The following is a 64,982-nucleotide window of genomic DNA, read 5'->3' on the forward strand; positions in this document are numbered from 1 at the left end:
CCCCTGCAAGTGACTTGGGAGGCTGAGGCAGGAGGATCACAAGTTCAAGGCCAGCCTTGGCAACTTAACAGGATCCTCAGCAACTTAGTGAGATCCTGTCTCAAAACAAAAAATTGAAAAGAACTGGGATATAGCTCAGCAGTAGAGTGTCCTCAGGTCCAAGTTCCATTACCAAAGAAATCAAAGGATAAATTTTTAAAAAATCTAGAATCAAATAAAAATGGAAACGCAATTTGCTAGAACCTGTGGGATACAATGAAAGTCATCCTAAAAAGGGAACTTACAGATTTGAGTGCCAATATTTAAAAAAAACAGTGATTGATCAATTTATGTGCACATAAGAATATGGCATAATGAATCCCACTACTACGTATAATTATAATGCACCAATAAAGGAAAACTAAGAAAACAAAAACAAGATAGAGAGATCTAAAATAAATAACCTAATGATACATCTCAAGGTCTTATAAAAACAAGAACAAACAAAACCCCAAATCAATAGAAGGAAATTAATAACAAAGACTTGGGCAGAAGTAACTAAAACAGAGACTAAAAGCACAATACAACGGGTCAATGAAACAGAATTGGTTCTTTGAAAAGATAAACAAAATTAACAAACTCTCAGTCAAACTAATCAAGAGAGAGAAAAGAACCAAATTAATACAATTAGACATACAAAGGGGATAATGCAATAGATATCACTGAAATACTTAGGATTATTGGGAAATATTTTGAAAAGCTTTATGCTGATATGTTGGAAAATACAGAAGAAATGGACAAATATGTGGATCTATCATATGATCTACTAAAATTGAACCAAGAGGATATAAAATATTCAAATAGGCCAATAACACACAATGGGATTGAAGAAGTAATAAAAAGTCTGGCAATAAAGCAAAGTCCAGGACTAGACAGAGTTGGTGCTGAATTTTACCAGGACTTTTAAAGAAAAAAAAAATGCCAATGAACCTTAAGCTAATCCATAAAACCGAAAGGAAAGAATGTCTTTCAGACTCATTCTATGATGCTGGTATTACTCTGCTACCAAAATTCAATAAGTACAACAAAAAAGAAAACAAATATAGATCAATATCCTTGATGAACATAGATGCAAAAATACTCAATAAAATACTTGCAAACCAAACTCAACAGCACATTAAAAAGATTATTCACTGTGGCCAAGCTGGCTACCTTCCAGGGATGGAAGGGTGGATTGACATATTCAAATCAAGAAATGTAATATAGTATATTCATAGACTCAAATATAAAACAGTCACTGATCATCCAATAGATGAGAAAACACTTTTTATAAAATTTAACATCCCTTCATAATTTAAACCATGGTAGAGGGACTAGGGTAGGGGCTAGGGGTCTGGGGTGGGGAGAGGAAGTGGTAAAAGAGAGGGTGGACATGATTGAATCATAATGTATTCACTTGTGGAAATGTCACAGTGAACCCATTAAGTTGTATAATTAATATATGTTAATAATCTTATAAAAGTATTCTAGGTTAACAGCTGTTTTCCTTCAGCATTGTGAAGACACTGTACTATTATCTTTTGGATTTTGTTGTTCATATTGAAAGCCGGTCGTCAACCTAACTGTGTTTCCTTTGGTGGTAATATTTTTTATTTTTTCCCCCTCTTTGCTTCTAAGATTATCTTGTTCTATTTAACATCGTGTTTTTCCCTACATAATGTCAAGAGCAGGTTTAATTTTGTTTTTTTTATTTAGGACTTGCATGCTTCTTGAAATGATTCATGCATTTCAATAGTGTAGGAAATTCTCAGTCATTGTGTTTTGTGAATAACTTCAGTCTTATTGTCTCCATTTTCTCCCTCTGAATTCCTTTTAAAAATATACATTGGCTTCACTGATATATAATTAATACGCCATATATGATTCATATACTATAAAATCTATCCATATAAAAGACAAAATTAAATGGTTTAAAATATGTTTGTAGTTATCAGCATAACTACAAGTTTAGAGCAATTTGTCATTCCAAAATGAAACTTTGTACCTGTTAATAGTCACTTCCCTTTCATCCGTCAATTCTGAGGCCTGGGAAACCCGTATCTCCATAGATTTACTTATTATGGATATCTCATATGAATAGAATCATGATATGTGGGATTCTTTGACTCGCTTTTTTTTTTCAGTGGTGTGAATTGAAAATAGGGTCTCACCACATACTAGGCAACTTCTCTTAACACTGAGTTAAATCTCCAGCCCTGATTTGCTTCTTTTACATAGCTTAATGTTTCCAGGTTTACAACCTGAAACCTGTATATGGCCACTGGATTATGTGGGTTGGTTCACTGGTTATTAGAATAATGCTGCTATAAACATTTGTGTTCAATTTCTAGAATTGATATATATTTGCAGTTATTTTGGGTACATACCTAGGAGTGAAGTTGCTAGGATATATTACAACTTCATGGTTAAAATTTTGAGTAACAATCATCTTGTTGTTGCACCATTTGGACATTGTTACTGATTATATATGAGGGTTCCAATTTCTGCACATCCTCACAAACACTTGTGTTTTTTCATTCTTTATAAAAAAAATATGGTTATCCTAGTGCATGTGAAGTAGTGTCTTATTGTGGGTTTGGCTTGTAATTCCTTCATGATTACTCATGTTGAGCTTCTCTTCATGAGTTTATTGGTCATTGCATATATCTTCTTTGGAGAAATGTCCGCTCAGATTCTTTGCCCATTTTAAAAAACTTGGCTTATTATCTCTTACTGTTGAGCTGTAGGAGTTCTTTATATATTCTGTTGCTTAAAAGATTTACAAATATTTTCTCTCATAGGTTAATTTTTCACTTTCTTGATGAAAAGAAAGTTCTGTAGTGTAAAAGTTTTTAATTTTGAAGTTTAATCTTTGTTTTTTAAATTTATTTTTTAAATAAAATTTATTTTTTATTTTATTTTTATGTGGTGCTGAGGATCGAGCCCAGTGCTCCATGCATGCTAGGTGAGCACTCTACTACTGAGCCATAACCCCAGCCCCTAAGTTCAATCTTTTTTTTAACCTTTAACACTTGTGCTTTTGGTGTCATATCTAGGAAACCATGGCCTAACCCAAGATCATGAGGATTTACACCCATGTTTCCCCATAGTTTTATAGTTTCATCTCGTAATTTAGGTTTTGTATCATTTTGAAATATTTTTTTGTCTCTGGTGTAAGGAGAGAGCAAAGACTTATTCTTTTGCATGTGGAAGTCCAGTTATTCAAACATCATTTATTGAAAAAATATTTTCCTCCATTAATTTTATTGGTACTTGTGTTGAATGTACTTTTTAGTAAGTATTAAAATCAGGAAATAAGAATCTTCCTACTTTGTTGTTCTTTTCCAAGATTATTGAGGTTATTGTGGGTCTCTTGCATTTCCAGCTGAATTTTAGGATCAACTTGTCAACTTCTTTAAATAAGCTTCCTGGGATGTTGGTAGACGTTGCATTCAAACTGTAGATCAGTCTGGGGAGTATCGCCATCTTTTTTTTTTTTTTAACCCACTAACTGTTGCATCCCACACATCATCTCTTCTCCCAGAGGTATGACTGAAAGAGGGAGGGTGCTATTCACCAGCTGCCCTGTCTGTATCCTCCCTATAAAAGTTTAGAAAATGGGTAAGCTGTGGAAAATGAGATCTGCTGATGTGTTCTGATTGTTGGGGAGGATGGTGACTCTTGCTTGGCTGCCAAGACTATGTTGCTTCTGGAAGACAGAGCTGGGAGGGATAAGTGCAGCCCCTTGCTCAAACACCACAGCCTCCCAATGTCCTTACCATATTTTTTGTTGAATTAATTCTTCTCAATTTGTTGTTAGTCATTTAATCAATCTTTGATTGATTGTCTTTGCTAATTCTGGGGAAGAGATTTCCTGGAGCTATTTTTTTAAGAGAGAGAGAATTTTAATATTTATTTTTTAGTTTTTGGCAGACACAACATCTTTGTTTGTATGTGGTGCTGAGGATCGAACCCGGGCCGCACGCATGCCAGGCGAGCGCTCTACCACTTGAGCCACATCCCCAGCCCTCCTGGAGCTATTAACACCACTATTTCTTGGATCCCTTTAAACAGGCTTGGGTTCATCACATCTTGTCTCTTATTTTCTCTTCCCTGTTTTCTATCTTTAAATATCTCTGTGCTATATTCTTGTGAACTTTCCTTACCTATCAATTCCACTTCACTTATTCTCTTTTCATCTTTCTCTAATTTGATTTTTAAATTTTTAGAAAATAAAAAATTTTTTATTATTAAGATCCTTAAGATCCTTACCAGAGTTGGCTTTAATAAATACAATTCTAACAGAGATAGCAGTACTTAATAAGAAATATATCAATTATTAAAGTTAACAATAATTTGATACATAAAAAGTGATTAAAGATATAAAAGTAATGGGAATGATGAGACATGAAGCAGAAATGTATATTCTACATATTCTTTTAGAAAACTGACAGAATGAACATCAGTCCTCAAGAGTCTATTCTATTTTATAGAAGTGAATTTTTCACTTGAGGAAAAAAGAAAAAACAAAAAACAAAAAACAACTCCTAGATCTGTATCAAAGGTTGTTGTAAAGCTCTATTGAACAAATACTAACAAAATTAAGTTGATAAAACACATATGATAATTGCTGTGACTTAATCAGTGGGAAAGTTATTGATTTTTATAAAAATATCCAATAGGATTATAGAGGCTAGTACTTCGGTCTAATTACAACTCTGTTAATTCAGTAGAAGCCAAGAGAAAATTCAGCAGGTGAAGAATATCATTGATGTCAAACAAAACTGGATTTTTTTGAAGCTGCAGGAGACCTACTTTTAAAATTTATACTTTAAGTCTTATTTTTCATTTCTATAAATTGTTTGATTTTTTTAAAATCATGACTTCTTTTGGAAGAGTGGAAACTTTTTTGTGGTTTTGATTTCTTATTTTGTCTTTAAACATAGTTATTTAATATTATTGGCTTCAATCTCCTGCTTCATTTGTCTTCTTTTCCTTGCTCATTGTGAATTATTTCCTTGGGTGTTTGGTTAATTTATCGTTATGGAGATTCTTCATGTGTGTGCTATAAATTCCATTCCAAACATTGGTGATACGCAGGTTACTGCTTAGTTTAACAACCTCTAAAGGAGACTTACTATTTTAAACTTAGAATCCAGTCGAGATAGTTCAGCTTTTTAAAAACAATCTTCTTTATACCATTGGACATACTTAATTTCTCTAGTCCACCTTTTAAGGGTGCTGTCTTTTGAGAGAATTGGATTTCTTATTTGTCTCAGTTCTAACTCTCTCATAAGGACTAAAAGCTTTGTTTCCTGACCCTTATTTCTTTGATTTATTACTTTCCAATTTGGGCTCCTCCACAAACTCTCTGTGAGCTTGGATAAGTCATTTTCCCATTTGGGTCACAGTCACCCTATTTGTAAAATGAGAGCTGGGTAAAAATGATGAAATGACCCATCAGGCCTTTGGCAGTGCTAACGTGCTCACTTGGAAACTGTTTCCAGAAAAGAAAGTTCAATGTCCTTTACGAAATGTTCCATGGCAAGGATGTAGCTCAGTGTGAGGTGAACTCAATACTCATCTGCTTGGACTGGGAACTGATAGGCACCCGGCAGAGGATTTATCTCAGGATTTTTCCTCTTTGGTCTTCCTGACCCCACATCAGTCCATTCAGGAGCTATAGGCAGTTTGGTTTCTTTTTATTACTTCCTCACAGTTCACCTTTGGACCTGGCAAAGTCAGCAGTTACGACAAGGGTGTGAATGCCAATCACACAGCTTCATTTCCAGAATAACCAGCTTAAGTGCTGTTCAGTGCTTATACTGGAATAGAAACCCGACTTGGCTAATTTTTACAACTCATTTTAAAAGAACTATAAGAATGTCCTTCTGGAATTTTAATGCACATTTTATTTTGTTTTCTTGTGAAGAAGGAACACATTTTTAAAAAAATTGTTGGTAAATGGATGGAGTTGGAGAATATAACGCTAAGTGAAGTTAACCAATTCCAAAAAACCAAATGCTGAATGTTTTATATCTCTGATATAAGGAGGCTGATTCATAGTGGGGTTGGGAGGGGAAGCATGGGAGGAATAGATGAACTCTAGATAGAGCAAAGAGGAGGGAGAGTAAAGGAGCGGGCGAGGGGTGTAAAGGATGGGGAATGAGATGGACATCATTACCCTAAGTACATGTATGAAGATACAAATGGAGTGAATGAATATACTTTGTATACAACCAGAGATATGAAAAATTGTGCTCTATATGTGTAATATGAATTGTAATGCATTTTGCTGTCCTATATAACAAGTTAGAATTAAAAATAAAATTAAGATAAAAGTTTTTTTTTTAAATTGAAAGGAATAAAAGAATATAAAGAAAGGGAAAAAAGAGAAAACACATTCTTATTCCTAACATTTCAAACCAGCCAGTATCATCTTTATAGTGTGTTTTTTTTTCTTTCTTTTTTTAGAACTTTATTTTTATTTATTTATATGCAGTGCTGAGAATTGAACCCAGAGCCTCACACATGCTAGGCAAGCACTCTACCACTGAGCCACCACCCCAGCCCCCTAGTGTGGTTCTTTTTAATCTCTCAATTGTCCTCATTTTTTAAAAAGTGTTATGACTATACTTGCGTATCCTTTTTGGAGTAAATGTATTGCTATTGAGTGGGGTCACTATTGTTTGACTCACTATTGTTCTAAGTTTCTCCAAACTGACAGCATATAGTTCTATATCTGATAGAATATAATTGTACCTAAATTACTACAAAAATTTTGGGGGTATAATCATAACATCAACTTAGAGATGACAATTGAAATGAGGGAGAAAAGAAGGATCTTCAGTATTGCTGAATTCTATTGTTATTCCCATGCATCTTTAATTCTTCTTCAACAGCACTGACCAATGGCTAACAAGGCTTCATTTTCCTGCTTTACTTATTCTTTATCATCTTCAATTTCTTCTCCTAGATAATGATAGGTCAGATTGGTTTTGAAAATAATATCTCCATGGAGGAGATGGGATAGGGAATCCAGTGATGATCAGCAGATTTGGGTTCTAATGATATGATCCTAAGTAAGTAGTTTCTTCATTCTGAGACTCAGCTTCCCCATTTGTAAAATTCCCCATGAATGAGAGCTCATTAAGATCTCTATGTGCTCCTTGTTCCGAGGCTTTCCTTCTCTCTTTTGGCATTTTTGGCATTTGGGATTTACATTAGGAAGTGGAAGGGAAGGAGAGAGGTCAATGCAAAATGCAAAGGATAAAAATAAAACAAAATAAAAAAATGCAAAACATTTTTAAGTTTTAGCTGTAGCTGAGTGCCTTGGGTCTGTTGGGGAGTGTCCATTGCTCAGCTCTGTGTTGTCCTCCACTTTGAAGACAGTGAGTAGCCCCTCCCCTTCCTGGGCAATGAATGCTTCCCCAGGTTAGATTTTTTTTCTTCATTGTCTTTCTTTAAGATATCAAAGAAGGCTCATCTTATGTCCTACAACAAAACAGAAGTGGTCATATGCATGGCCAGTTCAGATTGCTTATGCTTCTTGGATGATTGTTCCTAAATTCCAAACTATTATGAATCATCAAGTTCAAACAAGCTCAGCATCTCTAAACTGTTTCAAGCACACTCCAATTATTGCATGAAAGTCTGATTGCTGAGACCAAAGCTCACAAGCTTTATGATCAGCTGTACTAATGGATGATGGAAGAACTTCTCCAAGTGGTGATGAACTTCTCTAAGGGATGAACGCCTCAACACTACATGGTTCAAATCTCAGTTTACCAGGGTTCAGTGTGGGCATTACTTGAAGAACACAGGTGCTGTACACAGCAGGCAAACCCCTGTGACTCTGGGAGGGTCTTGACAACTTGCTGGCCCATGCAGCCTAGACCCTCTCCATGGTCCTGATCTCGTGTGGCCCCTGAGCTGCATGTGGCAGCTCTGACATCACCTGCTCTGGGGAGCTCTCCTCCCTGGCCCTCTGTGATGCCGGCGCTCATTCTCCTCACTGGCTCTCGTTCTTTCTCCATTTCTTTGGAATTCCCCAAAGTTGGGCTCTCAGCTCCTCGCCACGCTTCTCGTTGTACTGTCCCCTCTGGCTCATTTCTCCAACTCTCCCACCTGCACTAAAGTCTTATCTGTCATTGTTCCCCCATCATGAACTCTAGCACTCTGACTCCCTCTGGCCCCTATTGCTTCTTGCCGGGCCTATTGTAATAGCCTCCTTGCTGGCCTCTGTGCCCCCAGCCTTTCCTTCATGTTTCTGAAACTGATAAATGTCTGCAGAAACAGTTCCTCAAACGGCTTCTGTCACATCACACTTGGGCTCAAAAACTTACATCAGCTGTTCTGCTACCACGGAGGTCTGAGCCTCTTAGTTTTGCCCCTGAGGTCCTCTACCTATGGCCATGACCTCCCTAGTTATTTCCCACCACTTCCCTTCCCAGTTCTTCCCTCCCAGCCACCTGGACTCACTGGAGTCCCTCAACCAGGCCTTGGGCTTTCCTGCCCCATCACTGTGGACAACACCATCCTCCTCACCCCACCTGGCTCCTACTTTTCTCCTCTCTGCTTCTTAGTAGCTTCCCGGTCCCAGCACAAATCCAGCCCTTGAACCTCCAATCCTGGTGGTGCTTGCTCTCCGCAGTATGAAAACCACTCTCTTCACTTGTCACCTCCTTCCGCTCAACAATGTCCACAGTGTGGCCGGGACTCAAAGATGTTTAGACCCCACCCTTGCCTTCAGGGGGCTCCAACAGGGAGAGATCAGCACACAGATCAGGACAATGTTATGTTCAGGGTAATATCCTGGAGTTCAGAGAGGAGGGAAGGATGACTTGCCTGATGGAGGTAGGAAAGGAGGTAGGCCATGGGGTTCTCAGCAGCGTGACGCAATGGAACGAGCAGAGAGCCATGCTGGAATTCCTGCTTCACAACTTACCATCCCCTACCCTCTGTGCCTTGGTTTGCCATCTGTAAAATGGGAATTATATCATTTGCCTTGAAGGATTGGGGTGAGGAGTGATAAGATAGTGTTTGTGAAAAGTGTCCAGTAGCAGCCTGTGCAGGTTCTTGGGAAGTGCAAGCCCCTTATGACCACACTGGGCACGGTGTCCAGTACACTGCCTGGGATAAAGTCCGATCCTGGTAGATGCCTGTGATTTGGTTGCTAGACATTATCACGGATATATCAGGAAGCAGGACTGTGAGGACCTCGGCTGTTTTAACTGTTCTATAAAAGATCGACTCCTTTTTTTTCAGAACCATGAATTTGGCACTTGGAAATTTGAACTAGCAAAAGATACACAGGTAGCACCTATGCTTTTCCATTTCTTCAAGGAGAGCCAGAATCTTGCCCAGGAGTCAGGGCCCTCACGCCAGGTGATAGAGCAGCAATCCTGTCCCTGGACCTACCACACCCAACTAATGAAGGCCAGGGCTTTCATGAGTCCAGTTCTTTGAAGCCACACCACGAAGCTCTTACTTCATGACGCACGGCATGGTGGAGAGTCCTGACTTAGGGAGAAGCCCAAGTAAAGTCTTTTATGAGGTGAGGGACTCTTCTGAGGAAACACATAACAAGCAGAAGGGAACGGCTTTGACGATCACCAAATGAGCACAAAGAAAAAAGGGCTGCCTTACAGTCCACACCCTCCACAGTGAGGGTATAAAGGCCCATCCAGGGAAGGAGACCCACAGCACTGTGGCTTGCCTTGCATTCTGTCTTCAGCCGGACACCTCGCTCCCTCCCAGCACCATGCCGTACAACTGCTGCCTGTCCAACGTGAGCTGCCGCAGCAGCTGCTCCTCCCGGCCCTGCGTGCCCCCCAGCTGCCATGGCTGCACCCTGCCCGGGGCCTGCAACATCCCCGCCAACGTGGGCAACTGCAACTGGTTCTGTGAGGGCTCCTTCAACGGCAGCGAGAAGGAGACCATGCAGTTCCTGAACGACCGGCTGGCCAGCTACCTGGAGAAGGTGCGCCAGCTGGAGAGGGAGAACGCGGAGCTGGAGGCCCGCATCCAGGAACGGAACCAGCAGCAGGACCCCTTGGTGTGCCCCAGCTACCAGTCCTACTTCCGGACCATCGAGGAGCTCCAGCAGAAGGTGAGGGGCGGGCACCATCATGTTCTTAGCAGGAGGCTGTTGGAAGAAGAACATCCTAGCTGTAATTCAGAAACCATATGAATTCCTGGGTGGATGGGAAGGTTGACGACTGGCCTTTATTTTGTGTCTTGGGGACTCATGTACTTTTAGGCTCGGGCCTATTAGGTCTGAATATTGTTGTAGAGTTAGTTTAGGTGAAAATAGTAGCACTTCAGATAAAGAAGCTGTTATTGAAAGCTGTCTCTGAATGCTTCCATGTATTTCCAAGCTCCAGAATTATTACCCTGAGGTGAAAGAAAAGAACTGAGCTTGAGAAGAAAATGAAGCAAATGGATTAGGTCATTTTTCTCTCTCCCTCAAGTGGGCATTGGGCTGCTCTGAGCTCTGGTTATCTCCCTCTTCTGGACACTGAATTATCCCGACTCCATTGTCCTGACCTGGATGTCTCTGGGATCCTACTGGTGTCCAGTGTTCAGTGAAGGGGTAAAAAATGGTTGGTTAAACCCAGAAAGATTGGAAATGATGTAGGAGGGAATGGTACCAAGTCATCTTGATGGCCAGGAGAGCATGGCAGACTCCCTGGTGCAGCCCCTTGCAGCTCCTAATTTATATATTTATCTTCCCTTCTCAGTTGAAAGTATCTTGAGGGCAGGATTCACATTTTAATAAATATGAATTGTTATCAGCTTTTCAGTATTGCTTATCAGGAAAGGAAAAAAGGAAGATAACTTGCTGATATTTTCTTTGTGGTATTTTGATTTTTTTTTTCAAATATAGTTTCTAAAATATTTATTGAGCACCTATTGTACACCAATAGCACTCTATAGTGTTATATAAGATACATTATGACTTCTCATTTTGATCCTCCCATGGAGTGAATTAGTCGAGATTGCCATTGGCAAAAATAACCAAACCCTTGCTAATTTGAGAATGTTCTGGTGCTTCCAGATCCTGTGCAGCAAGTCTGAGAATGCCAGGATGGTGGTGGAGATTGATAATGCCAAGCTGGCCTCCGATGACTTCCGAACCAAGTGAGTGGGCAAGTTGGGTGTTGCTTATTTTTCTGCTCTTTCCCCTCTCTGTTCCCTTAGCCCATTGACAACACTGACACACATCGACCAAGCTGTTCTCCAGATGTTTCCCCACCATCCACAGAGCTCTTTCTCACTAGACCTTGGAGATCCCTCTTCCTGGCCTCCAACCCCTTCCTCTTCCTCTTTCTCCTCTCTAGAGAGTAATCCCCAATCGCAGGGTTCACCAGTGTAGATAGCATGGTCCTTCAACATCCTGCAGAGCGCAGGATGTATCTCCCTTGGAAACCTCACAGTTCATGGGATTTTGGCCTCCTAAGTACCCCCGTTCTTTAACAAAATAATTGCCGGTGAGTTTTTCTCCAGGACCTACTGCTAGGTACTGAAAACCTAAATGAACAGGATGGTTTTAAGAACCACTAAACCTAATTTCTAGTTTTCTGACCAACCAAAATCAAAGCAAAGTCAAGGCCAGGTGTATTCCTGCCCAGCCTGTCCCTGATCCTCCTCTGGTCACAGGTACGAGACGGAGCTGTCCCTGCGGCAGCTGGTGGAGTCCGACATCAACGGCCTGCGCAGGATCCTGGACGAGCTGACCCTGTGCAAGTCTGACCTGGAGGCCCAGGTGGAGTCCCTGAAGGAGGAGCTGCTGTCCCTCAAGCAGAACCACGAGCAGGTGACGTTCCCTAAAGCACTGTCAGGATCCGGCTCGCCAGGGCTTGTGTCCAACTGCCACGGGCTGTGGGAGGAGCTGTGGGTTGAGGTTCCATTAGCTCAGGAAACTATTCTCCCGACAAAAAGGGATTTCTTTGTAGAGAATGAATAATGTAAAAATCTGTGATAGGAGATTAGGATTTCTCTGCCAGGGGCGGAAATGAGGATGAAGGAAGTTGGCCAGCTCCACCATGAGGACAGGTCAGCGGTATGCAGCCACAGGACCTCTTCTGTGCCCAAGTCAGGCCACATGCTGCAGTCATTTTGTAACTGGAGAGGGCAGGATGGCCTAGGGCCACCAAGCTGAGAGAGCTGAGCCGGAAACCAAATGCAACTGTCCTCATTCCTATCCAGAGCCCTTTTTGCTATTCAGCGTTCCTTGGAAGAAACATGGGGTAAAATGTTCCCCATCACTGGCCAGTCACTTGCACACCCGAACAGACATTTGCCAACCTTAAATCCCAGAACAATGTTCATGGGACTGTTAATATTAGTTGAGAGCTTATTTTCTACCAGACATTATGCTAAGCCAGTTAGAGTTCCAGAGGTAGTTCTTGAAGATGAAGAAATGGAAGATTCCAGAAGCTTCTAGAGTTGTATTGTGAGTGCTAGAGATGACACACAATTCAAATCTACCTGATATCCATCTAAACCCGAGTACCAACCTCTGTGAAGAGATTAGCAGTGAACAGACATTGATTTTCTTCAGCATATTCTAACACTGGTAGAAATCAGCAGATCACCAAGTCCGTTCTATTCTAAGATGGCAGATTTTGAAGTAAGCATTCTTTATTTTATCTTTAACTAGTCTTTCTCTTTTTATTGCCCATGCTTAAGAATCAGACTTAAGATACTCTGAGATATTATAGCAATGTGGGCTTCCAGGGATCAGAATTGAAATCATGGTCAACCATGTCTCAGCTCTGAGACCAAATGACCACACTTCTCTAAAAAAGAGGTGGTACAATAAATCTAAAGGGCAGGAGGTCCTGGGCCTGAAGGCCCTTTGTGAAGTGGAATACACACAGATCAGTCACTGAATATAGGAGCTGATCAGCGAGCTCAGAGGGAGCAGAACTGGTTGTAAACTTAAGAATGATTAGAAGTTAAATTGCATTTATCCAAGGACAGACCAAGATCCTTCGTGATATTTAAAATTATCCCCTCCCTCCATCAGGAGGTCAACACCCTGCGCTGCCAGCTTGGAGACCGCCTCAACGTGGAGGTGGATGCTGCCCCCACCGTGGACCTGAACCAAGTGCTCAATGAGACCAGGTGTCAGTACGAGGCCCTGGTGGAGACCAACCGCAGGGAAGTGGAGGAGTGGTTCACCACCCAGGTGGGCATCCGAGCACCTGACCACTCGGGACCCAGGGCCCCAGGGCCCTTAGGGCAGGGCCTGATCCTGTCTCCTCCCCTTGGGTGTTTCAGACTGAGGAGCTGAACAAGCAGGTGGTGTCCAGCTCAGAGCAGCTTCAGTCCTACCAGGCGGAGATCATCGAGCTGAGGCGCACGGTCAACGCCCTGGAGATCGAGCTGCAGGCCCAGCACAACCTGGTGTGTATTGTTCAGACCTGCTGGTGAGCAGCGTGAAGTCGGGCAGGCAGACTCACCTGTGGGCCTCAGCCCTGGAGGCTGGTGACTTCTTTGGAAGCAGTTTTGAAGGAGCAGCTCCTGACACTCCCTTTATTCTCTCCCCTACCACAGAGGAACTCTCTGGAAAACACGCTGACAGAGAGCGAGGCCCGCTACAGCTCCCAGCTGTCCCAGGTGCAGGGCTTGATCACCAACGTGGAGTCCCAGCTGGCCGAGATCCGGGCTGACCTGGAGCGTCAGAACCAAGAGTACCAGGTGCTGCTGGACATCCGGGCCCGGCTGGAGTGCGAGATCAACACGTACCGGGGCCTGCTGGACAGCGAGGACTGCAAGTGAGTGCAGGGCTACTGATCCTTTCTTTGGGACACGTGAGGTTGCGGTGGATGTAAAGAGTCTTCCTGATGGAAATGGCTTATCATTTCATGCTGTAGGGTGACATTCTGACTCAAAATGCTTTTAGTGTCTTATTTCTTTAGCCTATTTTATTCTAACTTGTTCCAATGATTTTATGTCACCAGACTTCCCTGTAATCCCTGTGCCACAACCAACGCGTGTGACAAGCCCATTGGGCCCTGCGTCTCCAATCCCTGTGTCACACGATCTCGGTGTGGGCCTTGCAGCAATTTTGGGCGCTAGAGGCCCCACTGCCAGGAGGAGGACAAGGACTTGTCACATCTCAACTCCAACAATGACCACACCAGACAAAGGAGAAACCCTTTATCACAGCAGCTCTGACTTTCCACTGCGTCTCCTGGTCTGATTCTCCAGCACAGGAGAGTGCAGAGCCTGTCTTTTGAGTCACACACAGAGATCTACAACAGGATCAAGTAATAACTACTGTCACAAAATCATACATTTGCATGATATGTTATGTGTTGGTAAAACTTATCTAAATGCAATTTGAAAATAATGATATTCAACATGGTACAGCTGCTGGGCTGCTTGTGCAACAGAACATAATTGGACTTAATTTTCTTTGTCACACTTTTGGACTTTGGCGATGTAATAAACATCCTTTGTTAATCCTCCTAATAAACTTATTCTGGCACGAAAATTATAGTTCTGTGTTTCATTCATAAATTCCAAAATTGGCTTCCTTTTATCTATAAAAAATACTCATTGTTTTGCCATCAGCTGAAAGTATTCAACTTGATCTATGGTCTGTGATTTCCTTCAAAGGAAAAGTCCCCACTGGACATCACCTGTCAATCCCCCCTGGGATTGAACCCAGTGGCACTTAACCACTGAGCAACATGCCCAGTCCTCTGTCTTCCTTCCTTCCTTCCTTCCTTCCTTCCTTCCTTCCTTCCTTCCTCCCTCCCTCCCTCCCTCCCTCCCTCCCTCCCTCCTTCCTTCCTTCCTTTCTTTCTTTCTTATTAAACTAAGGGGCACTCAACCACTGAGCCACACACCCCAGCCCTATTTTGTATTTTATTTAGAGACAGGGTTTCACTGAGTTGCTTAGCCCCTCGATTTTGCTGAGGCTGAACTCACGATCCTCCTGCCTCAGCCTCCTGAGCTGCTGGGATTACAGATGTGCATCATCGTGCCTAGCTCACCTGCCAATCTTGATAAGTACTAGAATAAGCAGAGCAGAGTGATCCATGCAGGTTGAGGTGACGGTGGTGACCATGGTCAGCACTGGTTTGTACAGGAGATGACATCTGAGTTGAGACCTGCAACCTGAGAAGAAACAGATCAGAGGGAAAGAGCCTTCCTTCCAGACAGAGGAACCAGAAAGTCAAGAATGGAAACGAAGCTGATGCCTTTGAAGGAGGGGAGAGGGCCAGGGTGTCTGCGTGATGAGCAGGGCAGTGCCTGGGGATCTGGGGAGGACCTGGCTTTATTTGAAGCGAAGCCTTGGCAGAGTTAAAAGGATGGGCTGATTGACAGCTTTATTAAAGGGAGTGCTTGGGTGGCTGAGTGGGTGTAGGTGTTCTGAACACCCCTGTTGGAAGCGTTGGGGTCGTAGATGACGATGACAAGTCAACTGTGTTGTTTTGTTTTGTTTCATAGAGTCACTGACATCTCACCGCTGCTCACATTCCTCATCAGAAACAGGGAAGTCAGTAAAGTGCCAAAAACTACAAGGATTGCTCAAACTTGAAGAAGATACGATCGTGATGTGGCCTGCCCGGGTCATTGCGAAACTCCTGCCTGGCCTTGCCTGGCCTCTGAGCCCGCTGCAGGTGTGCGGAGGCAGCCTGCTCTCACTCTCGCTTTTACTGCATGCAGGGACAAGCACCCGTCTTAAGTGTAAAGACTAGGGAAGATTTACAGCTTCCTCAATGACATATTTATAAGAAGCTCAAAGCACTCGGCAGTGGCCGGGACATGTTGGCATGTACCCGAGATGACTTTATGTGGCAGTACCAGTGAGGTGAGTGGCCACCCTGGTGAACTAAAAGCTGGGGTGTGACACGTTGGAATGTGTGTGTTTAAGGTTTTAAAGATGGTCAAAAGGTGAAAAGGGCCCTGTGTCTCCAATCCCTGTGTCACACAATCTCGGTGGGGGCCACAGGCTTGAAAGGACTCCTTTCAGTTTTGATCAAAGCTGTAACCTGTCTCTGGAGTTCAGCCCTCAGTGTGGTGTGTGGCCTTTCTGAGCCTCAATTTCTTAAGCTATAAAATGGGGGAATAATGATCACCTCATTGCTTTAATCTTCCAAAAATAAAAGATGGAAGGAGAGTATGCTGTTCAAAGCTAACCCAACACTTGATGCAAAGGACGTGCTCAGAAAATACAGTTTCTATATGCTTATGTAGGGACCCTGAGGAAATTGTGTTTTTATGTCCTCATCCCTTTTCCTATTACTCATGACAGAGAATCCACATCCTTAAGATTTAAAATTTTGCTGACCCAACCCATTTGGACCCAAGTGGAAACCTGGTCTTAAGTTCTCTTGAGTTGAGGGCCACCAAGGGGATGGATAGGACAAGAAAACGAGAGATCTGACCTCCGGGGCTGAGAACTGGAGAGAAATGAATTCAGATGTGTGTGTGCACGCTGGCCCACGCATGGATGTACAACAGCGTATGTGGGTGAACTCGTGTGTCCACATGTATGTGTTGTGTTAGGAGGAAGATCCCGTTCCCTTCCTCCTAGTATGATCATGATAATTATTCTCAAAATAACTTCATATCTGCTCTTGCTGACTCCATTGCTGGTTGGTTGTGGAATCTGGCTGGCTGGTAACTGCAGAGAAAAATTTGAGAGAAGGCTGCTTATCAGTATCTTGGATGCTGGAAGCAGAGCTGTGGGTGGTCCACGGGTCAAAGAGCCAGGCAGGGTGGACAGACAGAGGTCACCTCGACAGGCGCTGCTGCAGGCTGCGGGGTAAACACAATTTCATACCAACCCAGAGTGAAGTCCCTCTGGGAAGGGCAGACTCTGGGGGTGGAGGAGAGGACAAAGATGAAAGAGTTTCAAGTCTGTTCTTGATAAATGCTCAGTTAGGTTCCTTGCCCGAGGCAGCATATCTTGAACAGAAATGCAGGGATACACACAGGTGGGCTGGTGGAAGGGAGCTATTCCCCGGTTGAGAGATAGATGGGCTGGGGAAGCATCCAGAGTCTTTCAGGCAAGATACGGTAAGTTCTCTTTGGCTTTGGATGCCAACGATTTTAGAAAATCCCATGTCTGCCTTACTGCTATGCACTGACTGAGGGTTTGTGTTCATGCTCTGAGGCTGGTACTGGAAAGAAATGTAGGGGGAAGAGAGGAAGGAGGAGGAGGAAAGGGAAGAAGCAGGAGAGGGAGAGACCAGAAAGGAAGGAGGGAAGAAGGAAGGAGGAAGGAGAAAGAGGGGGAAACAGAAAAAGAAACAAAGGAAGTTTCTTCTGTAACAATTTGTAAATTGTCAGTTTGTCACTTGGTCTCTGTTGGCCCTGTGTCTGCCGTGACCTTGCCTTCCCCTCCCATTTCTCATCCCATATTGACTCCTTGGATTTACTAGAGTTACCTTTTCTAGTTCTGTCCTTTGGTGTCTGCAGGACATCATCTGCCCCTCCTCTCTAGCTTGGCCTCTGGGTCTTGGCCTCCCTGCAAGGTCTTTATGACCCATGTGGGTCATTAGTGAATAAGAGCAAGGCTGCCTGATGGGTGGATGGAGCCACACAGGTGCCTGGTCTTCAGCTTCTGTGTACTCTGGAGCTTTGCGAAACTCCTAACGAATGCATATGGCAGTCTCTCCACAATCACGCATCCAGGCCATTACCCCCACTAGATTAGCCCTCAAGTCAGCTAATTTAAATAACTTCGAAGATTTTTCACATTTAAAAACTGATTCGGCAAGGGCTGGGGAGGTAGCTCAGTGGTAGAGCGCTTGCCTAGCATCCCTGGGTTCAATCCCCAATATGGAGGCGGGGGGGGGGTGCAGATGATGATTCTTGCAGTGCATTAATGACAGGCACATAGGAGGAAATATACCAGGTGCTTGGCTAATAATTTATAACATACCTGCTTGATATTAATAGCCCATCTAGGGCAGATGAAGAAATGAAGCGCAAAGAGGTGGCTCGAGTCATGTCATGCAGCAAAAATGTTCTCATTTATCGACGGAAGGTGCACTTCGGTGACTCTGAGAAGAGCAGGGAACAGGCAGACACATGAGTAACTTTTTCTGATGAGAAAGGAGTAATCCGTTTTCTCTTAACCAGGTCACCGTGTTCTTTGAAGGAGATGACTTATTCCGACATTAACAACCGTGAGATTCATAGGATTAGGCATGAACCTTCATTCTGAAAGAACTTTGGTGATGAGGATAGAGTTACAGAAAGCAATTTTTGAATCATGTTCAGTACAAAAGAGAAATTAAGAACTTAAGTGACTTGACTACTCGCTAGTTGAATGCATGCCAAGAGTGCTTCTCCAAATGCTTAAGGGGAGATCTAGAAAGTCTCCAGGCACACTCTGGGCATGGTGGAGCTCAGGGAGGACTGGGTATCTCTGGCTAGACATAAAGCTCCAGGGGCTTTTGAACCAAAGTTGATCAAAGGTAATGACATAAGGTATCCTTTCTAGAAAGTTCTGGATTCTAAAGAATTCTTTTTTTTGTGAGTAGTGGGTTAAAATGATAAGGAATATAGACCTGGTGGGGGAAAACAAAAACAAACAAACAAACAAAAACCCAGCAAGCCTTTTGGTTAGACTAAGGAGTTCTCTCAAACTCACACTAAGTGCATATCCAAGTAAGTAAGTTGATTGAAAAATACCAGTTCCTATTTATACCTAGATCTAAGAAAAATCTTGGATTCACATACATGTTGGTAGAATCATAAAATGTAACAAGGATAATCCACGATTTGTATTTGTCTCTGGGAAGAAGAGATCTGAATGAGAATGAGTATGAAAACCAAGGAAGTCCTCAACGTTACCTCTCATCCCATCTTTACTTGATTTTAAACCCACTTAGAGTGAACACGGGAAATGCCCACAGCCACAACACCTTGGTAGCACTAGCTTAAAATACATCTTCTCTGTTATTTTTTTGTATCAATCAGAGAAGGCAAGTTCACAGTTTCCCCAGTAACAAACAATCCCCCCACTTCTCAAATCTTCTCGGAACAAGAGTTTATTTCTTGCTCAAGTTCTAGGTCCAATGTGAGTAGGAGGACTCTAACCATTGTACTTCTCTAGATCTCAAGCTGGCAGTGGCCCTGACACAGCTGCTTGGCAGGGTTAAGAAAAAGGGCACTGGCTCATAAAGCTTCATTCTGGAAGTCAACACACTTCACTTCCATTCACAGGTTATTAGCGAGTCACTTGGTCAGTTTCCAAGTAGACAGAACTCCAGTACATTCCTGCCATGTTCTTGAAAGGAAAAGAGAACTATTTGGTGAATAGCAATGAGGATCACCATATTCACTTTCCTTGGGAATATTATTTATAGGAATTGTCATGGTGTGTTTTCCCCAAAGGATTGGTATTTATGCCAATTATGTCTGCCAGTGTGTTGGGGACACTTCCATACAGAGGTCTCTTTGTATTCATGGTCTGGGTTGTTTTTTTGAATCATCCAGATAATGCATAAAACAAGTTTTTCCTTATAGGGTAGGGTCCTGATGATGAGAGTGGGAAGACTGACTTTCTTTCTGGTCACTGTGAAACAAGGATGTGGCCTGTTGGAGACCCAGTTTCATGGGGGGAGGGTCTCCTAGACATGTCTCGGTATCCTGGGTGGCTCCTGGAGTCTGTCTTCTGTTTCTGTCTCCCTGAGAAGGCATAAAGACTGTGATTTAAGTTTACCAAGTTCAGTAAGTGCCCTTGGAGGAGAAGCAGCCTCAGTGTTAGTTTGCCTGTTACTGTTACTTTGTTTGATGATGATTATTTGGTGGTTCATCTCTCTTGTCTGCTCTTTAGTGTGTGTGTGTGTGTGTGTGTGTGTATGTGTGTGTGTGTGTGTGTGTGTGTGCGCGTGTGTATTAGCATTAGGATTTAAACCCAGGGGCACTTACCTCTGAGCCACATCCCTAGCCCTTTTTATTTTTTATCTTGAGACAGAGTCTTGATAGTTGCTTAGGGCCTTGCTAAGTTGCTGAGGCTGGCCTTGAAATTGTGATCCTCCTGCCTCAGCCTCCTGAGTTGCTGAGATTACAGGCATGGGCCATTGTGCCTGGCTTTTTGATATTTTTAAGACGATTTTAATTTTTTTTTAAGTATAGCATATCCCCTCCATTACATACACAGCCCATGAAGGAGCATGGGTTGGAGAAAATTAACAAGCACTACCCTGGCCAGGTGATCAAGGTAATGACAGCAATGATCAGTCAAGCTGACAGGGTCAGCCCTTACCATGATGTGAAGCACTGACACTCTACCTCTGTGATCTTCCTCCAAAACCCAACCCCAGTCTCACCACGAGAAAAACCTCAGAAATATCCCACTTGAGAGACACTGCAAAATCCCTGCTCCAAAACCCTCAGCCACTGGAGACTTCAAGAGCAAGGAAGGTCCAAGGACCTCCACAACTCAGGGAGCCGAGGAGGCACAGTGGCTGGATACAATGTGGGTTCCTGAGTGGGATCCTAGGACAGGAGAAGGACACGGCACAAGAACTAAGGACACGTGAACAAAATGTGGACTTAATTAACAATAAGGTATGAGTACTGGTGCACTTGCGGTGACAAAGGACATGCACCAAAGTGTAAGATGTCAACAGGGGCACGGGATTGAGGGACCCTGGAACATTCTGTATCTCTGCAAACTTTCTGTAAATTTGAAACTATTCTAAAATTTTAAAATAAATAATTAATTGCATAAAAATGTATAGCATATTTGGTTGTTTGCATCACATTGATTAATCTAAAGATCCTAGCCTGCCACAGCATCTGGAATACACCATATGTAGTTGTTCTGTTTGATACGGGAGCTAGTAGTCTCCTGTAGCCATTTCCATATAAATGGGTAACATTAAATGAAACTAAAATTTTAGTTTCTTCATCACAATAGCCACGTTTCAAGTATTCAGTGGCCACAGGCAGCTGGTGGCTACCATATTGGGCAGTGTAATACACAACATTTCTATTACCGGAGAACATTCTATTGCACAGTGCTGCTTCCAGATCCAAGATTGAGAGGAGCAGTGATTGGCAATGATGACAGGTGGAGGGTGACAGGGACCCCAAATTGAGTTGACACTAGAAGGCCGTCTCACATTCAGTTGCAATTCTATTTATTTAGCAGGTATTTATTGATTCCCCAGTCTACAGTAGCCACTGTAAGTTGGTGAATGAAACAGCCATGGTGGCTGTGTCTCTGTCATTGTCCAACTTAGAATCCCTTGATATTCTGAACTGAGGGCTGGCCTTCAGACAGACAGGTAATATTCTGTGGATCTCTTAGGAAAGCCAGACACAGAAGAAGGAGGATGGGCTTCGGAAGCACCCAGATTTGGATTTGAATGCAAGCTCTGTATCTTCTACTTAAAATACATGCCTTCCATAAGCCTCAGTTTTCTCATGTACAAAGTAAGAATGGGCTGGGAGCATAACTCAGTGGTAGAGCACTTGCCAAACATGCAGGAGGCCTTGGGTTCAATCCCCACAGCCATAAAACAAACAACCAACCAACCACAGAAACAAAGGGAAAATATGAACTCTTATTGTACATAGCTATCTCAAATTTTAATCAAGAAAACACATAAGATGCCTAACGCAGAGCCTGGCTGGTGCTGATACTGTGCCTCCTTGCATGGTACGGTTAATTGGAAACATGATTTAAGTCAGTGCTATGTAAATATAGTAATTTCTCATGTCAAACCAAATTTTTGTGTCATTGCTTCTGGGGAAACCAACATGAGGACCCATCTTGTGAGCATCTCTGAAAACAACAGAAAATCCCTAAACCACTAGAAAGTACCTGTGTAAAGCCCTCAGGTGAACACTAGAGGACACCAGAACAGAGGGCATGCCTGGGTTTTGATGACCTCAGCATCCCGTTCTTGCACAAGCATTCATTTACTTAGGGCACTGGGGTTCTCCAATTAGGAAAAGTAAGACACCTTTTTTTTTTTTTTTTAAAGCAGTATCTTCCACACACCAGAACAGATTCCTAACAGGTAATATCATTAAGTATTAAAAAATGCAACCATAAAAACTAGAAAAAATAAAGTGAACAGTTGTCTGATTTGAGGATGGGGAAAGAACTTTTGAAACATAAAAGTTGCAAGAAGAAAACAAGAAATGGATTTGTTCACATAGACAGAAAAATCTGTACATAGACCCAATTAAAAGGATAGCCTGGGACAAATTTTGCAACCTGTGTAAGTGACACAGGTCAAAACTTTGCATAAAGTTAGATCTTATAATTGAATTAGGAAAGATGAATAGCTGAATTAGAAAAATCAGAAACAGGTCACTTCCTAAAGGAGAAATAGCAAACTATGAAACAAATGCCCTAATAATTAAATAAGTACAAATGAAACACTACAATATAGAATTCACAATTAGCCTATGCAACTGACAAGGGGTTTTAAAAAATCATATGTGATTGGTATTGGTGAAAGCACTGTGAAAATGGACACAATTGGGGACAATCTTCTGGAAAGTGATGTAAAAGTATTTATTAATGTCATTACAATTACTAACATGCCTAAGGGCTCAATAGTTACATTCTTTAGGAATTTATTTGAGGGAATAAGAAATACGTAAAAATCACATTTAAAGAATTTCTTAATGTTTTGCTTTTAATATTGAAAAACTAGAACCAACATGTATATTCAATAGCAGAGAAGGCTTATATCAACTTGAAAATAGAAATTCTCATATTTAACCATCAATATACTCATGAACATTTTCTCAGGTTAAGTATGATATTCAGTATACAAATCAAATTGTATGTGATTTTAATTGAGAAAAAATATGAGAGAGGATCCTAGGTGTTAATTTTGTTCTGCATTTTCTTTGACAGTTGCTCTTTCTTCATGACATGGGCAGTAGTGGGGACTTTATAGTCATTATTCCCAGGGTGGGGTTACTACTGCAGTGAGAGGCAGCCCTTAGGTTAGGCAATTCAAAGTAGATTTTGAAGTTAGAAGAGAGTGGACAGTCTGAGTTTACACAGAATTCACTCCTCTCTTCCCATAAACTGGAATGCAAGTTTGAAATATATTTAATCTTAAAGAAAAATAAAGTTTCTGCATTTTTAAATTTTAGACTTGGAAATTTGTACCTGAGATATATGAATATATGTATATATTAATCTACATTCATATAAATATTTATATGCAGTTCTTTAGACTAGAACACTAAAAGAAAAACTAGGATACTAGCAGTAAATATCTTTGTTGTGATTATAGGTTACTTTAACTTTCTTCTCTTTTGTTTTTGATTTTTTTAGAAATTTTACAGTAAGCAGGTATGAAATTTATAATATAAACACTTAGCAAATGGCAACCTGAAAAATACTTACAAATTCTAACACAGATAAAACTTTTGTTTCATTTTATTGTTTCATTTCATTTCATGTCATTTTTTTCTCTTTGCAACAAAAAGGTAATAACTTTATTCTGTAAAAATATGTACAGATTAATAAGAAAACACGTGGACCTTTTTCTAGCTAAATGAGTAAAAGACACAATTTCCAAAAGAAAAGAGGCACCATTAGTAGGAAGATCTATGGGAACATGTACCTCCACTCCTCTGTAGTAAAACTTTCATTTCCTATCACACTTCCTATCAAAGAAAAGGACTAACCACCCAAGAGAAAAATGGGCGATGAAGATGAAAAGATAATTACAAGACAGGGAACATAAACAGCTTTCGAGCATATGAATTATTGCTCAATTTCATTCACAATAATAGAAATGCAAATTAAAACTCTTGCAAGATCCTATCTTTCTCCTATCAGATTGGCAAGGTCACATCCCTTGATAATGGGTTGTGTTGGTGAAGAATGAGAAGACATTCTTACACATTGTTCATGGGAGTGGAGATTGGTACAACCTTTATGAAGGGTGAGTTGGCAATCTCCATCAAAACAGCAAATGCAAGGATCCATCAATCTGGCAATTTCCTTTTTAAGAGTTTATGGCAGGGATGTAGCAAGATATGTATGGAATGATTCAGGCACACGTTATTCACTGCCATACGGTTATAATAGGAAGATACCAAATATTAGAAGCAACTTAAATGACTCTCATAGGGAGTGGTTAAATATAAGTTACTGATACAATAGAATACTATGCAGAACTTCTTTGTGTACCCATATAGAAGGATCTAAGACACCTTAAGGAAGGGGAAGACCACTGCCAATCACAATGTGTATAGTCCTCTGACTGGATGCAGAGCTGGGTTCTTTCTGGTGCTGGCACGGCTCTAGAAAGGCACCTGCATTTGCTGCTGCAAGTCCCCAGCACAAAGCCCCGGGAGCTGGGCACTCTCACCTGGATGGAGACGAAGGGAAGATAAGCAAGTCCAGCACCAAGTCCAGCCAGCCCTGGGCCGCCAGGCAGGGAAAGGATGGCAGTGAGAAGCGAGGAATGGATAGGGGTCACCCCAAGCCCGCCCAGGTACTAACACCTAACATACTTCTCACCTGGGCTGGGCTCCCCAAAGCCGAGCAAATATAAGAAGCTGCCAAGAGCTGGGAAACCGCACGCAACTCTGAAGAAGGAACCAGCGGCGGATCTGAACAGCTGGAGAAGGAGGAAGGGAGGAGGAGAAAGAGCAGGGGCCATACCCTGTGACTCCTCCCAAACCCGAGGAGCAGGTCCCTTCTGGGACCGGACCACTTGCCCTGTAACTCCCCCAGCCCCACCTTTCCTCCAGGCCCACAGGTCACCACTGGCTTCCAGAATGCAGCACTACTGCACCCTGGACCCGCCCCCCTGCACTGCACAGCAGGCCGGCGGGGGCAGGACCGTGGACCCCGTGGGGAGTAGATTTTCTTTGGTCTCAGTTCCCTCCACCCTTCTCCCTGCACAGAGGCACACTGGAAGGGGGCAATAGTTAGTCCCACTGCCGGCTGCATCCTCTCACTCTCTGGGATTTGAGTTTGGGGCTGCCCCTATTCTCTGCCCCTCCACTATGGTGTTCCCTAAAACGTCACCTTTCCCTTGGCCTTAAAAGGAGTCCAAGTCCCATCTCATGTTGACATGTCCACTCCCCTGTACTGGCAGTGGCAGGTGTGGCCAGTGGAGGTTGTTATTTGGCCAGCAGGAGGACCCCAGCCAACACGTGTCCCTCACGACCTTTTCTAGCCCCCGCACTAAGTTAGACAGCCGCCTCTGGGGTCCAGGAGGGGAGGAAGGGGAGAGTCCTCCACCCCTCTTCACAGAGGCCCCAGCCCACCTTGCCCTCACCCTGGGAGTGTCTATTGCACCAGTGGAGAGGCAGAGTCACCTGGTACAACCAGGTGAGGTTCAGGGGACCCAGGTTCTCTGTGATCACCCGAGAGGAGGGGCAGCTCACCCAACCCTATCTGCTTCCATGCTAGACCTTTCCCCCTTTTCTCAAAGGGGCAACTATAAGGAGGAGCCCACCCCTGTGACCCCTCCCCACCCTCCAAGTTAAAACCAAGGTTCTGGCTGTAACTTTCCTCTGTTCACAAACTCCCTCGGAACAATCTGCTGCTTTTGTTCAATGTTTCATTCTTAGACATCTGGCATTGTTGCTGCTCTCTACACCAAATGTTCATCTTCATCATACCCCCACCCCCACTTCTGCCAACATTCCCTGCCCCGTTCTTTATGGGGAAGGGGACCTGGGGTGCAGCAGTAGATGCCCACTACTTCAGTCTCCAGGATACTGTAGTAGACGAGGGGATGTGCCTCACATCAGTCACTGAAAATAAAGGGGTTCCTTTATTTCCTATCCTGTTGGGGAGAGGCAGCCATTATTTGTCCTAGCCTTGTGTGTGGGGGGTCCCCATCTGGTTTCCTATTTATAGTTTCTTGCATAAAATACATATATTTTGCTATTATTTATGTAATGAACAGAAACACCTGTATCTATTTGCTGGTATGTGTATAATAACTAGTGCTTATCCAACTACATGGGGCCAATCATTGTTCTACATGTCTATGTATATACAGTCACTCATTTAATCACAATAGCTATATGAGATTGGCACTATTATTACCACAATTTTCAGTGTATAGATGAGGCAATTGGTGCACAGAGGGAGCAAGTAATTGTGGGAGAACAGAGAGGGTGAGTAGGAGGCAAAAGAGGTAAATGATGGATAGGAAGACGAGGAGGACTTTTCACTGCACACTCCTGTGTATCTTTTATCCTTAGTTTATTGCTATTACAACAAAATACCTAAAACTGGATAATTTTATAAAGAAAAGAAGTCTATTCAATTCAACTCACAGTTCTGGAGGTTTAAGTGCATGATGCTGGCATTGGCTCAGCTCTGGAGTCTCCTGGTGGAATGGCATCACAAACAGCAGGCGCGCATGCAAGAGGGAGACATGATATCACCAGACAGGAAGCTAAAGAGTGGATCAAGGGGAGGGGATCAGGCTTTTGTAATAAGTAGTTCTCAAGAGTACTTCTCCAGGAGAGCAGCATTCCCCTGTGGGGGGTGGTACCCAATGACCTAAGGAGTCCCATTAGGCACCACCTCTGAATGATCCCACCTCTCACATCATCAAACTGAGGACCAAGCTCGTAACACATGAGGCCTTAAGGGACACACTCAAGTTTCATCCAAACCATAGCAGCTTGTGAATATATTACCTTTCATAAATATAAGGATATGTCTGTCATGAACCTTGCTGTATTGTACCCCGGAGAGGTGCCCATCTACAGACATCGTATTGCATGAAGAACGTTGGGCTGGGGAAGGGACCATCTGGCTATGGTCCCAATCTATCCTTAATGTGTCCTTTCTGGAACTTGGTATCATCTTCCACAAAACACAAGTGCTCGGGGTGCATGGTAATGGTGGTATTGAATCACATCTGTGTTTCCTAAACTCTTTGACAGTGCAGCTCATCTTAAAAACTTTAAAGTAGGTAGCTTCCCAAGCTCTCATGAGCACATATTCTGATTGAGCATAGGACTGGAGTGCAGTTTGGGGATTTGCATTTTCAAAAGCCACCTCGAGGCAATTCAGATATAAAACTGGGTTTAGAAACCCTGGACCAGACGATCTTTCAGGGCTTCCTCTCAGCTCTAAAATTCCACATCTGTGAGGTAGTGAGTGTCACATCAGAACCACTTTGCCATTTGCCATTCACGCCCCCACCTTCCTCCTGTCCTCAGTCCATCTATCCCCTCTTAGAAGCTGCCTTTCTCCTGGTCCATCTCAACAGGAAATGGAAATGAAAAGGCAGGGCTGAGTCTTTTGATCTTGGTCCCCCCACCCCAACCTTCCACCCTCCAGTCCCCCACTTACTGGTTTTGTACTCTAGAGGGCTGAGCCTGTCCACTCCAGAGCTGCCATTCATTATCATTCCAAGAGGATGACAAGGTACCAAAGCCCCAAATTCCAAGACAGGAATTTCGAACCATCTCAGAATTTACACCTGGACCTTATTCCTCTGGGGATTCTAGTCTTTTTTCCAAAGACAGTGAAATTTCCTGGGATGACCCTCTGGGTATTTTACATATTAATTCCAAATTCTGACAGGTTGTCTACAAGATTGGGATTCTTAAAGAAAAGAAAAGAAGAAAAAAAAGGTGTACAACCCTCTTACTCTGATGCACTGTTTTGGATATTCAGCCATTCTTCTTCCCTCCCTTCTTCCTGCATCTCCTCCTGGCATCAAGGAAAGGCCTGTGGCCAGGGGTGGAAGTTCACCTGTCTTCTCCTGCTGGTAGAGAGAAGTCTGAGGGTTCAGGTCACTCTGCTGCTGAGAGGGAATGTGGTTCCCCTGCCTTTTGCAGTTTTATGGCGAGTCTTTCTCCATTTCACAAGTCAGTTATTACTCCCTGATTGATGCTCACCAACCAAGCCCAAACAAACGTGCGGGCGGCACACTCCACATACCACACACAGACACAAATATTTGCAGGGCTCACATGGGCTGGGGTGAGATGCTATTTCCACCTGGGAGGAGCCACATGATCAGACCTTCAATCTCAGCCTCTGCCCGTGGCAGGAGGAACCAGGGCCTCCAGCTTCGGCTCTGGTTTCCCAGGACCCACCTCCATGTCAGAAGGTGCGCTGCTGAGTGTTGAGGGTCCTCTCTTAGCCCCAGAGAAGGTGCGGCAGCCGGGCCCCATCTCCAGAGCCCCCATCTGTGGCCAGCTTCCCTTCCTCTCCTCAACCCGGGCTAATGACAGGTCTTCCTCGAAGATGTATTCTTACCCTCTGGACAAATAGCAGTTGGGACGAGTGGGGCTTTTTATGAGTCGAGGTACTCGGGGCTGGAAAATAAACAGCCAGTTAATGAGACGTTCTTATGGAAACGGGCATAAATAATAACAAAGCAAACATCCTGTCTCTCGTGCCTATATCCCCGGGAGGGGGGATATAAAAGCTGCTGTCCGGCTGGCCACTTGTCAGACCTGGGGGAGCTCCGGCCGCGTTCCTGACCTGCGAGCTGACCGGCTGGGACCATGGGGTGCTGCCCAGGGGACTGCTTCAACTGCTGCACCCAAGAACAAGAATGCTGTGAGGAGTGCTGCTGCCAGCCCTCCTGCTGTGGCTGCTGCGGCTCCTGCTGTGGCTGCGGAGGCTCTGGCTGCGGAGGCTGTGGCTGCGGAGGCTGTGGCTGTGGGAGTAGCTGCTGTGGATCTAGCTGCGGAGGCTGCGGGGGCTGCGGGGGTTGTGGAGGCTGCGGGGGCTGCGGCTCCAGCTGCTGTGGCTCCAGCTGCTGCGGCTCTGGCTCCAGCTGCTCCGGCCCGGTGTGCTGCCAGCCCACACCTGTATGCGACACGAAATGAAGACCTTCGCCCTACCTACCGCGGAGGCGGTGCCAGCGACAGCCTCCATCTGCTCCAGCTGGAGACCCCCTCCTCTCCAGAGCCCTCCTTGCCCGCAAGACACGGACCTCTCCCGCGACTTGTAGAGGAGGGCTGGTTCTCCAGCGCCTGCCCTGGTGCTTCGAGGCGCTGAGAGCAATAGCCCAGTTTCTTGGCGAGAAATTAAAACTGGGTCTCAAGGAAGTGAGCCCCGAGTTCAAAGGATGAATTTCCAAGGCCTTATTTGCATGAAGTTGGATGTCTTGTCACTATATGTTCTCTCATTCAAGGTGTTTGGGACTGATCTTCCTCTCTAGCTTACTGTCGCTTTGGAGTTAAAAAAAAAAAAAAGAAAAAACCAACAAAACAAAGACACCCCCCCCCAAAAAAAAAAACCGAAAAAAAAAATAAATAAACCCAAAAGAGAAAATAATAAAAAAAAAACTTTGTTAACCCCTTAATAAATTCAAGTGTGCTGGCATAACCCCATCAGTCCTCTTGCCTCTTCCTTCAGCCCCTCCTGGGATTGGTTAGGAAAATTTACTCTGGCAATCCAGGCTAGGACTTTTGCAATGTGCTTTGTGGATCGCCTGTACCAGAATCACCAGGGTCTAATTAAAACTGGAGAACCTGCGCCTGCATACAGAACCAGAATCCACAGGGGCTTGGCCTGGGGATTCGTGTTTTTAACAAGAACCTCAGGTAATTCTTTGCATTGAAGTTAGAGATGCATGGATGTATGTGCCAGCTGCATGACATTCACTTGGGGAGGCTTTTAAGAATACAGAAATTTGGGCCTCACTGCCAGAGATTGTATCCATTAGCTGTAGGGTCTAGGGAACCCTGGGTCCTGTATTGTTAAAAGTTCTGTGGTCAATACTGACGCTGGACAAATTTGGTCTTGATTGAAGGGCCTGGCTTCCTTTTGGACAGCAGCCTTCCTAGGATAGTTCAGCAGGAGGCCTTCTGGCTTGTTCAGAACTTTTTGGAAAAGCCAGGGAAGGAGGCTTTGGTAAAAACAGGCTTGGTTCTGAATGGATGGGATTCCTGTGGCAAGGCTGTGTGAACACAGGTCCTAGGGAAGTTCTGGGCAGCTCAGCTCCTCCTCCAGCCCCAGGCTCTGGCTCAGTTTGGCTTTTCTTGCTTTGGAGCCAGCTGTATTTCTTCTGCTGAGGAGGGGTAGGTGCACATCTGCTAAGGGGCTTGATGCCGGTGTGTGAGCCCAGCTAAGTTAAACCCCAAAAGATAGTTGATTTGGCCTTTTGCTGAAAGTGATCTTCAGCCACAGGTGGAAGAAAACTAAATGTGTTCTTGCCCTAGACAAACAATGTTTGTTTTCATTCCTACAAAACAATGCTCCATTGGATAAACAGGAAATCAGAACTATTATATCAATGATTCCTAAAAATACAAAAAGCTATAGAAAATTATAAAGAAGAAACAATAGCCTTCTGAATGCTTAGTGTTTGTTACTGAGATTTATCTTTTGCCAGCATACTTACAACTGGAATTATGCTGATTCTACTTTTTTTGCTTTTTAAAAATGTTCTGTTTCATTTTTTATGAGTCAGTTTTGTTGAGATACTGCTAGGTAGCAGGCAGACATGTGCAGTGAGAACATGGAGCTTAAAGGTTTAATTCTACAGATAAAGCCTATGTGCTCACTCTCGGCACGTTTTTCTTTGAAGCGACTTTCCTAGGCCATTCCGTTCCTGCTGTGGTTTAAAAAAGCTAACAGCATGGTACAGCCCTTGACTAATGAGCTTTTTATTTCTAGGGTTGTTCTTTCCTCCCAAGGTTGAGGAATATAAGTTCAAAAACTCCTCTGATGATTAAAAAGAACACAAATCACCCTGCTCCAGGCTAGACATGGATGAAAGAAGGCCTTTCTGACCTTTATACAAACCCAAATAACTGGGAGATCCTTTAAGTAGAAACATATGCTGTAGGGATTTAAAAATCAGACACAGTCCTACTGTCAGTTAACAGCTAAGAGGTCGTGCTTGGGTGGGATTCTCCAGAAACCTCCCTTCTTACCCCAGGAAAATTGAGATCCAAAGAAGTGAGTTGCCGTCCTCCTGAGAGGACACTCTTTCACTAGAGGGTGATGTCCCCCCTCTTGTTCTTTCTTTTCTAATAAATTTTGCTATACTTTTAATGTCTTGTGATCTTGCTTGAAATCTTCTCTTGCAAAGACTCAAGAGCCGAGAGCACAGCACAATCTCCAGTAAGATCTAGCTCAGCTCTGATCTTATCTCTGTTACCCATACAGTGTAGAATATAGTTTGGTGACATTTGACCATTGTACATATGATACCTGTGTTATCACTACTGCACTCAAGACATGAACTTTTCCATCATCTCCCAAATTCTCCCCTTTTCAGTCGGTCCCCCTACTGCCAGCCCTTGGCGATCCTTAGGCTGTTCTCTATGTCATTAGACACCGTGCCATTTCTAGAATTCCATATAAAAGAAACAATATAGTGTAAACTCTTTTTTTCACTTGGTGTAATATTTTTAATATTTTTCCATACTTTTGCAGATATCAATAAGTTCATTCCTTTTTATTGAATGGTATTCCACTCTATGGATAAACTCCACTTAAAGACCTATTCACTATTGATGGATATTCGGATTGCTTTGAGTTTTGGGCTATTATGAAAAAAGCTGCTAAGAACACTTGTGTGTAAGTTTTCGCGTGGACATACCTTTTCATTTATTTCAGATAGATACCCAAGGGTTGGGTTGCTAGGTAAATGATACATGAATGTTTAGCTTTGTAAGAAATGATCAAATTGCTTTGCAAAGTGGATCCACCATTGTGTATTCCAACCAGCTATGCCTGAGAATTTTAGTTGCTCCATATCCTTGATAACACTTGATATTACCAGTCTTTTAATTTTATAGCGATTTTAGATCATACAGCCATAGCTTATTGTCATTTCATTTTTTTTTGGTTTTATTAGAAATGTCATTGGTATTAATATACCCTGTGTTTGGGAAGAATATAAGATTTGACTCCACCCTGGTTTAGCTTCAGACTCTAATGTTTAAGTAATTTTTGCTCTGGATGGAATTAACCTAATAGGAACTCAGTTTTTAATCCTCAGGATAAGGTCACAGCTAGAGCAGGTGCATGGCAATGTGACAGACTTGCCAAGAGGCCAGTGGGTCTGCTCTGAGTGATGGTGACTCAGAGCTGCTTATTATTCTATTGCTCATGGCTACATCTCCCGGATACATGAGTAGAGGTAGTGATTTCTTTGAATTACCAAGGGAGGCCCTTCTTAGCTGTTCATAGAGTTTCTCATTTGTTCATTCAATAAATATTAATTGTGCACCGCCTATGTATCAAACACTGCTATGGGTGCTGGGTATGCATCAGTGAATGGACAGAAGCCCTAGCCCAGATGGTACTTATATATGATATCATATCTTATATGATATGAACTATGAAGAAGAATCTCTTTCTCTTTTTCTCTCCTCTCCATATCCAGAGAGACAGTTCCAAAGGACAAACCTGGTCAAGTGACTCCTTAACTCCCAAATACCATTATAAAATGTGACTTCCTACTCATGTTTCACAAGGCTTTACATGACAGGGTACTTGGGAACCAATCTAGTACCACCACTACCTTACGTACCCTGTGCTCTCCATTCTGGCTAGGTTAAACCATTAGCTGCTCCCCAAATACGCTCTGCTTTTGTGTCTTTGGTATCTGCAGCACATCTTTTTCCAGTTCTTGCCAGTCTTTCATCCTTCTCCCTTGAGGATTTAACGTGGCCATCATATTCCCTGAGAAGGCTTTCCTAACTTCCCCAAAACAGTGTTGGTATTTCCCCTGTTGCCCCTGAAAGCATCTGTACATCCCTCTATCATAGCGCTTGTAATCCATCATTGCTTATGGATGTGCAAACCTCTCTTCTCCACTTGTCCACTTGTGCTCCTTTGGCTGAAATTGCAACTCCTTTTTTTTTTTTTTTTTTTGGTACGGGGATTGAACTCAGGGGCACTTGATGAATGAACCACCTCCCCAGCCCTAATTTGCATTTTTTAATTTAGAGACAGAGTCTCATTGAGTTGCTTAGTATCTCACTTTTGCTGAGGCTGGCTTTGAACTCATGATTCTGCTGTCTCAGCCTCCTGAGTGGCTGGGATTGCAGGCCTGCACCACTGTACCCAGCGCAACTCATTCTTTTAGTATCCCTCACATAGAACTCAGTGTTAGCTCAGTTGAATGGATGAGCAAGAGACACAGAGTGAATGATTGCTTACAGTAATGAAGCAAGAGTGGATGGATGACTAGCACAGTGGTCAAAATCTCCAAAAGGCAAAGAGAATGCTGGGGGTTGCTGAATGCTTAGGATAGACACAGGTGGAAGAAAAAGAAGGAAGAGAAGCAGAGAAGCTGGATCAAGTGCTTTCAAGGCAAGGCTGAGCCTGTGATGTGTGGCTCTGATGTGATGACCTTTCTCCTAAGAAAGGTCAATCCACACAGGTTGCCGAGGAGAAGGGGCAGGCAGTAGCCCTAAATGAGGGGACAGGCTGTGTGTCATCCTCAGCAAGTGACTTAGCCTTTCTGATTCCTCCCCCTTTCTTCATCTGTAATGAGGAGGAATAATTTCTGCCTCAGTGTTGATGGTTTTTAAATAAGATTGTTGTTATAAGGGACAGTCACTTAACATGCAGTGTAGATGTCCCTTCCCTGAATGAGTTCATCCCTGCTTTTCTCTGCTAATCTCTGTGTGTCTTTGTGAAGCTGATCCCTGCACTGCGGTGAGTTTGCCTGCACACTACAGAGTAAGACCCAGGAGCATGGGTGAGCAGATCTCATTCATGTGGTCATCCTCTGTGCCCAACCCAAGGCTCAGTACGGATGACTAGAAGGTGGATAAATTGTAAGTTCCTTCCTTCTTTCCCTGATCATGATGTTGGAAATATAGATCTTCCATCTTGGAGGTGATGATGCTTCTTCCAAGACTACCTGTAGCTCCGAGGCTTCCAAATTTAGCAAGTCAATAAATAAACATCTGCTTTATGGGGAGATAAACAACTTCTAGATCAACAAATGTTGGCATCATAAGATGGCAAAGTGGCAAAGTGGCCCCAACAGCAATGAGGAAAAGATGCAGGGGCCCCCAACAGCACTTCAGCAGTGAGGGGGTATAAAAGGGAGGGCCTGGCTGAGCTGGCCCAGTCAGGCAGCTCCCTCCCAGCACTCACAGGACGCAGAGGTATCTCCACCATGTCTGGCAGCTGCTGTTCTAGAAAATGTCCCTCCCTGCCAGCCATGTCTCTCTGCTCCACTGAGGTGAGCTGTGGAGGGCCCATCTGCTTGCCCAGTTCCTGCCAGAGCCAGACGTGGCAGCTGGTGACTTGTGACGATAGCTGTGGGTCATCTAGCTGCAGCTCACAATGCTGTCAGCCTTCTTGCTCCGGGAACAATTACTGCCAACCAATGTGCTGCGAGGCCACCATTTGTGAGCCTTCCTGCTCTGTGAGTAGCTGCGTTCAACCCGTGTGCCTAGAGGCCACCATTTGTGAGCCTTCCTGCTCCGTGAGCAGCTGTGTCCAACCTGTGTGCTGCGAGGCCACTGTTTGTGAGCCTTCTTGCTCTGACAACAGCTGCTGCCAACCCGTGTGCTGTGAGACGGCTCCCTGCCAAGCAGTGCTCTGCGTGCCAGCTTCCTGCCAGCCCATCCTCTGCAGCCCCACCTGCTGCCAGCCAGTCATCTGTGAGCCCAGCTGTTGTTCAGAGGTATGCACCGTGCCTAGCTCCTGCCAACCTGTGGTCTGTGAGCCCACGTGCTGTCAGCCAGTGTGTCCCACGCCTAGCTGCTGTCCATCTGTCTGCTCTGCCACCAGTAGCTGCCAGCCTGTCTGCTGTGACTCCAGTCCCTGTGAGCCACCTTGCTCAGAGCCCCAAGTTTGCCAGCCAGCCACCTGTATGGCTCTGGTCTGTGAGCCTGTCTGCCTCCAGTCTGTCTGCTGTGTTCCAAGTCCTTGTGAACCACCGTGTGTTTCCAACACTTGCCAAGAGTCCTCATGCGGTGTCTCCAGCATCTGCCAACCTGTGTGCTCTGAGCCCAGCCCCTGCTCGCCATGTGTCTGTGTGCCCCGCCCATGCCAACCTCCTTGCTACATGGTCAAGCGCTGTCGTTCTGTCTGCTGTGAGCCTGTGTCCTGCTCACCCACCTCCTGCCAACCTCTCTGTTGCCGACCGGGGTCTTCTGCATCTGCCATCCGCCAGCCAGTGTGTCCTCCTAGAACCTTCTACATACCCAGTTCCTGCAAACAGCCTTGCAGTGCTTCGGTATCCTACCGTCCGATTTGCCGCTCAATCTACCGTCCGATCTGCTCGGGACCCATCACCTTCAGGCAGCCGTATGTGACATCCATCTCCTACCGTCCTTCATGCTATCGCCCGTATTACTCCATCCTGCGCCGCCCCACCTGCTACACGTCCTACTCCTACCGCCCCGTCTGCTCCCGCCAGCCTTGCTCTGACCGTGACTCCTGTAAACCCGAGTGCAAAAAGTCCACGTCCAGCCAACCCGATTGCGATTGCGCTGACTCAACCCCCTGCAAGCCCGAAGTCTCCGAGGAGAGCCCCAGCCAACCCTCTGAGGCCAAACCCACCAGCTCACCCACCCGCGAGGCTGCAGCCCCTCCGCCTGCTGCTGGCAAGCCTGCCGACCGCTAGACTGGCCCAAGCCCACCAATTCTTGCAAAGCAAGCCACAAGCTGAAGAGAAAACCTGACTGCCTTCTGCAAAGTGCATTATGACTTAGCCAGAATCTTTACTCTCTACATCATCTGCTTATGCTTCTAAGAACTCCCCAGAAATGTCAGTAGTCTAATGACCCAGATAAAGGCCTGCTGGTCACTGTGAGGAGGATCTTCTGGGTTCTGGTCTTCTCCTGCCATTCAGTTGAGAAGAGCTATTTTGCCACATCACCAGACTTTTTCCTGACACCAAATGTTTTCTGTCCATATGTATGGGCTCCCTTGTGGTGTGTACTCATGTTCCTTGGGGACATCTGCAATGAGATACATTTAACTGTCCAATAAATGTGGCTAAGCTGAAGTGGCTTGCTGTTGTCCTGCTAATGTCATAGTCTCACTAGAGACTTTCTTTTTCTTTTAAGAGTAGTTTCATCCATCTACCCAATCACTCATCCATCATCTACCCACCATCTATCCATCCACTTATCCACCTATCCACTTATCCAGTCAGCCAGCATTAGCTAGCTGCTAGGTAGGTGCTATGGACTGCTTAGGCTCTAGGAATGAGTCCTCAGGTATCAAGGAGCTCGCTCTTTGGTGGCATGACAAATAGGTGATGAGACATTAATTTTATTCTTTTGGGCTCATAACAGGGCCCATGAGTTCAGCAAGACACAGTGGGTACCAGGGAAGAATTCTTGAGGGATGTGACACTGGAACTGAATCTTTCAGCACAAGTAGGAATTAACCAGTTACAGAGAAGGAAGAGATTTCTAGGCAGGAAACACATGTGCCAATGAATGGGCCAATCTGTTTGTGAGCAAGCTGCTCATTAGGTGAAGCTGGGGCAGAGGTGTCCTTAGGGGAGAGGTGAGTCCAGAAGTCAGAGAGCAGGAAGCAACCTGCCCATCTGGTGCAGGGCTGATGTGAAGGTGTCATCAGGTTATGCAGGGCAGGGACATGAAGAACACTGGGTTTTGGAAAGTCCCTCTGGGCTTGGTGTGGGGCACTCAATGAAAGAACATGATCCTGGATATAGAGAGACTGAGGAAGAAGCTAATTATTTTTGGAGATGAAAACAACAAATAGGTCATACTCACAACAAGGAAGTTCAGGTAACCTAGATTTCTTATGGAAGAACTTTCCTTATGTTCTCCTGATCCCCACAAACACTCTTTGCGTAAACTTCATTCGTATCCTTTTACAATGCCCAAGTACAGAGTCTCTTCAAAGCAGGTACCTCTTTCACTAAGTGCACAGAATAGAGGGCTATCTGTTGCCCTCGAGGTGCAGTTTGAGCCTTCCCAAGCACAGGAGTGGTTAGACCAGGACTTCTCAACTTTGGCATGATGGTCATTTTGGACCCGGTAATTCTTTGTTGTGGGAATTGAACTGTGCACTGTAGGGTGTTAAGCAGCACCCCTGATCTCTCCCAACTAGACATTGCCAAACATTCCCTGGGAGGCAAAGCCACTCACACATATGTATGTATGGGTATAGGAGCACATATATACATATATGTTATATGTGTATATACATTTGTGTAATATTCAGAGATAGACACACACGCACAATTGAGAATAGTCACTTAGCAAGTAGCATACAAATAACTAAAACTCAGTTTGGTCCAAAGTCACCGATTTTTTTAGGGGTCACCACACTCCTTGATGAGGTTCTAAGACATCTTTGATGACACTCTAGATGTTTTTAGTGCCTCAAACTGCAGCAAAATGGATTTTCTTTCTATTGAGAGGTTTCTCAATAGAGAACATAAAATTGAGAGCAAGAATCAGAGAAAAGTGGGTGAAAAATGAATTGCTTTAAAATTGTACAAGTGGTATGTTCTAGACTTTTTTTCAGATTGAAGTTGATGTGTTTTTTCAAACACACTCATATTCCCATTTTTATTGACCTATGTGGTAAGATCCAGAGTATTTCCTCTCAAGTGAGAGATGAGTCGTTTGGGGGTGCAAATAGAATGCAGTGCAGGGATCCCTGCACTTTGAAAGATGCCAAGATGATCAGAGATGAGAAAGTGAGCACAAGAAATGATCCATGGTGTGACATAAAAGGCTATGGCTGACGACCAGGGTGAATGCTCTCTAGACAACACTCTGATTGGAAAACTACTTCTTTTCTTTAGCGGAGGTGAAAGGAAAAAGCATTTTGTATCTGGCACTTTGCAAAGGACCAGAATTTCCAACATTTTTATTAATTTGTGAGGCAGCCAAAGAAGAATACAAATCACCCAAGAAACAAGAAATGCTGCTGATGAAATCCTGGGACTTTGACAACGTGGGTGATTAGCTAATGTGTCCAACAGAGTGAGTCAGTGGCCGAGCCAGAAATCGAGACCAGCTCTGCCTGGCATCCGAAGTCACTGTCTTTCCACTGCACACATCCAGCCTGATCCGGGCCAGGACGTGGACTTGTGTGGAATGCTGAAAATTAACCTTATTAGTAGCGATTACACTTACTAAGGTCATTTTGAGGATAGATGAAAAGTGCAGTCAAGAGTGTGGTACATAGAGTGTGAAGTAGGTGGAAACTCTGGAGTTGTTATCATTGGTCACAGTACTAATAAGGTTAATTTTCAGGAAAGCCAAATGGCAAGGTCCCAGAAAAAGAATACTATGTGTCTTTGGGATCCACCGCCTAATTTTCTCTTCCTTATCCCGGATACCCTCTCTCCCAGTAGGGTTGGAGCCTCACTTCTGGACTGGATGGTGCAGAACTGCATTCCTGGAGGAAGAGCAGGTGCTTTGGCGTGGGGGAGGCCTCCTGATGAGAGGGTGTATGGGAGATACCTGCTTCAGTGAGGCTGGGGAGTAACCTGTAAAAGAGACAGCTCATCCCGGAGCAGCATCAGTGAATTCAAAGTTGGCAAAGAAAGCTTCCAGCTTTATAGACATGTTTTCTAAGTAGGGTTATCTGCTGGGCTCCTGAAGCTTTCTAATCAGATGTTTGCCTGCAAATGAATAAGAACAATAACAAGGAAAGATGCCTTGGTACCCACGCCCCTGGTGAAGGACTATAAAAACCCCTCTGGATTAGATGTCCTCTGAACTCAGATACACTGAGTTTCCAACTTCCCAGCAAGGTTAGCATCAGCACCATGACAGACGGCTGTTGTCCTGGAAACAGCACAGCCACTCCAGCTGTGCCGACCACTGCCATATGCCCAAAGAATTGCAGCTTCGGAAATGCTATCTGTTTGCCCAGTTCCTGCCAGAGCAGGACATGGCAACTGGTTACATGTCAAGAAAACCATCAGCCATTCAGCAGTGCTCCAAGGAGCACAGAACCCACTTCTTGTCAATCTACCTGCTTTCCGGAAACTTCTTGTGTGGGGTTTGTTTGCCAACCCATCTGCTCCTGCATAGGCTGCTGTGAATCCGACACTGGTCAGTCTGCTTGTCCAGTCCCATCATGTCAGTCATCCTGCTTGGAACCCACTGGTTGTCAGATAAAATGCTGTGATGTCAGCCCCTGTCAACAAAGCTCCTGCCACGAACCTGTCAGCACATCTGGATCATGCCAGGTACCTTGTGGCCAATCAATCTGCTGTGATACAAGCTCCTGCCAGCCATCCTGCTCTGAAGTAACTCCCTGTCCTGAAACTCCTTGCTCACCAGTCATCTGTGAGTCTAGTTCATGTCAACCCCCTTGCTACCAAGGAGATTCAGGCCAACTCATTGGTGGTGAAGTCCAGCCCTGCAAATGTACTTATTACCAACCCATCTGCTACATTTGTAAGCCTTGCCAATCAGTTCCCTGCATGCCTGTTTCCTGCCAGCCATTGACTTGTGTGTTCAGTTCTTGCAGTCCTTCTTGCTGTGTGCCCTCTCCTTGTCAGCCACTTCACTGCCATCCAGCTCCTTCTGTATCTTTCATCTGCCAGCCAGTGGCTCACTGCCAATTCCCATGTTCTATAAAGAACTCTTGCAAACCAGGTTCCTGTGGCGCCATGCTTTCTGGCCAACAGACTTGTGGTGGATCCACTTCCTGCCAACAAAGTGGCTGCAAATCCCCTTCCTGCCAACCACCTTGCTGTGTGACAGGTTTAGGAAAATCATCCAGTGATGGCTCCAGTTGCTTCTAGCCAACTTCCCCAGGTCTGTGCAAAGTAAATACCTGCTTGGCAACTTCTGGCCCACCCAATTGTGAGTCCAGCTTCTGTAAAGCAAGACGTCGTTGATGGAGTACTTTCCACACCTCCTCTGAGGTTGTGCTACTGTCTATATGTACATAGCCATCCTGTGGGTGCGTACCTCCTGTGGAGCACAAATGTTACTGCTCTCTGTCTTTAGAGTCCACCTTCCATATTCTCTCTAGGAGCTCAGGAGAGAACTTGATAGCTGTTGAGACATCCATCCTAACTGAGGATAACTTTTCAGCAAACATGGTTCACTTTATAGCTTGTATTTCCTGATATTGTCAATTCATTTCATGTCAGCAAAGTTTTCTGTCCAGTTGTCCTGTTTTTGAAGCTTCCCAATCTTTCAGAAGTCTCCTTTGCTGCCAACTGATAATAAAAATGTGAGTGGTTAAGTGCAATGAATAAGACTCATACAGTGCTTTCATTCCTTTCCTCATGCCATTACCTAGATTTCTTTCAGGTTCATTTGAATACAGTGACCTTGAGTCCTTCAAGTCAGAGGGTTTGCATTGGTCTGCATGGGTAACATGTGTCAGGAATTATAGATGCTCAAACTGAAAGGGAAAAAGGACAAGTAGTTCACCTGCTTTTAGTCTTTTCACCACCAAGAGCTCTTTTGAATTGAGTGGCCTCAGATGCCCCATAATGAGTAGACTTGGGAAACCAAAGACAGAAATGGTTCAGGGAAGCCATAGGTTAAAATAAACATGAAGACTATCTTAGAGTTAATTCACTTAACACTGGTTTTAATGATCAATTTACTTAATGACCAATTTAAACAAAATTTAAAACACTAGATTTTTTTTGTTGGTTTATTGGTTATGATTTTGAAATTTTAAGAGTCCGTTTTAAAAATAATTAGTTGAAGGAAAATTTAGAACATGTTTTATATGTCTCGTATGTAGTTATTGAACCTAAATATTTTTTAAAAATAGTTGCATTTTGGGGAAATTTTAGAGGAAAATTTATAGTATGTGCTTGCACTGGTATAAGGTGCTTCCTCAAAGGGATCTGGCCTCTCCATTAATCAAGGGGCTCTCAGTCTTTGAAATATATTGATTTAAGTCTGAAACTGAAAGGCCATGATCCTCCACTGTAACAAATCAGGTTTCTTTTGTATGTGGCCACCTAGTTATTCTAGTGCCCTTTACAGAAAACATTAGTACATGATCTGAGAACTCTTGTCTAACATCAGCTGACTATAGGAATATTTAATATAAGGATATATTTATAGATTTATTTCTGGAATCTCCATTCTATTATTGATCAATTATCAATTAGCAGTTTTAGTTCTTGTATTGGTCTGTATGTATATTCTGGCTTCTGTGAACAGGGTTCAGAAACAAGTATCCAAGAAGCATGAGCCATTGGAACTATCTACACATATGGCACTACTTCTGTTTTGCTGAAAGACATAAAATGAACCTTATTTGATAAAGTGTTATGGGCCTAATTAAAATAAATTATTTATTTGATCATTTGCGTGAGACACAGGGCACATCCAACTGCCCCATCAGTAGTTGGAAAATTTATTTGCAAAGCAGCAAAAAATAATCAGTGCATTAACCATTAGCATTCAAGTCAAAGCATCCTATGGAAATGCCAATCAAGATTAAGATAGATGAGGACCATGATCTACACAGCTCTTTTTTTCTTTTTCTTTTTAAGGTTCAGCAATTTATCTTTTTAAACCATATTTTTAATTGATGCATTATAATTATACATAATAGTGGGATTTTTTTATTATGTGTTAGTATATGCACATGATAATTTGATCAATATCAGTCCTCCATATTTACTCTTTCTCCACACAATTTAGGGAAATTTCTTTGTAGGAAGAATGGGACTTGCTGGAGAGCTAGGTGCCTGCTGGGTTAAACTAACGTGCTACTGAAAAAACATTGATCAAAGGATGCAGGAGTCATGTCTACCTCTATTTAGAACTTCACAGCATGATCTCACTGAGAGTCCAAGTATAGGTATTCTTAATATGGAAATGCATCCCAAGGGGAAGTTCAAGGTGGTAGTGAGGAAAGAACCCTGGGCCAAGTTTCAAAGGAGAAGGTTGAGTCCCACCCCGGACATTTACTCACCATATGACCTTTTGAAAGATCACGGTCCTAATCTATGAAAAAGGAAGGAGTTAGATTAATTGTACTCAGGACTCTTTTGTATTTTCCATGAACTTCTAGTTATTCTTTAATGGATTAAGATTAAAGCCTCTCACATCTCTGGAACTGATAGAAAAGGAAAAGTACCTTGAGATATGAATGGAATGTTAAAGAAAATGAACCCTTAAACTAAAAACCCCATGAAAGGATGCTCAAAAGTAGTATCTTTGGGAGAAAACCAAATTAAAAAATAATTAGATACTATCTTATAGGTAAATTACTAGCAAAAAAAAAAAAAAAAAAAAGAACATCAGAGCTTAGCACATTTTTCTCTAAAGGCACAGATAATACATATTTTATGCTTAGTGGTGCACATGGTCTCTACCCCAATTACTGAATTTTGCTATTGTGTCATGAAAGCATCAATAAGAAACTTGTAAACAAATGAGTGTGGCTGAGTTCTAATACAAATTTATTTACAAAAACATGCTACAGGTGGCATTTGTCTCATAGGGCATAGATCCTGTGCTATGTAGTACTAAGTGTTGAACATGTGACTTTATAGGAATCCTTCTGACTGCTGATGAATTATTGGCTTGTTTGACAATTTTTAAAAACAATCTGGATCAATTTTTGTAAATTATATAAATGCATACTACTTGGTCCAGAAATTCTGGTCCTGAGGATATATTCCTCTGAAGTTCTTACACAGGCCCATAGGGAAACACATACAGGATGCTCACTGTGGCATTTCTGTGGTTGCTGAGAGCCATTGCCAAGTAGGAATGATGCATGGCAATTTTTTTGTCAGCCTACCCTATGTTGCTTAGAGGAAGGACTCTCCATGGTGGACCAAGGTCATTTGGAGTGACTTTGTATGAAAGGTGACCTTGCTCAAGGACCAGGGCGGATCCGGGTTTAGGGTGGATCAGGGTTTAGGGCTGATCGGGGTTTAGGGCATTTAAGGTGATTCCTGGTGGGAATAGGGCGTATCCTGCTGCCTCAGGTGCCTTGAGTTCCCGTTGAGTTCTCGGGAGATTCGAAGAGTATTTGGGATTCAGAGCCCGGTGGAGAGTGTGGATTTTGCCCAGAACGTGTTTGTAGAGTGCCGGTGTGAGTTCGGGAATAAAGAATTGCTGTTTGAATCTACAAGGCTGTGAGTGGCTCGTGATTTTGTGCCCAGCCAGACTGTGGCATGTGGTGACATTGACTTTAAAGGTGTCTACCATGGGGAGAACAGGTAGGCCATATATAGTGATTCACTCTATAATGTCATGTAGAATTAGAAGCAGCAGATTATGTATGCATGGACACACATTGAGGATCATAACAACACTCTGATTAATGACAAAAATGGAATAAGATGTGCTGTGTGTTGCTATTTACTGTTGTTTATACCTTTTAGATAAACAATAATAGACATGTAGACCAATGGTACAGAATTGAAGACACTTGAGACAAACCCACATAAATAGGTGACAAAGGTGCCAAAAACATACATTGGAGAAAAGATAGCCTCTTCAGCAAATGGTGTGGAGAAAACTGGAAAACCATATGCAGCAAAATGAAACTAAACCCCTATCTCTCACCCTGCACAAAACTCAACTCAAAGTGGATCAAGGATCGAGAAATTAGACCATAGACCCTGCACCCTCTAGAGGAAAAAGTAGGCCCAAATCTCCATCATGTCGGATTAGGCCCCAACTTCCTTAACAATACTTCTACAGCACAAGAAATAAAATCAAGATTCAATAAATAAACTAAACAGCTTCTTCTCAGCAAAAGAAACAATCAATGAGGTGCAGAGAGAGCCTACATTTTGGGGGCAAATTTTTGCCACATGCACATCAGGTAGAGCACTAATCTCTCCAGCATGTATAAAGAACTCCAAAATTTAACACCAACAACCAAACAACCCAATCAATAAATGGGTACTATACAAACATTTTAAATTAAATTAAATTAAATGCATTAAACACAATGTATTAGAATGAGGCAGGGGAAGCAAAGAAACTAAATGATACATGAGAACATAAAAAATAAATGAGAAAAGACTCTTTCAGGGACAAAAGATGATAATGTCCCATATCATTAGGAATGGGAATCAATTATTTGCAACTGAGGCCCAAAGTGAAAATTAAGGAAAGGCAGAAAGAGAGGAGAGACTTTGATATCATAGAGGAACTACCATGGATGGAATGGCTTGTAGAAATACCCTTTTGATGATAATCTGTCCAAATTCTCTTTCCCACATCTTCCCCAGGGGTCTCAGTTGTGCTGGAGAAGGAACAAGGATCAAGTGTGATACATCTTCCCTCAATACTGTCCAAAAGTTTCAATCATGTTTCTTCTGTTGTATCTCCTCAAATAATTCCCTCTTACAAAAATTCTTGACAAAACTAGGGTTTCAAATTTCACTTTGCAATAGTTTTCTGAAGCTATCTAAGTCTATATTATTTTTTTTTTATTGTCTCAATTCAGATTTCTCAGTTAACTGGCAAATATTTTTCAGGGACCATCTGCCGGCACATAAACCGTAGGTCCTAAAACTGTCAGATATAAAACGTGGGTTGGGAAGATGTATATCTTTCCCCACGCTTGGCAACAGTTCAAATAACATAGCATTTATTTGTTCCTTTTAGGTTTGCTAGAACTTGCCCATAAAATATCTGAATCTCCTGTTATAAACAGCATTCTGCCAAGCCTGAACATGCTTATAACTAAGTCCTTGTTTACACATCTGTCCGAGTAAGGGAGCAATTTTAAAAAACATAAGATGTTTTCGCCATGTATGGCCTACCTGTTCTCCCCATGGTAGACACCTTTAAAGTCCCTGTCACCACAGAAATGCCACAGTGAGCATCCTACCACCCAGAATCCACATTTTCTTACTTACATCTGTTTTGGGTTTTTAAAAAATATAATTGAAATAAAATGTCATTAATTTGAAGTCCATTTTGTACCCTTCTCTGTCTCATTTCTCTTCTTCTTAGATACAACTTCTATTATGATTTGTATACCCTGCTAGTCACTGTTAGTTTATACAAAAATAGGCCATCTATAATATTTATAAAGTCTCTAAGTAATATCTAGTATCAGGGCTTGCAAACATAAGAATTTACATATACGATGTGAAATTATGCAATTCACTTTTTAATTTAATGATTATTGCTTTTAAGAACAATATATTTTGATACACTGATATATTTCATTGTATTAGTTATCTACTGCTGCAAAATTACCCCCCAAATTAGTGACTGAAATGACAGACATTTGCTGTCTTACCGTTTCTTTGGGTTGGAAATACAGATGTGGCTTAGCCAGTAAATGTAAGACCCTAAAATTTGAGTCCACGTTAACTGTAGTGTCTCCTTCTAGCAAATTTCAGATGATCTGAGCCCCTCCAGAAAAGTCTGTAGAGTCAATTTGCCCCAAACTGTCTGCCTAAATGCCCATTTGGTTCATTTACTATCCAGGGTTTCAGTTTGAATTTGAGGTCAAGTGCTCTTGTAGAATTGTCACGGAATAGAATTGGCATGGAATTCAATCCAGAGATTGCCTTCTTTTCATAAGATATTATGAGGCTCCTATTCAATTTCCATGTTGAAGTCCAGATTCACTTTCTACTGAATTTCATTTATCAATGAATTTAGCAAAAATAAAAAGCTAAATTATTTGATATGGTGTGGTCTAATCAGTTCTATGTTTTATTAATTTTTCCTAGGCATCTGCAAATTATCATTTGAAGCATCTATTCTAGGATCTTTTTCCAAGAGACAAGATCAAGCTTACAGGTGTATGGCCTCCAGAAACTTGGAAAATTACTTGTCTCAACATTTTGAGTATGTCTTGTTTTCTGAGATTCCTTAATATCAATGTTTGATTTACTTCTTGTCTCTACTGTGGGACATAAAACACACAGCATACAATGATGCGAATTTATTAGAGAGTCTAAGTGTTTGTAAATGGGTTTGTCCTTAGAAATGTTCACTTTTTTAATTTGATGATTCCCCCTTGTCTGAAAAGATAGACATCAAGAAAGGGTCTTTCTGGCATTACCTTGACATTTATTGTACTGCATCCCACAGGAGATCTCAGATCTATTTCAATCTCCACTCTCAGTGTGAATGAACTAAGGAGGCCAGACTCCTTTTAAAAGCCTAGATTTTTCTTGACAGATACTGAATTGTTACAGTTTCTGGATCATGAGTTGAATGAGGAGAGATGGATACAAATGCATCATGAAAAAATGCATCATGTAAAAACAACTAAGAACATTCAAAACCAAACAGCAGCAACAGAACTGTTACATCACACTGAGAAGCTTACCTCCTATCAAACATCTTTTGGTAGTTGTAGCTTCCTTATTCAGATCAAAAAGAGTTAAAATCTCTGTCTCTGTCTCTCAGTCTTTCTTACCATTTGCGAGTTTTCCCATTTCAGTTTGAAAGGAAACACTTTAATTTTTTTTTTTTTAATTATAAAAGTAATGTGTGGTGTCGCACACCTGTAATCCAGCGGCTCAGGAGGCAGAGGCAGGAGGATCACAAGTTCAAAGCCAGACTCAGCAAAAGCGAGGCACTAAGCAACTCAGTGAGACCCTGTCTCTGCATAAAATACCAAATAGGGCTGGGGATGTGGCTCAGTGGTCGAGTGCCCCTGATTTCAATCCCCAATAACCCTGCTCCATAAAAAAAGTAATGCATGCTTGAGAAGGAAAGCAATGGAAAGCCTTGGTCCCCAGAACCCAATCCATTTTCCTCTGAAGACAAACTCCTGATGACTGTTCAATATGCTCCCATGTTGGGTTTATGCTTTCTTTTACTGATGGTTGCTTATTATCCCCATTTTAAAAATAAAAGGAGACTCATTTCCATATCTCAAACACCAATTTGAGAATATCTACACAAAGTAGTAGAACTTTGTCCTGGTGTTTCTTGCCGTGTTGGGAATCAAACCCAGGCCTCGAACATGCTAGGCAAAGAACTCTGCCACTGAATTACACCCCCAATCTGCCTTTGTCCTGTTGGATGGCATCCTCATTTGCTTGTAATCATTTTATTTAAAAAAATATTTCCATTGTGTGTGCCATTTTTCACATTTATTTATTTATTTTTGTCAACCCAAGACTGTTTGCAGTTTCCTTCACTCTTCTCATAGGCTCCTGCTTACCTTGTTTAATGTTCAGTTCACAGAACTTTCTAAGGTTAAAATTTTGAAATTGCAGTCATGCAGTTGTTTTTAATATATAAATATGGAAATATCTTATGGCTCAGACTAGTATTTTTATGTGGCCTTTTTTGTTGCAATCAAATCCCAGTATACACAGCTCCTTATAACTGGCTGGTATTTTTACATGTGGCAAAGCACTTTAAAGGGCATTAAGATAATAATCACACAAAGGAAAAGATTTAAAGAGGAATTAAAGCAATGTAAGTCACCTTTCCTAATTGTGTCTTTTAGAATGGAATTTTGCCTGCTCTTTTTTTCCTGTTTTAATAGCTACTTAACAACGAGGAGAACACATCAGACTTCTCTGAAATTGTATTCCTGAAGAGCAAAAACTCTGCATTAGTTGTCTTATTTTGGAAATCCCCGATGTGGGATTGGCATCATGGGCTTGGGTAGAGAAGGCTAAGAAGCAGAAGAACCTGTGGTTGAGGAGCCTCATGAAGGCCAGCTTTGAAACTCAAGCCCAGTAAGGAGTTGTCTCAGTGGCTCTACATTGGGAAAACAGAATGGAAGCTGACATCTGAGACAAGCAAATGGACCAAAAAGATATGTGTAAATGAGACAGCCAGGGACCACCACAGGGACAAAGGGCGGATGCACTCCTAAGCCCTAACTCATTTTTTTTTTTTTTTGGTCTCTCACCTGAGCTCATAATGGGCTAGGAATTCAAAGTTCGGTACCCACCCTCTTTAATACCTAATCAGCTTCAGAGACCAGGTGCATCAGAAGGGCCGGATGCTCTTGCCATGGCTCTCCCAGGACAACATACAGGAACAAAAAGGATAAAACCTGTTGAGGAGCCCTCCAATGGCACGTTCCCAGGGCTCCTAACTTCTTACTCACCGTGAGTTGTGTTCTCTTCCATTTCCCTCCTGTGGGTTCTCTGAACAGCTACAGCAACTCAATGCCCTTATCACAAACAGGTGTTTTAGACAGAATGCAGCAGAAAGGCAAAAACCAACATTTGACTTCAGGGTCACAGTCTGACCTTTCCTTCTTTAGAGGTAAAGCAGCCCCATGGAAAAAGAAAACACACCTTTGAAATGTACAGAAAACTAATTAACATTCCTAACCCTTAGACCCCCTTGCAAAAAGCCCTTTTGCCTGAACAAAAGGAACTCTCTTTCCTTGTTCCAGGAGCCAGCCTGACACTCTGGTCATTGACTGTATGCTCTCTCACCTGACCTGGTTTCATTTCAACTGTCACCAGTCAAAGTTCCTGTGTCTGGCCTCATAAAAGCCTATAGGATGAACCCCACCTATGGCATGTGGAATTTGCACATCTGAGGGTGCATGACATTGGGTGTTGCTCATGTTGGTCTCATCAGTTTTCTTGAATCAATGGGTTTATTTTATAAAAATGGTCCTAGAAGCTGGGAAATAGATTTCCTCTTGTAACCCATATAATCAGAAGCTTTTTGGCTACAACCCTGAATCTGCAGAAAAATGTGAAGGTGGTGATTTATCAGTGGCCCAAAGCTCTTGCAAACAAAATCAGAGGGTTGCTCTTTAGAAAGACTCCTCTCTTATGGTCTAGGGAAGCCCTGAATGGGATCCATGATCCTAGCCCATTATCTTAAATTTGGCCTCTTGCCTTAGTGTATGGGAACAGATGGGAAAAACTCAGTAAAGTATAAAATATCCTTTGAATCTCAGGGTGTGCTGATTATTACACATAATCTCATATAAGGATACACAAGATGAGTGTAGTTCATTAGATGTTAAACTGGGGAAATTCCTCAGTGGCAAAGAAGCCCCTTGTAAACACAAGGGGCCCTGGAAAGGGAAGATATTTTCAAGGTAACAAAATTAACCTATTATTCAGACAATCAACATGGGTGTAGGATGATGGGGGGAGAATTTGGGGCACATATAATTTTTAATGACATTCAACTAAATTCGAACTATCTCTAGTGGCCATGGAGTCCAACAATTTTTTTTTTAATTCAAAAGGTAAATTTGATTCTTTGCCCAAACTTTAGTCAAGCTTCTGAAACTTTCCTGATCCCCTTTGTGTGCTACCTTATAAAAATCTGGTTTTGTAAAGCTTTAGCAAAGAGCCCTGACAGATCTTGTTATCGCTCTGACAACAATAAATATAAGAAGCATATTTTAAATGTATCCTAAACCTTCAAAAAAGGAATTTACCTTGCTGAACTGAAAGACCAAGAAAGAGCAGGGATGCAAGAAGAGTGGAGAGAACAGGCCACTTAATGCACCAATGAGCCAGTTGTAGAATGTTCTCTATATACAATTTTGTTCACGTACTAATTTTTTTTAAATGTAAGCAATATGGAGAAGTCTTCCTTTTCGTATGTCATAGTCATAATTCCACCGGTGGCTCTTACATCTTATTTCTTCATCTGTTCACCTATTTGTGGATTTGATTTTGTTCTTACTGAGCTGGTAGTTTTATATATTAAGTATATTAATGCTTTGCCATATTTATTACTATTGGGCATTTAAAGGGGAATGCCTGGGAAGAACTGGGTTCATTTTGTTTGGAATCAACCTGAAAGGGTAGAAGATGATTGAAATTTGTTCCATTCCATCTTAATCTTTGTTTCAAGCAAGAATCTGACGGAGGCTGAACAGCTTGGTTTTCATCTGGCTCTTATCTTGGATGAGGAATGCTTCTGTTTAGAAAGGGATTCTGAAGGCTTTCTGGGTAGGACAGGTTACAACCTCTGTGAACACAGGGACAATAAAGGATAGACAAGGCACGCAGGCTGTCCTTATCAGGTTTACATGATCTGTTACAACTTAGGCTTTTTAAATTTATGCTTTGGGCCTGGGAGGAAGAACCTGATAGTGGTGCCATAAATCAAGAATTCTCAAGGAGCAGATCTTGGGAGAGATAATACAGGAGGCTAGAAAATGCCTCTAATGTAGAGCAGGGCCTGATATTTAGGGCCTGGTTTCCACAAATATCTGCTAATAGACACATTTTTGATTCTGCTTTTTTAAGATCATCCCATAAGCTCTTGGCAAGGGATGGCTGGAGGAGAAAAAAGTGAGATGACCTCAAATTTGTGGGTTTGATCCCTACATAGGTACAGGTATGGCAGAAGCCAAGGGGCAAGAGAGCATCCCAGAGTATCTCAGATGAAATGTTGAAGATCCCAGGTGCCATAGGATGGGGAAAGAGAGACAGGAGTGGTTGGATGGCACAGAGACCAAAATGCTCATGAGATTCAGGGAGTAAAGACAAAAGGGTGTAAATTTGAGCCACAGTAGTCATAATAAAACATGCCTATGCTTGCAACTGTCGGATTTACAAAGTAAGCCTTTTTTAAATTCCACTGGATTTAGTCCTTCCACATGAATGTGAGTTACCAGGGGCTCAGCTTCAAGACAAAAAGAACCAAAACCCAGTAATTTGTGATTTGCCTTCTCACCTTAAGGTCCCTGCAGTGGTGTCTGAATCTAAAGGTCGGGTGGAACACTGTCAAAGGGGAATGGAATAACATTTGTGTATACAGAAACTGGTTGAGTTATTTATGTCCTATGTTGCAGATACTGTCAGACAATCAAATAAGATGATCAGTGTGGCCTGGGTCATAGGACGTGGGGAGATATCAGAAGTGATTTGTAAATATGTAAAAGGCTTTCTCAAGGGGAAGAGTTAAAGGATGTAGGGCTCATATCAGTCAGAGCTTTCAAGGTAAGTGGAGATTATTAGTAAATTAGCCAGAAAGGGTAGAAAGGCAATTCGAAATTATCATAAGATGCAGAGAAAAGGAAACAAACAAACAAACAAAAATTGGGGGAAAAACATGGGAATAACTGCAGTTACTACAACTTGAAAAATCATTTTCAAGGATATAGTTTTTAAAACTAGATTAAAAGACTGAGCTGGACTCTCATTAAGAAGGGAAATTTTGTTATCGTTTGCAAAAGATCTCTGAACAGACTCCAGAGAGAGCCTGAAGCATTACATAAATGTTGTTAATATCTCTGACGAATTACAAAAAAATAGTTCTGAATCAGAATTTCTCTTTTTGTGGAATACTCTTTATTTTCCTAGAATACTGTCTATAATTGCTCTTTTTAAGTGGAAGTCATTTTAGTTTTTATTTTGATTCTTAATCCTCTGTTTTCTTGTAAGTATCTGTTGAGTAACTATTAAGTATTTCTTTTGTGATTAATATAACTTGAGATAGCTTCTTCAACTACCATTTCTAAAGGCTGTCATTTCTCATAACAAGTCAGTGATGTTAGATGATAACCTAATGAACCAAGATCCACTCACACGGGAGCAAACACATATGCACACGAGTCAATGCAACATCACGATGATAATTCTACATTATTATGATGATGATTGTTCTGTACACTGGGAATTCCTTTTTTCTTTAAATTTTGGAAGATAAGAGAAAGGTTCACGAACCCCAAGTTATCTTGAAATTCAATTAGAAATATCACAAATAAATATAATTAGAAATAACACAAATATAGTGCACAGATATTATGGTAAAAACGAGCTAGAGTAAAATGTAAACTCTGTCACAAATGCTTATGATGCAGTGCGGTGAGTGAGTGTACATCACAAGTTGGGGACTGCTGTTAGATGCCATCAAAGACTCAGAACCCACCTTAAAAAGGATCAAATCCAAGTTATGCAAAGTTACCTTGAAAAGAAGGGTATTCTCACAGTCTCAATACCTGACTCAGACCTGATTGAATATATAAAAACGTGAAGCCTAAAAGAGGTGTTAGTGAAGTATGGAAATCTGGAGCTAACACAAGTGCTGTGGCCAATGTCACCAGTGTCTTGTCAACCCACTGCCCAGAGGAGCAGGAGAGTTAGTTGTAGGACTGAGTTTCCAAGTTCTACTGAGGAGATCTCCTGTGAAATGAATATGTCAAATGCCTTCCAAGATTTAGTTCCCTTAATTATTTTGTGCTGATTCCTTGCTCCTGTGGTGGTTAAGAAGTTCCTATAGTTAATTCTCCTGCAAGTTAATAAATAGGTGTCTTTGCTTTATGGGCTTGCTTAACAGGAGTCTGCTGCAAGAGGTGGTTTCATCCTTGGTATGTAAACAATACCACATCTCTCTCTGTCTGCAAGACTAAAAGGCCAAACCCTGGTAAATTTATCACAGTGTGAATTCTTCCCTGAATGTCTTTTGGAAGACAGCACTCCCCTGCTTTTTCTCCTTCACTCTAAGAGGATACCATTTATCATGATAGAATGTATGTTTTTCTTAAAGCATTATGTGTTTGAATGTGCATGGATTTCAGAGACTGGTGTGTTGGCCAGTAATCCATCTAATAACGATAGGGCAAGACGGAGGGTATTTAGCACCTTGAGGAATTCCAGGCATGGAAGGAATCCCGATAAACTTCCTGCCATGGAGTTGAATGTTGAATGTCTAGTAATTAAAAATTCATATACCCAGGTGGTTTGGCCCATACTGGGGAAGCTCTCTTAAGGAGTTTCTCCACATATTAATTGATATTCGTGCTGGGTTCCCTGAGCTTTTCCTCATTAGGAGCATGCATAACTGTACAATCAGGATGGCATCTCCTACACTCATTAGCTCTGTCCTCTATTCTGGTGCCTTTGCTAGGAAATCAGATTTATTTTTCTCTAAACATGGCAATTTATTTCCTGCACCAGAGGATGTGGTTCCAGTCAGGCAAGGATTTCTCTGCCTTGTTAATATGAATCATTTTTAGATGGTTCTTTTGTAATGAGTTTATCATCACTAACTTTGCTTACCAGGAGCTTCTCATTGTTAAAATCAAGTTCAGAGTGACTTCTGAGGATGCTGAAGAATTCCTACTGTATTTTAGTGGCACTGAGATTTCAATGAAATTTCTGAATTGTTGGGTGTCCCTTAACCCTTTCTTCTTGCATATGTGCCAATTTTGTGATGTGTGTTTTCAAAATGTCATCAATTTTCTGGGTTTTGCCAGGGAGACTATTTAGACTGTGCACACCAGGCGAGTTCACGCATCCATCTTTCCTTCTGGGTTCATCTATGGGCATGTTTTCCATCGTGGAAGAAGGCAGGAAAAGTGGGCTTTAGGGACTAAATTCAGACAGATGAGCATTCATATCAATCCTGTTCTGGTAAACTAACTACAGGGTTTTGGGGGGAAATTACTTACATATTCCGACAAGCTTTCATCATTTTTGCAAATGTTTTCAGAAATTTTGCGCTTGAATTCTTTCAGTATCACACCTGCTGTTCTGTACAGTAAGTTGATTCATGGGGTCAATATGAAAGAGTCTTCCTTCCTTTCTTCCCTCTCTCCCTCCTTCCATCCTTCCTTCTCTCTTTCTTTCCTCCTTCATTAGTTGGCAAGACACAGTCCTGTCAGACACAGCTGTCCTGAACCACGTTTCCTGAATCAGTAATGACCCAGGTTCACCACCCTCAGGTCTGGTGTGTGACTTTCATCTCAATCACTTCTATAATCATAGCATGTGGCAAAGTGCATGTTCAATAAATTTTGTTGAAATAAACGACCTTTATAATATCCAGATAGGACTATTTTTTTAAATTTTCCCTCTCAAAGTTCCAACTAGGAATGGGATATGAAACTGAATGTATTAAGTGATTTGTTTTCATACTTGAGGCTTCTTAGATCCATGTTCCTTTCTACACCAGCAGGTGCAAGGAGCAGAGGACACCCAGATAGTGTAGTGTAAACAGCTTATTGTTTGAAGCCAGGTAATCTGCTGGCTGGCTGTGCAAACTTGAACTACTTACTTAGTCTCCCTTAGCCTCTGTTTCCACATCTGTAAAACAGGGATAATAAAACCTTGCTGGCTCCGGAGGCGGAGGCAGGAAGATCGTGAATTCAAAGCCAGCCTCAGCAATTTAGAGAGGTGCTAAGCAACTCAGTGAGGCCCTGTAATAAAATACAAAATAGGTCTGGGGATGTGGATTAGTGGTCAAGTGCCCCTGAGTTCAATCCCTGGTATCCCCCCTCCCCCCCAAAAAACAAAAACAAAACAAAACAAAAAACCCTAAAACACGCTGGGTTATGAGTTAGATGAGAAAATATCTAGGATGGTTCCAGTTAAGCAAGGATTTCTCTGTAGATGCTCAGTAAGTTCCTCAGCTCATTCTCTTCCTTATCATGAATCCGGAACAGTCACTTAGCAAGCCAGACAATCTGGCACTTTTTTGAGAATCCCTCTGTCCTGTTAAGTCATCTAAGATCTAACCACAAGATGGCTCTGGCCATCTTTTCCTTCCAGAGCCAGTATCAGTTCTTTTCCAAGCAAATATCTGGATATCATTTTTATTTGTTCAGTTCTTCTTCAGAAAGGAAGGGACCTCTTTCATATCTCATGTCTGTTATAGCTTCTGGGAGTATCCAGTTTCTTTTCTGTTGTACTTCTGCTTTCTAATAAAGCTCTGGTGTTCAATCTCCTCGACTTTAACCTTGCCTTACAATACCCCGAGACTGGGTGGAGCACAAGGAGTTAAATACCCATTGCTCACTTACATCAGTTCCTAGAGTTCTCCAAGCATGTTCCTCCTTACAATGCTCTGGGTTGGAGGAGAGATAATAGAAAACGCAAAAACACAAGAAAAGCCTTTTAAAGCAATAACTGTGAGAAACAAGACTTCATCGTAGGGTCCATGATAGGGAAGACTTTAAAAACATGACTCTAAGTGACCATGGAAACAAGGAGCAGGACATAAAGCTGATGAATACGCTGATAGAACGTGGTGGACTGGATCATTTGAAATGTTGGCCATCAGTGCAGAGACTGGAGCAGTCCTACGGATTTGTTTTTCAAGATTCTTAGAGGGAAAGGGGGATGGCAACTTTTCCAAGGTTGAGATCTTGACTTTGTGTGGAGGATAGATGAAGCTGACCGGCAGCTGTTGCACCCAGCTGTGGAAAATAAAGACAAAAGCAAATAAAAAATGAAGCAGGTTGCATTTCACAAAGCTGCCTCACAATTTTAAGAAAATAAATAACAATGTTCCCATCTGCATCTTTCATTCAGTTTAGTTTTTATGCTAATGTTGAGTTTTATGCTAATAAGCACAATATGCTAATTATTATGCTAATAAGCACATTATGCTAATAATCATAATAATAAGTTCCTGGGAGTTATTTATGCTCTTTAAAAAAATTTTGTACTAATTAGTTGTACTTGACAGCAGAATGCATTTCGATTCATTGTACACAAATGAAGCAAACTTTTCATTTCTCTGGTTGTACACAATGTAGAGTCCCATCACATGTGCAGTCACACATGTACCTAGTGTAATGATGTTCATCTCATTCCACGATGTTTCCTGTCCCATGCCCCCTCCCCTCCCCTTTGCCCAATCAACCTTTTTCCATTCTCCCCATGCCCCGCCCTGCCTGCCCTCTCATTTTGGATCAGCGTCCTCTTATCAGAAAGAACATTTGGCCTTTGGTTTTTTGGGATTGGCTTACTTCACTTAGCAAGATATTCTCCAACAATCCTTGTTCCTTGTGTGCATTGTGAATATCTTCCTTGCCACGTGAGGCAAAAGAAATCAGTCCATAAAATCATAAAAAATGGTAAATTGTTGTCACTGTTAAAAAGTAGTTTACAACACAGCAACAGATAATTAAAATAATTATATTACTACTTATTTAAAACTATTTTGCCCTTATTTTATGCCCACTATTTCTTTCATAATGCTGTTTATTTCTGTCTTACACTTATTAGCTGATTAATTTGGCCAGAGTTTTACCTATTTTATGCACTTTTTAAAAAGTTCAAACTTTTGGCTTTGTCCAATTCCACTATTTTTCCTTTATTTTCTGTTTTACTAATTTCCACTCTTATTTACAGTATTGTTTTCTTCTCTGTGGGTAGGGAGAAATGCTATTGCTTTTCTCCTAATTTTTTTAAGATGGATCATTAAACTCATTTATTTTGAGGCTTTCCTCTCTTCTTATATAAAGATATAAAGCTATAATTAAATTATCATTAAAATATTGCTTTTGTTACATCCTGTGAGTTTTGATATGTCATGTTTTATAATTATTTAATTCTTTACATTTGAACAATTCCTCTATAGATTCTATGCTTGTGTTTTTCCATTGATCCACTTTCTCTACCATCTTAGCTCTGTGTAGCACAACTGGCTAGGGCTGCTACTGGCATCTAGTGGGCAGAGGTCAGGGAGGCTGCTCAACATTCTTCAATGCACAGAACAGACCCCACTGACAGTGGATCACCTGGATCAAGATGTCAACAGTGCCAAGGCTGAAGACTCTTGATTTAGACAAACATCTAAATATAATTATTCATATATATGTATATATTATATATTCACATATATTTACATGTATAAATATATGCATGTTTTGTAATATATATTATTATATATACATATGTTTATGAACATGTAATATATATGTGTAAATACATGTTAATATAAAATGTATGCATAAATATGCATATAGGTAAATATATGTAAATATATCCTTGGTACCAGGGATTGAACCCAGGGGAACTTAACCACTGAGCCACATTCCCAGTCTTTTATTTTTTAATTTTTCGAGATAGAGTCTTGCTAACTTTGGGCCTCACTAAGTTGCTGAAGTTGGTTTTGAACTTGTGATCTTCCTGCCTCAGCCTTCCCAGTTTCTGGGATTTCAGGTGCATATTACTGTTCTAGACAACAAATATTATTACCTTCACTTACCTCTGTCCTCTGTTATGAACTGGGCAGTCTCTTCATAAAATCTCAGATATATCTGAGTTTGATTTGTGCTTCTGCTTCATCTCATAAAACACAGGATAGTGTTTTGTAGAGATTATAGATAGCTCAAAGGTGATATTTCTCAATTCCTAAGATTGGGTCCATACTAATTTCCTTAGTAATGTCGGATTGAGACAAAAAAGTGAACTTAAAGTATGGAGGTGGGTGCATGGAATATGACCTGAGGGAATGTTATTTATTTGATGCTTTGTGTGGGGTGTGTGTGTGTGTGTGTGTGTGTGTGTGAGAGAGAGAGAGAGAGAGAGAGAGAGAGACTGTATATGACCAGAAGAAAGACATTGTCCCAGAATGCTACCCCTGACAACAAAGCATAAGGGTGTGTAGGTGAGCTGCAGGCTTAATTGCATAAAACCTTTTTATCAAGAAATTAATAAAAAGATGGCAGCCGCATGCTGGACATTGGTGAAGCCTGGTGATGGGGCTTGTGGCAGGAACTAGGGAACTGGCAGGTTTGTTGTCAGGAGTTGGGTTATGCCAAATGATTGTATGGTGACAGGATCAGCAACAGGAAGGCTGGCAGCAGCTGGGCACACAGCAGGGACTGTGGAAGCAGCTGGGGTGGCATCTGGTGGTGCTATAGCAGGTGGTCTGATGGCAGACAGGGTGGCAACAAGGCTGGCAGCAGCTAGACCCAGGTGGTCCTGCAGAAGGCGGGCTGGCAGCAAGGAGAGCAGCAAGAGCAGGCTATGGCGTCAGGTGTGGAGGGTGGGGTCCTGTTTGCAGGTGAGTTTTTCAGATTATGATGACTCCTTCCAATCTAGATCTTATGTGTGTTGAACTTCCAAAGTATGGACCAGTCAGTAGAATTTTTCCTTGTTGTTGTTTGTTATTTTCCATATTCATTTTGGGGTCGACAAGGAGGGAGTTGTTTTCTAAATGTTATGAATCTTTTGAAAGTAAGTGTTGAATCTGTTTTTTTAATTGCCAATGACTCATGAATTTTTTTTTTCCAGATAAAGAACAGGAAGGTCACATTATTGACATTTTTTCCTGCTCTGATCATCTTCTGTCATCTTATGGTTCCTTCTGGACTGGAGAAACTCAGGACAGATGTCCATCCACAGCTTGTTCTTTTGGGAAGTATCTCTGGGATGGGGCATGACGATGATATGTCACTGTGTATGATTAAATCTGTGCATGGTTTCAAGGTTGTTCATGCACAAACCTGGTTCAAAATTAACAGGCATTTGTCCACCAAAGATGCTTGCAAAGAGGATGTTTGGTGCAATGTGTTCCTTATGGCAGAGCAGAACCAGAGTGGGTGATAGAGGAGTACACTGAGATTCAGAAAGCATCAGACAGCATGTTTCGGGGTGACCATTTATCAGGTTTGCACAGCATCCAGGGGTTTCCCAGGATGTGGGACTTAACGGTGATTAACAGGGAGAGTTATGCACAAACTGAGATGAGACTCATTCTAGTGTAGCCTCGTTTAGCACTACTCAGAGATTTCAAGTCATTAAATAAAATTCTTTTCTTTTCTGTATTTTGTCAACAGCATATTGACAAATTTGTTGAGGGGAAAATTTACATGCATAGTCATGTACCCATCAAAATAACGGGTTTATTCTTCTCATAATAATCTTTTTATATTTAAAATTTTTGGTTGCCACAGTACACTCCTTTGTCCTCCACTACAATGTTGCATGTAACCAAGAACTGAGTGTCCTTATATTCTTCATATAGTATATTTCACAGTTAAATATGATACTTTCAGTCTTTTGTTTGTAGCAATTTTTTCTTCCACTTTTGTTAAGGTTGTCTATCTTCAAAAATGTGTTGACTTTTATAAAAGACTTTTTCTTCACAAATTGAGGCAATTTAAAGATTATTTAACCCTGAAAAGTATATTTGAATAAAAGCATTTACTTAATATTGCAATTTTAGACCAACTTTGCATTTCTGAAAATATGCCCATTTGGGTTATTATGGCACTGGATTTGACTCATTTATATATTATTTAGGATACATACTGAATTTGCATCCCACAAATTTATTTTCCCATTTTCACTGTTTTTCTTTCCATCTTCTCTAATCAAGTCAATTCTGAATGAGCCCAAATTCCCTACGCTCCTATGATCCAATTTGGTCTTGATGTGGCTGTCTGTACTAATGTTCCTGATGGTATACCTGTGCCCTTACCTACACTAGCAGTGTTATTGCAGAGGATGGTATGGAATTGTCCTAGTGATCTATTTCTGGTACACACCCATCATGACAGAAATTCCAAGAAGATGATTTTGCCAAATTGCCTCTTATGTACTTTTTTTTTTTTAAAAAAAGATAACAAACTCCAAATCACTTTTCTCAAATTAATGCTTTGTTATTTCTAAACAATATCATGTTGCTCTGGAGAACATAGGTGAAGAAGTGACTTTAAACTCAAATGATAAGAGGAACTTCCTTGCAGGATAAGGGAGCATGGGCTCAGCCCACTGAAAAGCTGAGAGGAAACGTCATTGGGAAGCACAATCAAGAAGATGGTGGTATCAAGTTGTCCCCAGATCAATTGAGACATAAAACAAAAGAGCCCCTGTGATTCTTTGATGAAAGACATACTACTCTGGGTATCACAAATAGACAAATAGACTGGAGAAAATAAAAACCCTCAGTTATAAGAAAAATAATTATGCTTATGTGATATGTGATAACATAATTAGCTCTTAAATGTCATGTAAGGCAGGAACAAAATGAAAGGTTAAGTGTAACCTTATTAAGAAATATTAGCAATTAAGAAATATCACATTTTTGGCAGTAAACTCAGTAGCCACAAGATAAGAACATAGGAGAGATCAGATTACCTTTAGAAAGAGGAAATTAAAGTGGTCAGGATTAGAAGAAATCACACTATCCTGGTTAAGGATTTTGTGATATCAAATGTGCATTTCTCAAAGGCAGTGGGACAGTCCCTCACAGAAGTCAGTCTTGGGGGCACAATGGAATAGTTGTTAGTGCCCTGTTAGCAAATAACAGACAAGAGTATGGTTCCTTGATATTCTAGTTCCTTAGACAAAACCAAGAATTTTTTTTCTCATTGCCAAGATGTCAAAAACAGTAGAATACTATTCCAACATGGCAATAAATGCAATAATAAAATATTGTATTTGGATACTATTAAAACAGACTAAAGTCCTCCACTATGCTGGAGGAAATGTAAAATGGTGAAGGAGAATGAGAAAACAGTATGGAGGGACTTCATAAAAGCAGGCACAGAGACACTATAAGATCCAGCAGCCCCATTTCAGGGAGTTTAGGTGAAAAAAAAAGAAATCAGAATCTTGAAGACATTACACTCCAGTGTTCATGGCAGAACAATTAAAGACAGCCAAGCCATGGAAGGAACCCAAATGTCCTTTGAGTGACAGTGGATCTAGAAAATGTGTCACAAACATATAATGGAATACTAGTCATATATAAAAGAGAAGGGAAATCCTCCCCCTTGTATTAATATGCATGACAAGAATTCTAATGAGACTCTTGCAGACAAATTGCTGAGTTTCTTTATGGAACTGGACCCATGTGAATAAAGTCCAGAGCAATATACTAAAAATTGATACTGGTTGCTTTTACACCACATGGTATTATCCTGGAGAACATGAGTGAAGTAGGGCCTTTAGCCCTTAACTCAAATGATAAAAAGAGGAGCTTACCTGCAGGTTAAGTAAGCATCAGCTCAACCCACTTTGATGCTGGGAGAAAATTTCATTGGGAAACATGATCAAGAAGCAGGTGGTATCAGATTGTCACCCAATCAAATGACACATAAAACAGGAGAGTTCCTGCAACTCCTGGAACAAAAACCTTTCAGCAGGATTATAACTCTGCATGGAAGATTGAGAGGCTCAAAGGTATTGAATCAGAAGCCTGATGTGTCAAAAATATATTTGGATTTTTATGACATGTTAATATCTTAATAGTCTGCAAACATTACATCAAGGAGGAACTCAAGGAAAGTTCGCATGAACAAGTCAAAAGCATCCCATTTGAGCTTAACTCTCAGGTGCCACAAGACAAGAAAATAAGAAAGATGGTAAAGTGTAATTTCAAAGTGACCCTAGTAGGAGCACATTTATTGCAAGGCACCTCAAACAGAAAAAAGTAGCTTCCAGATTAGAAGCATTTACTCTAGGCTGGTTGAGGATTTTGTGAGAATAAATATAGATATTTTTTGGAAAGCATTGGAGTGGTCCACTATGGAGATTTGAAAGCTTGGGGACATTGGGTTGGAAGAAATGGAAATGATGGCAGTGCCCAGCATCTCATGGAACAGGGGAAAGACATTATGCCTTAATCTTGTAGTTTCATAGGCAAGACGAAGAATTTTGTCCTGATTGCATGAGGTGTATGCATGTCATCCTAAAATTGCAATTGTTGTGCATCAGAATATTGTGTCTGTCTCTGCTAGAAAGTACCCAATGGAGTCAGAGTTTTTACAAGGCTGTGGAGAAATTGAAAGCCTGTTACATTGGAGGGAATGTCAAATGGTGCAGGGACCATTGAAATGAGTATGGCGTTTTCTCACAAAATCAAACATAGAAATGCCGTACCCAGCAACCCTACCTCCAGGTGCTTGTTTGAAAGAATGAAATCAGAAACTTAGGGAGGCGTCAGTACTCTCACGTTCATGGCAGTACTATGAATAATAGCCACGTTGTGGAAGCCAGCACACCTGTCAGCTGATGGATGAATGGCTCAATTGCTTTTGCCAGACACCTACAATGGAATAGTACTCAGCTTTAGAGAAGAAGAAAATCCTCCCCCTTGTCCTAACGTGGTTGAAACTTAGGATTCTCTCCTAAATGAACTAAGCTGGTCACAGAAGGCTACACACTAAAACATTTCACCTTTATGAGGCATGTAAAAGAGTGAAACTCACATAAAGAAAGAATGGAGTTGTGGTTTCAGAGGGTGAAGGTAAGTTGAGGCAGGGAGCAGAAAAGCAATAGGTATGATATTCAGATTTATTTTTTGGTTCTGAGGACCAAATCCAGGGATGTCTTACCGCTGAGCCACATCCTCAGTCATTTTTATTTTCATTTTGAGGCAAGATCTTGCTACGTAGCTTAAGGTCTCATTAAGTTGTGGAGGTTGGGCATGGACTTCCTGTTTCAACCTCCCAAGTCGCTGGATTTAGGGCAGGTGTCACTACTCAGCTGTTTGTAGGCTATGTCAGTTACTCAAGATAAAGAACTTCTATGAAGCTTCAGTAGAGAGTGTGATGACATAACAACATGTCTTGCACCTAAAACGTATGAAACATAGGATTCTCATGTCAGACATTCTCAGCATAGGAGAATAAAGACAGACAATACGAATGCATAAAGTTCCAAAATTTATTAATAATTTATAAAGGTTGTCTGTACCCAGGCCACTGAAATTGTTGATGACAGGAGAAAGCAGCATTCAGGAATATAGAGAACAAAACAAAAAGAAACCATAACTGTAACGATGAAGGAGCAGTTGCATATACCTATGAAATTCTTCTGAAGAAGTGTGTTCCTATTTTTTTTAGATGAGAGGTAAACATCTTGGTCTCAGATTTTCAGCCATGTCAACACTTTGTCATCAAAGATATATTAAGCAAACACAAAATGCACATGGCCTAAGGAAGAAGAGGACAGGAGTGGAGTGGTCTGCACTCCCTTGAGGTGATTCACATGCTGTTACAGGGGGCAACTGTGAATTTCTGGTGACAGCTTGATGATCTTCAGCCAGGTAAGAAGAGAGTTCTTGCAGGAAAGGAAAGGCAGTTAACAGGAGTCTGTGCAAACCTTGGTCCTTAGGGGTTGATCACGGGCAGCAAGGCTGGCAGCAGGTGTCCACACAGCAGCAGGGCTGGCAGCAGGTGCTGCAGCTGGGGCCACAGGTTGCTTTGCAGCAGGTGGTCCTGCAGCAGGTGGTTTCACAGCAAGTTGGGGGACAGCAGGGATGGCAGCAGCTGGACTTACAGCAGCTGGGTGGACAGCAGGGTGTGCTGCAGCAGCTGGTGACACAGGCTGGTTTGCAGCAGGTGGTCCTGCAGCAGGTGGTTTCACAGCAAGTTGGGGGACAGCAGGGCTGGCAGCAGGGAATGATGCAGCAACTGGGGCAGCAGCAAGGCTCACAGCAGCTGGGCTCACAGCAGGGTGTGCTGCAGCAGCTGACCACAAAGGCTGGTTTGCAGCAGGTGGTTTCACAGCAAGCTGGGGGACAGCAGGGCTGGCAGCAGTTGTCACAGGTGGTTTTAATACAGCAGCAGGCTGGACAGCAGGGTGTGCTGCAGCAGCTGGTGACACAGGCTGGTTTCCAGCAGCTGGTCTTGTAGCAGGTGGTTCTGCAGCAGGTAGGCTTGCAGCAAGGGGAACAGCTGGAATGGGCCATGGTGTGAGCTGTGGAGGGTGGGATCCTATTCACAGGTGAGTGAGTTTACACGATATGATGACTCCTTGCAACTGGGCTCTTTTATCCCAGGGGTCTCCAAAGTTTGACCAATCAACAGCCTTTCACCTTGTTGTTGTTTATGTTATTTTCCATATTCAGTTTATGTTTGTTAAGGAAGTTATACTGTAAATGGGATGAGTGTTGTGAAAGTGTTTAATCTGTTTCTTAAGAGGGCCTAACTCACAGGCACTGTTTCCAGATGAAAGGAAGACAGTCACCTCATTAGCATCCTTGGTGCTCTGAGCATCCTTTGGGTCATGTGGTGGCTTCTGCTGCCCTGGGAGGGTCAGGGAAGTTGTTCCTCTAGAGATTTGTGCTTTGGGGCTGTATTCAGATTAGGAAGTGTCTATGGGAGGAGCTTCTGTATTCACAGAGATGAACAGAACACGGGTTTATCCAGAACATCCTGACCAAAGGCTCCTAGAGGCATCTGTCTCTGTCCCAGCTCTCCCACCTGTGTGTCCCAGGTGTATCCAAGGCACATGGTAAGAGGATGTTGGACATGTGGTTTTCCATAGCAGAGCAGAACCGGAATGTGAGAGCAGATGCAGCAGCAGCACATGGTGAAGAGCCAGGTAGGATGGGTGTGTGGATGACCATCTGTCCTGTTATCCAGTCCTGAGGGCTCACCAGGATGAGCCTCTGGGACACTCTGCCACACTAGCCCTGCAGACTATGCCAATCAGGATGAGCAGGTCACTGTGGTCCCCACCAGCATGCCAGCAGAGTCAGTGATCTTGGGTCAGGGATCTTTCCGTTTTTCCTCTGTCTCTGCCTTTCTGTTTCTTTCTCCTCCCTTCTCATCTATCTATTGCTTTCTTGCCTTCTTACTATTCCATGAGGAAATTATCTCAGGTGAGTTGATACCTAATTTTATCTGTGAGGACTCTTGTATTTAAAACGTTTTTACTTCTACCATTCCATCCAAAATTATGCATGCTATTACCTTCCCACTTGATGTAATATCTTAATGTGAATGCGTGCAGGTCACTATTAGTGGGTTAGGAAACGGACATGAACTTTGTTCCCTACAAATCATATCCTCTCACTCATCTCCTAAGAGGGTAGATTCCTCTCTTGACTTGTCGCCTTTTGGGGCAGTTTTGGCTTTTTTCAACTCTTAGGTTCTTCAGGATGGTAGAAGTATTCGATCTCCTTATGAGTGTGAGAGTCATCGGTATAGTTATCTACGGTCTGTTCATTCTCAGTGCCATAAAATTTCCAGTGAGTGAAATTGACACATTTATTTGTTGGTTGTCCTCTAGATGAGCATGTGGCTTTCTTTTAAAATTTTTCTTTATTGGTGTGTGGCTCATATAAATGGTTTTGCACAGAGCCTGTGGTCATGCAAATGATATTTCTGGTGGATGCAATCCTGGGCGTAGAATTGTTCATACAATTCTCATACTGAAAGATTTATTCTTTTCTTTGTGGCTATCTTATCCATGTTCTCTTAATTTTCTTTTTCTTCACCATTTTATTTTGGGGAGATTCACGCTGGTGGATTAGAGCGAGACTATATTTCCCGTTGCTTGCGCTCAAGATTCAAGCAGAGAACATACGTCTTATTAGCCAGTTGGGTGGATGAAGGAATTCTTTGTAACTCACCACTGAACAGTCAGACTCAGAAATTCAGATGCATTGAACAATGAACTAGGAAGTGTGTAGCTGGTTGTGGTAACAGCACTGGTTTACTGCAGATAAGGTGTGTGTGGGGGTGGGGGGAGAGAGAGAGAGAGAGAGAACAAGAGCGAGCAACATAGCAGGCA

At 42.2% G+C, this 64,982-nt stretch overlaps 4 protein-coding genes across 4 annotated transcripts; all 4 read left to right on the top strand.

Annotated features, from left to right (window-relative positions):
- Nucleotides 1-9,781: 9,781 nt before the first annotated feature.
- On the top strand, nucleotides 9,782-14,106 carry LOC143410982 (keratin, type I cuticular Ha3-I). The gene is made up of 7 exons (XM_076871825.1): nucleotides 9,782-10,129; nucleotides 11,078-11,160; nucleotides 11,680-11,836; nucleotides 13,052-13,213; nucleotides 13,306-13,431; nucleotides 13,582-13,802; nucleotides 13,989-14,106. The coding sequence occupies exons 1-7, from the start codon at nucleotides 9,782-9,784 to the stop codon at nucleotides 14,104-14,106; spliced, it is 1,215 nt and encodes a 404-aa protein (XP_076727940.1).
- Nucleotides 14,107-28,479: 14,373 nt separating this feature from the next.
- Nucleotides 28,480-28,806, top strand: Krtap17-1 (keratin associated protein 17-1). The gene has a single exon (XM_076869332.1). It carries the CDS (start codon nucleotides 28,480-28,482, stop codon nucleotides 28,804-28,806), a length of 327 nt encoding a protein of 108 aa, XP_076725447.1.
- Nucleotides 28,807-34,070: 5,264 nt separating this feature from the next.
- Krtap16-1 (keratin associated protein 16-1) lies at nucleotides 34,071-35,528 on the top strand. Its single transcript, XM_076869156.1, has one exon. The coding sequence runs from the start codon at nucleotides 34,071-34,073 to the stop codon at nucleotides 35,526-35,528; it is 1,458 nt and encodes a 485-aa protein (XP_076725271.1).
- Nucleotides 35,529-38,666: 3,138 nt separating this feature from the next.
- On the top strand, nucleotides 38,667-39,653 carry Krtap29-1 (keratin associated like protein 29-1). Its single transcript, XM_076869785.1, has one exon. The coding sequence runs from the start codon at nucleotides 38,667-38,669 to the stop codon at nucleotides 39,651-39,653; it is 987 nt and encodes a 328-aa protein (XP_076725900.1).
- Nucleotides 39,654-64,982: the final 25,329 nt, after the last annotated feature.

Source organism: Callospermophilus lateralis, chromosome 11, assembly GCF_048772815.1.
Source record: "Callospermophilus lateralis isolate mCalLat2 chromosome 11, mCalLat2.hap1, whole genome shotgun sequence".
Lineage (NCBI taxonomy): Eukaryota > Metazoa > Chordata > Mammalia > Rodentia > Sciuridae > Callospermophilus > Callospermophilus lateralis.

Coding starts and splice junctions, on each gene's coding strand:
- LOC143410982 (XM_076871825.1), top strand. CDS start 9,782: ATGCCGTACAACTGCTGCCTGTCCAACGTGAGCTGCCGCAGCAGCTGC. Junction 11,161..11,679: donor TCCGATGACTTCCGAACCAA/GTGAGTGGGCAA, acceptor CTCTGGTCACAG/GTACGAGACGGAGCTGTCCC. Junction 11,837..13,051: donor TCAAGCAGAACCACGAGCAG/GTGACGTTCCCT, acceptor TCCCTCCATCAG/GAGGTCAACACCCTGCGCTG.
- Krtap17-1 (XM_076869332.1), top strand. CDS start 28,480: ATGGGGTGCTGCCCAGGGGACTGCTTCAACTGCTGCACCCAAGAACAA.
- Krtap16-1 (XM_076869156.1), top strand. CDS start 34,071: ATGTCTGGCAGCTGCTGTTCTAGAAAATGTCCCTCCCTGCCAGCCATG.
- Krtap29-1 (XM_076869785.1), top strand. CDS start 38,667: ATGACAGACGGCTGTTGTCCTGGAAACAGCACAGCCACTCCAGCTGTG.